Raw genomic sequence first — 72089 nt, 5'->3', positions numbered from 1 at the left:
GGCCTGTAATCGATAGCGCCCTCTGTCGACCGCGGCGCCCTTTGGAGAGAACCACGGGGTGCCGAGTTGCATTCCGAGGGGTATTAGAGCTGCGGAACACGGCGCCGGCAGCCACGCAAGTATACAGCGTGGCTCATCTTTCACGTGTACCTGGGAGAGCGCTTCCTACTACTCTGATGCGTAGTTAAGCACATGTAAAAAAGTACGGGGCCACGCTTCAAAGCTCGCGTCGCTCTGGTAGTTTGCTAAGCCGGTTGGCTAACGTCGACGTGGTTGTTCGAGCCGGTATAATGGAGAAAAAGAAAACGTGCGATACGCGAACATCGCTTAGCGATAAACATCTCCGGATGCGTTCCTTTTCGTTTTCGCAGATTCTTTTTTATTCCTTCCAGAACGTAGGTTTGCCTTGAAACTATACTTGTCGAAACATTAATCTCTCCGTTCTGCGTTCCTCGCCGCGTGCCGATTTATCTCTGAACCATTCGTCTATACAACGGGTCATTGGAATGCTTTTTGTCGTCCTAAAGGCTGAAATGAACAGCCTTTTCCGGGAATACGTTTTCCGCGGAGACCGGATCTGACGATGCGAGCGCTCCGACGTGACCGAAATGTTAGTTTCGACGTCGGAGCGGCTCTATGGGCAAAATAACCACTGTGTGGTGATAGCACACATCATGCCCGCCCAACACATGCAACATCGTACCTATTACGTGTAGCTTTTGCAGCCTGGCAAAAAATATTGACGAAGCCTGGAAAAAATGACAAAGGCCGGACCCCGGCCGAAACGTAAGAAATAAAGTATCATTTTCTTCATACGTGCGTCCTCAACCTACAAGTTCCTGTTCAACTACCGGATCCCGGCAAAACCTCACTTCGCATATATATATATATATATATATATATATATATATATATATATATATATATATATATATATATATATGCCTCAAGTTGTCGAGTAATTGGAGAGAAGAAGAATGAAAGAATGAATGAAAGAAGCTGTCGAGTAGAATGGATTTCACTCCATCGTATAAATAAATAAACAAACGTTGACCTTTCTTTAAAGCGCAGACTTGCGCCCTACATGAAACCGATTATTCCGGCGTGAAATATTTTATCCCAAAATCGTAGCGCGGTGTTGGGTTTGCTTGCTTTAGGTTGCTCCTTTTTAATTTGTTTCGTCACTCTATCACGGCCCATAAAGAGCACTTTTGCAAACATAGACGCATTTTGGTAAGAAATTTGCATGTCATGAAAGTCCTCACTTCGATTCGGCAATTGCTCTCCTTGAGTCTTTTCTTCAATGCGAAAAAACGTTATGCGCCATAAAAGTTCCAAAAACTGCATTTCGTTACTCGTATTATGACAAAGCACTCACACCCTCATGTTTCTTCCGGGGCTTTCAACAACTCTATGGTTGATGCGTACTTGGTGACCCCGTATTTTCTATGCAAGTTTCCGTGCTTCCGCTTCCCGAGACAATGACATTAACGACATTGTGGCTGCACAAATAGGGCGAAAGAACAGGACTCGGGATCGGGGGAAGAGAACGGCGCTGACAAACAATCAATTGTTTATCCTTTCAAGCAGCGTATATATAGCGAATCACTTTGCAAGAAAAACAGAAAGAACGGCAAGCGAGGATGCGTAGGAATAATTACGGAACGAAATCACTCCGATAGGAATGTCACTATATATGGCCTGAATTTCGTGACGTGTACACGTCGGGCCATCTTCCGGCGGTGGCCGCGCACCCTGCTGTATTGAATGGGGAACAGACAAAAAAAAATCAATATCTCACGAACAAAATTAGTTATCGAAAATGACTCGCGACTAAATATACCAGAAACCGACTGCGACATTCTGGTGAAGTTCCAGTAGCGTGCCACAAAGCACATAGAAAGAATTTGAATATTTGACAACAGAAATAAGCTTAAAAACGTGAACCTAAGTTAGTTACTTCTAGAAACTTAAGGAGAGTGCGATGAGCCTGATCGCGTCGCGACGCACAACCACTGGGTTACAAACATTCGTCGAGTCTCGTACACCGCAGGCCAAGGAGATGATAGTCCCTCACCAGCGACGTGCGCTGCTCAATGAAAGGGGATACTCCATTATCAGGAGCAGAAGTGGCTCTCTGCAACTGCAAGACGTACACGACGGACTGGCCATACGTCATCGTCGGTGTGAACTCTCGCAGAAGTTCCCGCAGCCAACCCTCAGCTGGAGCAGTTGTGCTCTAGTGCAACGAGGCAAGCCTCGACCACGAACAGTACACGTCATTAAATTTGCAGGGAAGCATGCGGATACGCGGCCAGTTGTTACCTTTCCTCCAAAACAAAACTCGCCCAAAGACATGAACACTGAGATTATGTCCAAGGTCGGTCTGCCATATATGAGCGGTTTCCAGTAAATTGTAATATACGCGGGGCATAGTCAGCTGTTTTGAGCCACGACTAAATTGTCGTGCTCGGCGTTAAGTGTAGTACGTGTCCGCTTACGCCTAGATTCACCCGTAGTATTTAGTTTGGCGCTGCAACATACGTTTGTTTCGCCAGTTACGGATAAATATTTCATTCAGTGTGCATTGACACTGACAGCGCAGATAGAAGTACGAGCGGCAAAATCGCACTAGCCATACTTCGCTAAAGAAGTACTGTACCCTGATCGTTTACTTGTCGAGATGTACTCACTACTGTGCAGTACGTACGTTCAAATGTCAAACTTAGCATGCTAATGCGGAGGTTTATTGTGATGACTCAAATCAAAACACTCCGTCACCTCACTATTTTAACGGTTTCAATGTCATAGCGAGAAATTTCCCTATATAGATTCGGACAAAATCCCCCTTTTCCTTGAAGTTGTTTAATATCCTTAGATCTATGGATTTTTCCCATAGACTTGGCAGCATTGGTTGGTGGCCATGAGTCCTGCTAAGTGGTACTACGTGAGTTATACGTAAGTACGTGAGTCAGCGCCGCTGAGTGTGAGTATACATGAGCATGATTGTGACTGAGTATTTATATACCCCCCAAAAAATATTGTTGAGTGAGAATGAGTGAGCATCCGCTTATTCTGCCGACCTATGGTTAAATCCCGCCTATTTATCAAACACCGTAATAAGATCTTTAACATTCCGTTAACATTCTTAATTTGAACGTCGAGGCGCGCCCCACGTTTGGACGAATGTCGCTTCGATTGGCGTGTCCTTCAACAATCTCGGTATAAGCAACAAACGAGCGCGTATATGGATCGTTAGTGCAGTTGCTGTTTCCTGCATCTGCATACGCCCTGTACGGGCAGCCCACTTTATTCATTCCACAGAGTTCCATTCTTATAGCGGCACGGCCTCGATTAACAGTCTCGCCAGCTGCTGGAGTCATGGCTTAATAATCAGTGATCAGATCAGCACTCGTCGTTGTAAACAAACACATTCATCAACAAGAGTCTGCAATCTAGAAAAAAAGAAAGGAAAAGATAAAAGGATCGAGAGAAAGGGCCACCCAAAAACTCCACAAGGAGACACCTAGAACGCGCACAAACACACACACTGCGTTAAGGGATCCATGCTACACTCAATGATTCACTTCTCCTCAATCCCGTGCTGTTCGTTGGCGTTTCTTCCCCCCTATTTTTCAATGCCGGTGGAAGGTGCACTCTAGGATGTGAAGGAGTATACTTCCAGCGTCTTCGGGCATGGCGGTGGCCAAAGCCGCCATCGAGAGGCCCCCAGCTGTCTGATTAATGCTCAGCAGGCGTCGTCGGAGACAACATTTTTGCGAGTCGAGTCGTCGCTCTGCCGCTCTTTGCCGACTTCGGCAACTAAGTCACGTAGACGCGTCCGCATTAAGGCTCGGCGACGGTGAGTCACGTATATATATATATATATATATATATATATATATATATATATATATAAGGCAACGTGCATCATCGGGTCGCCGCCATTGACTGCCAACAGCTGGAAAAATAGCGGGCGCGCCGGCCTTTTTTTGTCCAATTCAATCGAAAAGTTTTCGAAATTGATTTGAGGAAAAGGGTCTATATGCTGCTGAATTCAGAGTTATTGCAAACCAATACTCTCTGAGGCTACTGAACAAGCATTAAGAAAAGAAAACGAAGAAATGCGGGGAAAACGGTACAAAGTTTTCAAAATAGAGATAAGAACTGCACGTATAGCGAAGTTGGTATAGCTTCTCAGTATCTATACGCATCGCACAACTTGACAACTGGCTCCCTCATAAAGATGATCGTATAAACGGAGCTCATTACTTAAATATTGAGGTTTGATTTTCATTACGTCCGGTGGCTGGAACTTGTTCTCGCATCCGTTCTCTCTGCATGCTGTCTGGAAGGTTATTAGCGCTCGAACCATCGTGTTAGAGATTCGGACTCAGTAATGTCACGAACTTTTGCTTTGAGTTCTGAACCATACACGTTGCGGAGGATACATGAAGATGTAACAAAACGAGCGGGCTCGGGGAATATGAGCGAAGGTAAATACTCAGCAAATAGTCCACTCCTTATAAAGTCAACTTGCCTGTACACATGCAGCCAACACGCGGTGTAAGAAGAATACTACGTTTTCTCTCTAACGATCGGTGACAGCACGGGTAAATTAGTGATTTATCAATTATGTTTTTACTACGTGCTTATTAACTTTTACATAATGTCCTTCAGTCGAGCTAGGCATATCAGAACCCCTCATTCGTACCATTGCGCGTTCACCACATGAGGACAAACTATGAATTATTTTCATTTTTCTTACGTTGCAGAGAAAGTTTGCCGACACTTTATCGCACTCATCACATCATCCCGCAACATTTTATTTGTATAAGAAACTTGTTCACTTTCACCCTATTTAACTTCTATATTGCACTACTTTAACAAACATCTATTTGACATGAACTATTTTAACAAAAGTACCTCCTACGTTACAGAAGAAAAAAAGAACATTTTGTACGTGTTGGTTACAAACCAAAATTTATTGTAATAGCTCAATTTATTTTATTTGTCTTGCAGTTCATTGATAGTCCCATATGTTAACGAATAACAAACGAACCCCTACAACCACCCTTCAAAGGGGTTCTGGGATCCTGCCTGCATAGAAATAAGATGCTATATATATATATATATATATATATATATATATATATATATATGCAGAATGGAACTCTAAATATCTAACTAAAATTTTTCACTCCTCTGTTGATAGTGGTTGCTTCCTGGTAGCATGGAAACGCGCAAAAATCATACCTATGCACAATAGTGGCACCACTGCAGACGTGGCAAATTATAGCTAGGGCTCCGTGTTTTCGGAGTGTATTTTTCTTGAAATTCGGAGGGTGTTTCTCGGAGTTTATTTTCTGGCGGAAATTCGGAGTTTATCGGAGTTTATTTCTCGTAAATCCCCAATTCTCCCAAATTCGGAGGTAAACTTTGCATGCTTCTCAATACTCCAAAATCTTAGATGAAATGATATCTGAACACCAAAACTATCAGAACACACGAAGCGTATTTTTATTGTCTGGAAGGTTTGAACGCACAAACAAATATACACACAAGCACAAATACTTGGATACAAAACACCTACATTTGTGCGTATTACGACCTCAAAGCTTGTTGTAATAGACGCAATCATACTTTACGAGGTTGCTGCCACTGATGGAAGCACGCTCGTTTTGATTGATGATTCTCAGTTTTGAAAATGCCCTTTCAACGTTTGCGTTAGAAGACTCAGCGCGCAGCGAGAAAGCACTGGCCACTGGACAGTGCTGGAAAGTGACAAGGGTTCAACAACGTTATTGATTAATTAGCTCTGATAGTTTGCAAAATCACTCATGAGTTGGCTCATGTCGTCAGTTTCAAGAAACAATAACTTAAAAATCGGCGCATAGGTTTCGAACGCGCACGGTAACTCATGCTTCACATTTAGATTCACAACTGAACACTATACCAAAACGATTCACTGGTGTACTGGAGTGCATCGAAGAAGTTCTTCTCAAGTGTCTGTTTCCACTTTTCAGCGACAGCAGCGTAGTATCCATGAAGGTCTGCGACAGTCGTTGAGCGGTCATACGTCTCTCGCTCTGTGCGCGACAAGCCCTTTGTTAAATGTACGTGCGATAGGTGTGGTCTACGAGATACTGTTGACGAGAGGTAAAGTTCATATCGGCCAAACAGGTCGATGTATCAATGACTGCGTAGAACATGCCCTTTCGATATAGAAAGGAACAGGGTCATATTGGCCGTTAGAATCGGAGTTTATCGGATAAATCCGAATTATCAAAAATTTTACCGCCGAGTGTTTATCGGATTTTTTCGATTTATCCGAAAACATGAAAACACGAAACATATTTAACAAGTATCGCTACTGCCAATCCCCCACTGTACTTTGTAAGCTTGCCGACTTACCTCCGCTAGATTTGCGTACCAGGTATGAGCGAGTGAAACATATTTACCTTATCATTATTGGTCACTTGCTTGCCGACAAACATAAGTACTTCGAAATCTCGACCAATGAAATATCCAGACATCGACATAGCCAGTACGTCACACCCCCTCAGGTCAGAGATGACTGTTTTAAGTGCAGCTTTATCGCTGTATAACAGAATGGAATGCGCTCACCGACTAAGTCATGTCAGCCTCATGCGTTGAAGAATTTGTACAATGTGAACACGTTATTCTTTTTGCCGTTAACTAATGTGTGCATCATAACTTTGCCAAAGATGGATCTGTTAATTTTTTGTTTCTTATTTTTTGGGGGAATTTATACAGTGCATAGAATACAAACTGATTCGCATCCCTGCTGAGACTTCTGTAGTTGTTCATTTAGTTGCTCTTTGTTGTCATACTGTATTATTGTATGTGTTCGTATCTTCCACTCCTGTATTGGCCCTTCATGAGCTGACAGTACAGTATTATTAAATATACAGGGTGTCCCACCTATCACGCAGCACGATTTAAAAAAGAGGAACGGCATTACGCGAAGCAAACCTAGTGCGCGTTGTTTCCAGTGAAGTGGAGTAGCCGCCAGTAATTTTTTCTTTACTGGGATCATCATCATCATCAGCCTATATTTATGTCCACTGCAGGACGAAGGCCTCTCCCTGCGATCTCCAATTACCCCTGTCTTGCGCTAGCGTATTCCAACTTGCGCCTGCGAATTTTCTAACCTCATCATCCCACCTGACTTTCTGCCGTCCTCGACTGCGCTTCCCTTCTCTTGGCATCCATTCTGTAACCCTAATGGTCCACCGGTTATCCATCCTACGCATTACATGGCCTGCCCAGCTCCATTTCTTCCGCTTAATGTCAACTAGAATATCGTCTACCCCCGTTTGTTCTCTGATCCACACCGCTCTCTTCCTGTCTCTTAACGTTACTCCTAAGATTTTTCGTTCCATTGCTCTTTGTGCGGTCCTTAACTTGTTCTCGAGCTTCTTTGTTAACCTCCAAGTTTCTGCCCCGTATGTTAGCACCGGTAGAATGCAGTGATTGTACACTTTTCTTTTCAACGACAGTGGTAAGCTCCCAGTCAGGATTTGACAATGCCTACCGTATGCACTCCAACCTAATTTTATTCTTCTGTAAATTTCTTTCTCATGATCAGGGTCCCCTGTGAGTAATTGACCTAGATAAACATATTCATTTACAGATTCTAGAGGCTGACTGGCGATCCTGAATTCTTGTTCCCTTGCCAGGCTATTGAACATTATCTTTGTCTTCTGCATATTCATCTTCAACCCAATTCTTGAACTTTCTCGATGAAGGTCCTCAATCATTTGTTGTAATTCCTCTCCATTGTTGCTCAATAGGACAATGTCATCTGCAAACCGAAGGTTGCTGAGATATTCGCCATCGATCCTCACTCCTAATCCTTCCCAGTCCAAGAGCTTGAATACTTCTTCTAAGCATGCAGTGAATAGCATTGGAGAGATTGTGTCTCCTTGCCTGACCCCTTTCTTTATAGGTATCTTTCTACTTTTCTTGTGGAGAACCAAGGTAGCTGTGGAATCCTTGTAGATATTTGCCAAGATATTCACGTATGCCTCCTCCACTCCTTGATTACGCAATGCCTCTATGACTGCTGATATCTCTACTGAATCGAATGCCTTTTCATAATCTATGAAAGCCATATAGAGAGGTTGATTGTACTCCGCAGATTTCTCGATTACCTGATTGATGGCTGGATATGGTCCATCGTAGAATATCCCTTCCTGAAGCCAGCCTGCTCTCTTGGTTGACTGAAGTCAAGTGTTGTCCTGATTCTATTGGAAATTATCTTGGTGAATATTTTATACAATACTGAAAGCAAGCTAATGGGTCTGTAATTCTTCAATTCTTTAACGTCTCCCTTCTTATGGATCAGTATAATGTTGGCGTTCTTCCAGCTCTCTGGTACACTTGAAGTTGTGAGGCATTGCGTATAAAGGGCCGCAGGCTTTTCAAGCATGATATCTCCTCCATCTTTGATCAAATCTACTGTTATTCCATCTTCTCCAGGCGCTTTTCCCCTGCTCATGTCTTTCAAGGCCCTTCTAACTTCATCGCTAGTTATAGAAGGAGCTTCTGTATCCGGTTCATCACTATTTCGAATGGAAGAAGTTTGGCTGTTTTGGCTACTGTACAGGTCAGTATAGAATTCTTCTGCTGCTTTTACTATGTCATCGAAATTGCTGATGATATTACCATGCTTATCTTTCAGTGCATACATCTTGCCTTGTCCTATGCCTAGTTTTCTTCTTACTGATTTCATGCTGCGTCCACTGGGATATAATAAGCTAATTGTAATTATTATCTAACTCGAGAAGTACTGTCCTAATTATTAAAGTGTCATTGAGGAAATTGTAGAGCAACATGAAAAACTCCCGATACAGCTTTCTGTTGCTCCTCAATACCTGCTACATAAAAGTGCTTTTCCGAGCGTGAAAGAAGACAGCGAATACACGCAAAGTGCCATATATATATATATATATATATATATATATATATATACATATATATATATATATATGCAAATTTTAGGTTGCTTAGTTTAGAAGTATTTGTTCTTTGTTTACATGTAGCCAACATTCTCACAAGTAGACTTATCCCAGAAGGGCTTACTTAGACTGCCCACACAAGAGGACTTGTTTCATTCGGTATTTCTCTGATGAAGAAAAGTTCCAATGTAGAAAAAATTGGCTTCAAGCTCAGTTAACGATCTTTGAGGATTTTTTCTTGTTTCTCAGAACGCCATATTTCGCCTCATGTAGAAGACGAAGGCTTATACGCCACTGAGAGCTCTCTTGGAAACTGCCACAGGAATATTTGCTCAGCCATAGAGGAATTTATAGTTGCTTCAAAGATAGTTTCTTAAATTCTTCAAATTTTATTTTTGTTCATTTCCTCCCGACTTTCCCAATTTTAGTATTAATCAAAGGTTTTCTAATACCATCCAAATCTAAGCCGATTCCCCGCAGTGGGTGTGCGCCATTAAAAAGGCATAGCTACCATACCATACCATACCATACCATACAACACACGATTAATGAGCACGAAACACATTTTCTAGGGACGAATGTTGGGAATTTTGTTGGTGGGCTTATTTTTACGAAAGAGCGAAGGTGCTTGCTTGTTTTACGGCACGGAAAACGTAGACAGGCCTCTCATGATGAAACCAAATGCAAAAGACAGTGCTACCTGATTCTTGGCCTATCCCGCACAGTGGGTCTGCACTATTTTTGAATTAATTAGGCAAATGTGCAAAGCAGCGAACTATGGTGTACTGGAATAGGGCAGTGTACGTGTCGTCCGGGGGCGAAAACGTGCCTCTTTTTGCGATGACTGCCTGGGGTGTTGGAGCACCCCGGTCTACTGCAGCGTCATCTGTCGCTGCAGCCTGAAGTCATTGCTGGCAAGCGGAGCCATTATGGTACAGCACAGGGCCTCTGGAATCAGTTGTTATGGTTGTCGCGGAGGTCATGAATGTCCGTTGAAGCTCACCAATGGCTTGCTGCGGGTTTACCTGACGCGTTCACACATTGTCCAGCGTAAGCTGTTATGGGCTCATTCCAACAGCCGTTTCGGGTCGCGATGATGCCGCCGCCGGCGGCCGCGTAACCGCTATCGCCGGAAACGCGAAAAAAGTACCCGATTCTCGCCGGTATCGAACCCTCGCTCGCTGCGTGGGAGCCGGATACTCTACCATTGAGCCACGCAAGCGCTTGCTATCGGGCCGCGGAAAATACCCTAAGGCGAACGCAGGATGAGACGACTCGAGCCTCCGCCAGTATGGTGGCGCCATCTAGGTAAGATGCCTGCAAACGTAGCGTCCGCAGGCGCAGACGACGATATGCGATTCAGACGAGGTGCGCAAATCAACGCGCTCCGAGCTGCCGAGCCTCCGCTAGTATGGTGGCGCCATCTAGTTAAGGTCCCTGCAAGCGCGGCGCGCCCGACATGTAAGTTGTAGTTGTAAGGCTTAATCGGGCTCAACAGACTGCTGTGCAGAGAGCATTACAAGCCGCAGCTCGCCGACGAGGCCGGGCGGACAGTTCAGATAGATCTCGTCAAAACGAGGCGAACAGACTACCGCGAAGACCCTGTTGTGCGTGGTGCCCAAATTGGAGCTACTCTTGAGCGTGCCGCGCAGGCCTGTGACTTTTTTTCATGCGCACGGCAAGCGCTAGGTTTGTAAGACTTTTAAATGCGAAGCATTTCTTGGCGAACATTTGCTACTTTGACACTATCTATCTATCTATCTATCTATGTATCTATCAATCTAGCCGCCTATGTCTTCGAGCTCTCATGGTCGTTTCATTAAGTTGGTATGTACCAAAATTGGCGTACTGTGACAAGAGTATATGACGAACATAAATGATGTCATGACATGAATCTCATGCGTGTCATGTATGTCATGAAACAGCCACCTACGTCTTGGTGCTCTCATGGTCGTTTCGTTAACGTGGTAGGTACCAAAATCGGTATAGTATGACAGGAGGGTATGACTAACATAAGTGACAGGGCATGACATAAATGTCATAACATGCGTGTCATGTAGGTCATAACATGCGTGTCATAACACGCATGTTATTTCAATGTCAATGAGTCAGCGAAAAAAAGATTAACACACAAAAACCACTGGAATGGGTTCGGACGTGGGCGCTACGTGAAGGAAATATTAAAGGATTGTTGTAGAACTCATAGTCATGACCATGACTCAGCAAAATTGAGAATGCCTCAGCGAAAAAAGATTAACACTCAAAAACCAATGGAATGGGTTCGAATATGTGGGCACTAAGTGAAGGAAACACTAAACAATAATGGTAGAAGTCATAATTATCAGCATGACTTAGCAAAAATGACAATGAGTCCGCGGAAAAAGAATAATAATCAAAACCGCTGAGATGGTTCGTACGTGGGCACTAAGCGAAGGAAACAATAAATAATTGTGATATATATCATAGTAATGACCATGACTCATCAAAAATTATAACGACTAAGCGAAAAAGGTTAACACTCCAAAACCAATTGAATGAGTTCGGATGTGATACTAAGTGACGGAAAACGCTAAAGGTTGATCGTCGAAGTCATAGTCATGAGCATGACTGAGGCTTTCGCCTTAAGGTCTCTTAGGTGTAGCTAAAGGGTCTCCTGAGGATTCATGACATGAATGTCATGACATGCGTGTCATGTAGGTCATGAAAGAGCCGCCTACGCTTTGGTGCTCTCATGGTCGTTTCGTCAACTTGGTAGGCTCCCCGCACACTGCTTCGCATAACATCGATTCCCACAGGCCATGGGATCTGCCGTTTTTTTTTTCTTTTGTTCTGTACAGTGAGGCTCCTGCACAACGATTAAAACAACTACGGGCTTCTTCAGATCGGGCACATTGGGAACACTTGCTGTATTCTTGCCCTTCGGCGCTCTTTTTCGGAGCGAAATGTACAAACGACATGTCGGCTGCCTTCATCACAGAGCATTATTATTATTATTATTATTATTATTATTATTATTATTATTATTATTATTATTATTATTATTATTATTATTATTATTATTATTATTATTATTTTCTTCAGTGAAACCTGGCGACCGCTTTTATGGTTGATGCAACATGAAAAGAATCCCGTGCAACCCACCAGGCACAGTGCAGATGCTCCTTCCGGGCTTCTCATTCTCGTGTGTTTCGAAATACTTTAGTAACAAAAACATATGCGTGCTTACCGGATGCAATGAGCAGACGAGTGTTTGTCTTCTGCAACCGAAACACTGAGCAGATTGGGAACGCGCAAGCTAGGACGGCGTTATTGATGTATCCTACCAGTTAGTATTATTTTTTTGCAAATTATAATAATTTCAATTGTGTTTTGAAAGCGTTTTAGTTCATAAATGTAGAATTTTTGCTCAACATATTTAAATTTCGCGCGCCAGGCACATGATGATGATGATGATGATTTATTGGCATCCCCTTTGAAACGGGGTGGCGACAAATAGTCACCTAGCCTGCTTGATTTAATCAGGTATACTACACATGTTCTTTATCTCGCATTTTTGTATACCTTTTTCAAAAATTTAGCTTGTACCGCTGCCTATGATTTTAAGAGATCAGGTCGCATCCATCTTTTCCCTGCTTTTTTTCCACCAGTACTCAAATCGTCTCTTGCTGATCTCTACGGCTGATCTGTTTATGTTTCCTTCCACTTTAAACCCAAGCGCTTCTGGGAGTTGCACGTTACCTACGGTTCTCGCTGGGTGGATCCCGTCGCATTCCATTAGGATGTGCTGAGTGGTCTCTGGATCTTTACTGCAGCATACACATGTCTCATCTAGTTCCGAATATTTGTTCCGATATGTTTTCGTCCTTAGGCAACCGGCTCGAGCCTCAAATAGCAAGGCACTGCCCTTTGTGTTATCGTACAGATTTTCCCTTCTAATTTCTTTCTTCTCATTCTTGTAAATCTCCATTGTCCTTTTCGTTTCCATTCTTTGCATCCAATTCACGGTCTCTATTTCTCTCACTTTCTTTCTGATGACCCCTGGTTGTCTATTTACAGTTTCGATTATCCTGTACTTGGTTGCCAACTTCCTTGACCTCTTCCTCCATTCTGTGTCCACGCTTTTCATGTAGAGATACTTGTGCACTTTAGCCGCCCATTTATTTTCATCCATGTTCCTGAGCCTTTCTTCAAAACTAATTTTGCTTTGTGCTTCTCTGACTTCAAAAGAGGCCCAACCCATGTCTCCATGCACTGCCTCATTTGTCGTATTACCGTGTGCTCCCAAAGCCAACCGGCCTACTGATCTTTGGTTAACTTCTAAACCCGCCAATATATCCGATTTTAAGCATATAATGGCATTTGCGAATGTTAGCGCTGGCACCATTACTCCTTTCCAGATTCCACGCACCACCTCATACTTATTGTGGCCCCACAGTGCTCTGTGTTTCATTAATGCTGCATTCCGCTTCCCCTTTATTTTCAGATTATCTTGGTGGTTGCTTGAGTAATTCTTTCCTTCGTTTATGTGTACGCCGAGGTACTTATATTGCTTCACTATGGGTATTACTTGCTGTTGAATTGACACCACGAAGTTACTCGTGTGTTCATTAAAGATCATAATCCCTGATTTCTCTGTGCTAAACTTAAGGCCTAGATTTGTCGCTGCGTTCCCACAGATATTCGCAAGTATCTGTAAATCTTTTTTATTGTCCGCTAGTAGCACAATGTCGTCTGCGTACATCAATCCAGGGACCTTCTGTTGCACCATTTGTCCATTACGCATGTAGGATAAATCAAAACCTAATTCGCTGTTTTCCAGTCGTCTTTCTATGCCCTTGACGTAAAGCGTGAACAACAATGGTGACAGAGGGCATCCTTGCTTCAATCCTTGGTGAATTCCCACCATTTCATTTCCTTTTCGGCCTTCCCATGCCACTTGTACTTGGTTGTCTCGATATATCTCCCTCAGCAGCTCCACGAAATCGTCATCTATGCCTTCGTATTGAAGAATATCCCACAACAATTCCCTGTCTACGTTGTCATAAGCTCCTTTAATATCTAGAAATGCTACCCATAAAGGTCTTTTCTGAGCTACTGAAATCTATATGCACTGAGTTAGTACAAACATATTGTCTTCTAAGCGTCTGCCTGGCCTGAACCCATTCTGTAGTTCCGCCAATACACCGTTTTCCTCCACCCACTTCGACAGTTCTAATTTTATGGCTTGCATTGCCATTCTATATATCACCGATGTTACTGTAACTGGCCTGTACGAGCTCGTGTTATCCTTATCTCCTTTGCCTTTGTAGATGAGATTCATCTTGCTTTCACGCCATCCATCGGGAATATTCTTTGTTCTAATCACTTGCTCTATGGCATTAGTCAGCAGTGCCTTGCTTTTTGGACCGAGGTTTTTGATTAGCTGTATTGGGATTTCATCGGGTCCTGCTGCCGTGTTGTTAGGGACATTTTCTGCTGCCTTTTTCCAATAGAAGCTTTCTATGCTGAATTTTGATCTCTCAAGCCTCTCTGTTGTTGCTGGATCTGTTGTCTGAACTACACTTTTTCTCGTACCGAAGTTATGCCTGATAACGTCTGTGATGTACCGCAGCGCATCATCGCCTTCATAGATGTTACCGTCTTCATCCCTTATAGCCGTTTGCGAGTTTCTAGTTGGAGCTCCGAGTGCTTTTATATGGTTCCAGAATCTTTTTGGGGCGCCTTTGTCTCTTTTGTGAATGTTATGCACCGAACGTTCACTTGCGCATTTAATTTTCTCTTGCACGAGCTCACTCGCAACCCTTTTCTTTTCTCTGTATGTATTCCATCTAAGGAGCACCTCTTCTTCTTGTAATCCCAACTTTTTGGCTTCTCGATGAACCCTAGATGCCTCTTTACGCTCTTCTATAGCTTGTTTAATTTCCTTGTTCCACCACTTACGTGGTTTCCTCTTTCCAATCCAACAATTGTATTGCCGTGTCCGCCTTATTTCATGCTGCATAACCTCCACCAGTTCCTTATATTCCCAGACTGCTGTAGTAAAAGCCTCAATTTTCTTCTCTATGTTGTTTGCGATCTCTGTTATTTGCTCATCATTCATTTTTAAAAACTCTGAGGCTATTGGTTCATGTTCTGCGCTGGTATCTCTCCCAAACTTTAATGCTAAACGTCTATGATCGCTTCCCAGGCTATTTTTTCTATTTTCGTCTATTATCATTTGTTCCAGTTGTTCGTAGACCATTTCTGAGACTAAGGCGTAGTCGATACACGACTGCCTGTTTCCGCATTGCCACGTTACCTGTCCATGACACTTATTCTCCCTGTTAACTACTATAAGGTTCTGTTCATCACACAAATTCAGCACTAGAGAGCCGTTGTAATCAGTATATCCGTCTAAATCGTCCATGTGCGCGTTCATATCTCCCACTAATATCACCTGGCCCGAGTTACTGAACTCATTAATATCGCTTCTAATGCAATCGACCAATTCCTTATTTTTTTCCCTGCTATCACTACCTGTCCATAGGTAAGCTACTCCCAGCCACGTCTTTTTACCTTGCCATGTACCACTAATCCATAAATGCTCTTTACATGTCTCGTTTACCCTTCGCCACTTCAGACCTCGCCTAATTAGTACGCCTACGCCTCCGCGTTTCCTTGACCCGGTCATTCTGTTGCACCCTTCCCATACAAAGTTGTCAATAACAGGCGGCTGCTCCAAATCTCGTAGATGCGTTTCGGTCAAGGCGTACACGCTAATCGCTTCATCATTCAGTTGCGTTTGAATTTCCAGCCATTTTTCCTGCTTACGACCACCCTGCATGTTAATGTAGCAAATTTTACCTTCTCTATCCTTATCCTTTCTGCGTCTTTTCCTGACTCCTGGTCGCCTACTTCTGCCCTTTACTGGTGTTTCGCTATGTTCAATACTCAATCCTGCTTCCTGATTGCCTGGGGCCCGCCTAAAAAAGCTACAGCTCGTGCCGCGAATCGACTTCCGACCGGTGTTGCTACACTTTCACTAAAATGTATCCCGTCACGCACAAAAGCGCCTTCGCGGCCTGCTCGGTGCACTTCTCGGTTGATGTCAATGACCGTAAAATTAATTGCTTTAGCTAGAGTCCAAATTTCCCTGTTTACTGCAAGAACTGCCCTTTCAATTTTATAACCCTGCCTTTCAACCTCTGGCACCGTGCACACCGCGATTTGTACTTCTTTTGAAACATTCCGCAGGTCGGTGACCCCTTTGGCTATTTGCTTTGTGATTCCTGCTCCTCGTCCGTTCAGTACGTCAATCACTCCGCCCATTATCACCACTAGGTGTCTCTCCTCCATTGTGTCCCACATGCGTTCCTTGGCCTTCGCTATCACCTCTCTAATCGGCTTTCCGGGAAGCGCGCTAACCTGGACTCGACCTGAACCTGGACACCGGTCGATCGCAGCTGCCCTCTGGTGGCGTTATTCTAGAAGCGTCCCCGCTTCTCCTATTGGTTTTCGCTTCAGACGCCACACTGCCCCATTGCAATACACCATAAGCGAAGCGCACTTTATAATCAGGGAGAATGATTATTTACGCGCAATTATTTCCTGTTCCTTTTTTTTCTTCCTTTTTTTCGTTTTGTTATTGTTTGCACTATCCTTAAATGTGTTCCTTCCAACCGCCAAATTTTTGGTCCATCGTGATTACGAGCAACGCTTGATGTTCATCATCATCAGCAGCTCGCGGACCTCTTGCTCGCGCCTTCTTCGAACGCAGGAACCCTGGCCTGTGTTTTGAGGCAACAACAACAACAACCCTGGCCTGTCCCGCCTTTAGTATTTGGTAAAGTATTTTTCCGCTGTCTTAATTAATTTGCTCAGATATAATGGTTTTCCTTTCTTTCTTTCCGCGTTTTGTACTTTCATGTTTGTCTTTTTGAGCGATTCAGTGTCGCGTGATGTCCGTCTCTTCACCTGGCCTCGGGGTTGGCCCCTGGTCAGCATCGGTTCCACTTCAGGAACTGATGCTGTAGTTTTTTGTTCTGAATAGTGGCATGGTCATTTTTCCTGTGGCCTTGGTGCCCAACAACGCTGAGCCTATCTGTACGAAGAGGCCTGACACTAACGCAGCCAGACCTTGCCTCGTCTCGGGTTCCTAGCATCCACTTACGAGCTTGTTAACGACTTAGTTCGCGGTGTTAACTTTTGTATAAGTACCGAAGAGATTTCACGTGCGCGCTTTCGCAGACCGGTCTTGTGATAAAATGTATCAAATGTGATCTCGTGATCTTGTGCCTGTGTAGCCGTGTTACTGATAACAAGTCTCCAACAATGCTAACTTCCCAGCGCAGAAACCATACAAGGACAAGAAGATGAATGAAGACCTTGTCCGGGTGTGGTTTCCTTGCAGTGAAGTTAGCATCATGGATGGACAGCCAGCCCGGTTTGATGCCCTTCAAACATAGTCTGTAAATGCAACATTTGCTAGGGCAACTCGTCCAACAAGAAATAGGACACGGCCTCTTATACGTAAACTTTACACTTTGGCTAAAGTCATAGCATTTTCACGGTGGCATGTGACACACATCATCTTTGTCGACAATTGAAATTATACCATTATATCCTTGAAATGCGCTTGGCGAATTCCGCATGTCACGTAATACTAGCAACGTTTCCTTTCTAGCTTTCTTTCTGTTTGTGCATCTGTACAAATACACACACTACTTGTGCGATCAACAAAGCTTTCCTCATTCAATTCTGCTGAGTATTTGGGCATTATTTAATGCAGAAGACATCGTAGGCGCTGTCATTCATATAACACGTTGCAACTAAGGCAGCAGTTGTCGTTTCGAGGCCATGGTCATGGTCCCTGTGGTCACTAAATAAATAAAAACCACCGGATCATATATATTTCTCATTCTTTAATAGTTCGAATAACCAATTACACTATCACATCTTAATAGTCATAATTGGAAATACATAATTCCCACCATAGTACAGCTTCGCTGGTCATCCATCTCCACCCCAGTGGAAGGGCTGACAGTTTTTTGCTTTTCTTCCCCATCTGCCCTCTTGGTCTCTCGGGCAAGGCCGACTGCTATATACAGTCTTTTTATCCCCCTGTGAAGTGTATCTTCTGTATTTGCATTTGTATTTTCAATTCCAACTACGACCATATTCTTCGCCTGTCACACATACTGAGTTTATGACGTTTTCCGAGCACAATTGGATCACTTTCACAAGAGTTGGCCGCATCGCGCACGGCCCATCGACCATCACAAAGTAGGGCTTCTGGAAGGTGTACCACATCGCGCCGAAGACCAATGGCCTACTTAATGCGACACGAAACCTCGTCCGGCATGCGGAGCCAAGTCGTTCAACTCAATGTTCTCGAAATCCGGTGCCATAGCGACGAGGCCTCCTGCATCTGACAATAGAGCGTCTACTTTGATGACAGTACAGTATGTGCTCGCTCTTCAGAGACATATTCAGTGAAGTAGTAGGGATACAATACGACGCGAACTGGAATTTGCTTGCTTTTGTGACGTGTGACTGCTCATATAGATACAGAAATTTTCTCTTTTATTTTTTTATTTTTTTAATCGAGGTGACACAGGACAAGAACAGTGAGATGGCTGCTTCAACAGTATCATGCTCATGAGAACTAAATTCTTTATGCGACCGCACAGAGCCTCTGCCGTCGTTTAACCGCTCGCCTGTCGACTTCCAACTCTGTAAACCCCCCAAAAAATGTACCGACACCCAAATATTTAGCATCACGCCAGCGTCCACCGCACGGTGCGTCAGTGGTGTGATCGGCGACAGCATGCGTGGGCATGCAAGGCTATTTTCATTTCGAGTGCCATTTGCTGCCCTTTTCGATAGGAGTGCACATCGTCACTACAAGGCCAATGTAAGGCCGCTGACACGCCGTGTTGTTGACGCTCGGGTTTATATTAACTTTTTTTTTGAAGCTGTACAGATAACCTCGGTTGAAATTCAATTACCAACTCGCTCTTTTCCTTCATGAAATTCACTCGCACCTTGACACTAATATTACCATTGATGCTCTGTTTCTTGATTTCAAAGTCTTTAATCAAGTTTCTCAAAGTAAATTACTTATTATGCATTAACTTAGACTCGTCTGTGTTCAACTGGCTTAGTGAGTTCCTTACTGATCACCGGCAGTTTGCTGTTGGTAACTCTAGCAGGTCTCTCTTCTCTTGTGTACACTGTGGCGTTCCCCAAGGAACTGTACTAGGAGCCCTCATTTTTCAATATATATTAACGGCGTGCCACTCAAGACTGATTCTAAGACCAGACTTTTTGCTGAAGACTGTCGTACACCACCCCGTAGCTAACCCGTTTCAGTCTTGTAGCTGTTTTGAGGACTGATCTTATTAAAATACAAGACTGGTGTGGCAACTAGCTAATATCCATCAATATTAACAAGACCAATTTGTAATGTCTTTGAACACACATATATATAACATACCATCCATTTACACCCTATATAATTGTCATATAGCCGCTCAGTGACTAACATCATCAAGTACCTAGGTATTCAAATTTTCTGTGATCTGGCATAGTCACAGCATGTTATCAACATTACTAATTCTGCTAATCAAGTCCTGGGTTATTTTCGTTGCAACCTAGCCTTGGCACCTGCCACTACAAAACTAATAGCTTCTACAACACTTCTAAGACCTGAGGTCGAGTTGCTAATCTCATTGGTACCCTTATAAATATGCTTGAATTCATCCAGAACCAGGCTTAATGATTCATCATTTATAATTACACTAACAGCATCCGTATATATTCGGTAATATCTCAGCTTGAGCTTCCGCCTTTTGCCTCTCTTCGTAAAACTGCGCGTCTGTGCCTCTGTCATACACTTTTCTATTCCTTGCCAACAGGCAATACATTGACCAGGCCAGGCCATCGGACATCTCGTCATTGCCATCGGAAATCTGTATATATACCGAGAGTAATTTTGCAAAGGTCTTAGAGAAGTTCTCTTTTTTCCTAACATAAGGCACAAGACTGGAGCGACCTTCCCGCCCACATCTCCATGTTAAATGATTGGACCCAGTTTAATACAATCAAACAGAGTCATTACTTACCATATTACCTGAAAACCGTTGCCTGCATTGCCCCACTCCTCATGTAATGTCCCCTTTGCGATCTTTGAGGTATGAATAAGTAATGAAATAAATAAATAAATGATAGTCCCTTGTGGGATGAATTCTGGGACCAATTTATGTCTCCAGTTCACGGCTGGGATGGGCTGAATACAGCATGCAGACTTGACTTGTTCTTTGACACTTATCGGTGGAATATTTGCGTCGACAACTTCTCGGCTTCAGTAGTGCTAAACCGGCATGATAGACCTACTGCAGAATAGATGTGACGCCGAGCCGCTGATTATGTAAGACCATCTCTAGAGCCTGCTTGTTCTCTTGGTTGTGCCGTCTTTATGCAATGCCAAACGGCTCAGACACGTGTGTGCTCAAATCAGTTAGACGTAAATGATCTTGCGTGATCTATAAGAATAATGCCTGTTATCTACATACACTTTTACGCCGCGCTATCGTGATTTGTATATATTCAACAGCAGGTATCAGATGGTGGAACGCCCTCTTACGTTTTCCTTGCATTGACATTCCCTAAAGTTAAACTGAAATTATTCTAGTGGCGTGGATCCTAGTGCCTTGTATAAAGAGCTTGCACTTAGTGTACATAAGGGCCCGCGTTCTGATTATAAAGCTGCTCACCGTACGAGTCCTCCCTTTGATGACCGCGAGTACACAAATAGAGCACATGACCGCGCACATATGTCTCATATTGCAACTTGGCCCGACACTATGCATTGTGACATGACGCTAACGTATCCCGCTTCGCTACGTCGTCGCAGGGCGTGGTCACCGAAGGGCTTCCAGGCACATCGGTCACGCGCACTTCAACGCCATGACGATCGCGCCGTTGCTGCGCATGTTGCGGCGGCAGTGCCGACTGGTACCGGTCCTCAGCGCAGTTATTCTGATCAGCGCAGGCCTGTGGACTTTCCTGTCATCGTCAGCAGGTTCGCGTTGCTCTGGCGACCGATGGGAGCGGCCTGTTCCGATAGGCCACCGCATTCGAACGGCGGGATGCACGTTGCCCCTGTACGATCCTTTCGACCCGACCGTGAAGCCATTCATCCGGCTCCGCTTCGAGCGCGCCAAGTGCCCCGGAAAGCCCAACTTCCTCACCATCAGGTGAAGCATGTCACACATATCGAAATATTCGGCGAAATTTCACTATTCAGAGAAATCATACTAATGCGAGAGCATTCTTTGCCAGGTATGGTCTGGTACGATGACCGTACCTTGGCCTGCGGTGAGTATCTGTCTGGCCTCGGTGTATACAATTACCAACGGTAAAAGGACGTTAAGGAAATTTATTCCCCTTCGAGGAATCAGTCCCAGGCCTGCTGCCTGATTAGCGAGCAACCATATCATCCGGAAAACACTAGCAGTTTTTGTGTGAAAAAACAATTATGGGGTTTTACGTGCCAAAACCAGTTCTGATTATGAGGCAAGCCGTAGTGGGGAACTCCGGAAATTTGGACCACCTGGGGTTCTTTAACGTGCACCTAAATGTAAGTACACGGGTGTTTTCGTATTTCGCCCCCATCGAAATGCGGCCGCCGTGGCCGGGATTCGATCCCGCGACCTCGTGCTCAGCAGCCCAACACCATAGCCACTGAGCAACCACGGCGGGTAGTTTTTGTGTGAGTGAGTGTGCGTGCGTGCGCGTATGTTTTTATGTTTGTGCGGACGCGTGCCTGTGCGCGCGTGTGGGTGAGTGTGCATGTGTGTGTGTGCGTGTGTGCGAGCATGTGTGAGAGAGAGAGGGAGAGAGAGAAAGGGCTACACATGGCGTGGGAGCTATGTAGCTGTGGCATTCTGCTGCTGAAATAATTGGAAGTTGAGCAGGTTCATAGGAATTCATGTTACTGAAAGGCTGGCGTACAAAAGCTTGCGGTCAGAATATCAGCGCCTGATCCTCCCGAGACCCGAATTCAGCTGTGGGACATAATCGCTATTCAAGGTGGTTTTTATTGTCTACTGTTATGCCATGAACGTGAAAACAGTTTAGAATTTTCAATACCATGGTTAGTTGCCACAATCTGGGTCTCGATGTACGTGAAAAAGAAGACAGACTGTCTCCATCATCTCTTCATGTTTACTATGGTAAAAACTGCATTTGATTGACTAAACGCAGAGATGAAGATGGAACTATACGTGTACACATTGTCTCCATCATCTCTTCATGTTTACTATACTAAAAACTACATTTGATTGACTAAACTCGGAGATGAAGATGGAACTATACGTGTATACATTGTCTCCATCATCTCTTCATGTTTAGTATGGTAAAAACTGCATTTGATTGACTAAACTCAGAGATGAAGATGGAACTATACGTGTATACATTGTCTCCATCATGTCTTCATGTTTAGTATGGTAAAAACTGCATTTGATTGACTAAACTCAGAGATGAAGATGGAACTATACGTGTATACATTGTCTCCATCATCTCTTCATGTTTAGTATTGTAAAAACTGCATTTGATTGACTAAAATCAGAGATGAAGATGGAACTATACGTGTATACATTGTCTCCATCATGTCTTCATGTTTAGTATGGTAAAAACTGCATTTGATTGACTAAACTCAGAGATGAAGATGGAACTATACGTGTATACATTGTCTCCATCATCTCTTCATGTTAGTATGGTAAAAACTGCATGTGATTGACTAAACTCAGAAATGAAGATGGAACTATACGTGTATACATTGTCTCCATCTTCTCTTCATGTTTAGTATGGTAAAAACTGCATTTGATTGACTAAACTCAGAGATGAAGATGGAACTATAAGTGTATACATTGTCTCCATCATCTCTTCATGTTTAGTATGGTAAAAACTGCATTTGATTGACTAAACTCAGAGATGAAGATGGAACTATACGTGTATACATTGTCTCCATCATGTCTTCATGTTTAGTATGGTAAAAACTGCATTTGATTGACTAAACTCAGAGATGAAGATGGAACTATACGTGTATACATTGTCTCCATCATGCTCTTCATGTTTAGTATGGTAAAAACTGCATTTGATTGACTAAACTCAGAGATGAAGATGGAACTATACGTGTATACATTGTCTCCATCATCTCTTCATGTTTAGTATGGTAAAAACTGCATTTGATTGACTAAACTCAGAGATGAAGATGGAACTATACGTGTATACATTGTCTCCATCATGCTCTTCATGTTTAGTATGGTAAAAACTGCATTTGATTGACTAAACTCAGAGATGAAGATGGAACTATACGTGTATACATTGTCTCCATCATCTCTTCATGTTTAGTATGGTAAAAACTGCATTTGATTGACTAAACTCAGAGATGAAGATGGAACTATACGTGTATACATTGTCTCCATCATCTCTTCATGTTTAGTATGGTAAAAACTGCATTTGATTGACTAAACTCAGAGATGAAGATGGAACTATACGTGTATACATTGTCTCCATCATCTCTTCATGTTTAGTATGGTAAAAACTGCATTTGATTGACTAAACTCAGAGATGAAGATGGAACTATACGTGTATACATTGTCTCCATCATGTCTTCATGTTTAGTATGGTAAAAACTGCATTTGATTGACTAAACTCAGAGATGAAGATGGAACTATACGTGTATACATTGTCTCCATCATCTCTTCATGTTTAGTATTGTAAAAACTGCATTTGATTGACTAAACTCAGAGATGAAGATGGAACTATACGTGTATACATTGTCTCCATCATGTCTTCATGTTTAGTATGGTAAAAACTGCATTTGATTGACTAAACTCAGAGATGAAGATGGAACTATACGTGTATACATTGTCTCCATCATCTCTTCATGTTTAGTATGGTAAAAACTGCATTTGATTGACTAAACTCAGAGATGAAGATGGAACTATACGTGTATACATTGTCTCCATCTTCTCTTCATGTTTAGTATGGTAAAAACTGCATTTGATTGACTAAACTCAGAGATGAAGATGGAACTATACGTGTATACATTGTCTCCATCATCTCTTCATGTTTAGTATGGTAAAAACTGCATTTGATTGACTAAACTCAGAGATGAAGATGGAACTATACGTGTATACATTGTCTCCATCATGTCTTCATGTTTAGTATGGTAAAAACTGCATTTGATTGACTAAACTCAGAGATGAAGATGGAACTATACGTGTATACATTGTCTCCATCATCTCTTCATGTTTAGTATTGTAAAAACTGCATTTGATTGACTAAAATCAGAGATGAAGATGGAACTATACGTGTATACATTGTCTCCATCATGTCTTCATGTTTAGTATGGTAAAAACTGCATTTGATTGACTAAACTCAGAGATGAAGATGGAACTATACGTGTATACATTGTCTCCATCATCTCTTCATGTTTAGTATGGTAAAAACTGCATGTGATTGACTAAACTCAGAGATGAAGATGGAACTATACGTGTATACATTGTCTCCATCTTCTCTTCATGTTTAGTATGGTAAAAACTGCATTTGATTGACTAAACTCAGAGATGAAGATGGAACTATACGTGTATACATTGTCTCCATCATGTCTTCATGTTTAGTATGGTAAAAACTGCATTTGATTGACTAAACTCAGAGATGAAGATGGAACTATACGTGTATACATTGTCTCCATCATCTCTTCATGTTTAGTATTGTAAAAACTGCATTTGATTGACTAAAATCAGAGATGAAGATGGAACTATACGTGTATACATTGTCTCCATCATGTCTTCATGTTTAGTATGGTAAAAACTGCATTTGATTGACTAAACTCAGAGATGAAGATGGAACTATACGTGTATACATTGTCTCCATCATCTCTTCATGTTTAGTATGGTAAAAACTGCATTTGATTGACTAAACTCAGAGATGAAGATGTAACTATACGTGTATACATTGTCTCCATCATCTCTTCATGTTTAGTATGGTAAAAACTGCATTTGATTGACTAAACTCAGAGATGAAGATGGAACTATACGTGTATACATTGTCTCCATCATGTCTTCATGTTTAGTATGGTAAAAACTGCATTTGATTGACTAAACTCAGTGATGAAGATGGAACTATACGTGTATACATTGTCTCCATCATCTCTTCATGTTTAGTATGGTAAAAACTGCATGTGATTGACTAAACTCAGAGATGAAGATGGAACTATACGTGTATACATTGTCTCCATCTTCTCTTCATGTTTAGTATGGTAAAAACTGCATTTGATTGACTAAACTCAGAGATGAAGATGGAACTATACGTGTATACATTGTCTCCATCATCTCTTCATGTTTAGTATTGTAAAAACTGCATTTGATTAACTAAACTCAGAGATGAAGATGTAACTATACGTGTATACATTGTCTCCATCATCTCTTCATGTTTAGTATGGTAAAAACTGCATTTGATTGACTAAAATCAGAGATGAAGATGGAACTATACGTGTATACATTGTCTCCATCATGTCTTCATGTTTAGTGAGGTAAAAACTGCATTTGATTGACTAAACTCAGAGATGAAGATGGAACTATAAGTGTATACATTGTCTCCATCATCTCTTCATGTTTAGTATGGTAAAAACTGCATTTGATTGACTAAACTCAGAGATGAAGATGGAACTATACGTGTATACATTGTCTCCATCATGTCTTCATGTTTAGTATGGTAAAAACTGCATTTGATTGACTAAAGTCAGAGATGAAGATGGAACTATACGTGTATACATTGTCTCCATCATCTCTTCATGTTTAGTATTGTAAAAACTGCATTTGATTGACTAAACTCAGAGATGAAGATGTAACTATACGTGTATACATTGTCTCCATCATCTCTTCATGTTTAGTATGGTAAAAACTGCATTTGATTGACTAAACTCAGAGATGAAGATGGAACTATAAGTGTATACATTGTCTCCATCATCTCTTCATGTTTAGTATGGTAAAAACTGCATTTGATTGACTAAACTCAGAGATGAAGATGGAACTATACGTGTATACATTGTCTCCATCATGTCTTCATGTTTAGTATGGTAAAAACTGCATTTGATTGACTAAAGTCAGAGATGAAGATGGAACTATACGTGTATACATTGTCTCCATCATCTCTTCATGTTTAGTATGGTAAAAACTGCATTTGATTGACTGAACTCAGAGATGAAGATGGAACTATACGTGTAGTACATTGGCATGCTGCTGCGGCGTCCAGTATGGTAAAAACTGCATTTGATTGACTAAACTCAGAGATGAAGATGGAACTATACGTGTATACATTGTCTCCATCATCTCTTCATGTTTAGTATTGTAAAAACTGCATTTGATTGACTAAACTCAGAGATGAAGATGTAACTATACGTGTATACATTGTCTCCATCATCTCTTCATGTTTAGTATGGTAAAAACTGCATTTGATTGACTAAACTGAGAGATGAAGATGGAACTATAAGTGTATACATTGTCTCCATCATCTCTTCATGTTTAGTATGGTAAAAACTGCATTTGATTGACTAAACTCAGAGATGAAGATGGAACTATACGTGTATACATTGTCTCCATCATGTCTTCATGTTTAGTATGGTAAAAACTGCATTTGATTGACTAAAGTCAGAGATGAAGATGGAACTATACGTGTATACATTGTCTCCATCATCTCTTCATGTTTAGTATGGTAAAAACTGCATTTTGATTGACTGAACTCAGAGATGAAGATGGAACTATACGTGTAGTACATTGGCATGCTGCTGTGGCGTCCAGTATGGTAAAAACTGCATTTGATTGACTAAACTCAGAGATGAAGATGGAACTATACGTGTATACATTGTCTCCATCATCTCTTCATGTTTAGTATGGTAAAAACTGCATTTGATTGACTAAACTCAGAGATGAAGATGGAACTATACGTGTATACATTGTCTCCATCATCTCTTCATGTTTAGTATGGTAAAAACTGCATTTGATTGACTACACTCAGAGATGAAGATGGAACTATACGTGTAGTACATTGGCATGCTGCTGCGGCGTCCGGTATTTTCGCGCTATCTCAAGGATTTCTAAACACACCTCAAGGTTCCTTTCTGTCGGGGACGACACCGAGGTCTACGTAGATTAAGTTTGCATCAAAATTTTCGAAAGCGGTTGGAAAAAATATCAGTAAACCACTTCCTTACAGTTACTCATGCCCCGTAGTTCATACCCAGAATGAATATTTTGCGTAATGACTTCCCTGTGGATTTCGAAAAAAAAATATAGCTGAAGGCAATGTGCAATGTATTGTACAAGGGTCTTAGGAGGTTATGCGCGCATTTCATGTCCAGCGAGACGGTATGTAGAATAGCGGACCTTCAGACTCGTTGGGCATTCCGTCTTGGTTGTGCATTCCGTCTTCTACATTACGGGATACTTTAGGGACATTCCGTCTCCTTTCAGGGGCTATTTTACGCCTTCACTATATATGTCGTTCGGCTGTGGGGTGCGGTTCTCGTGGCGCTCCTGAAACTCCAAAAGTATGAACTTACTAATCGAGAGTTATTTCCATTTTCAGGGAGTTCGAACTTACGGCACACCACAGAAACTCTTTTTTTAATGGCCTGTAGTTAGCCTTGCCCTTACGGGCAACTAAGCCTGTGCAGTTTTGCCAAAAAGCGTACGCACTACGCTAGTTGGTTGGCGTTTAGCGTCGGGTAACTTTAGCTGCTTCTGACAGAAGCAGCACGATGAGGTTGGGTCTACGACTTCTAATTACGCGCCGCAAACGCATTTGACCTCGCGTTTCATCGCGGCGCACACAGCATGCCACAAAAGCATGTTACGTGCGAAATTATCCGATATTATCACATTAAGGCAAGATAACTGAAAGTATTACTGCGTATTCATGTATTTACATTATAAGCAACAAAGCTGATATACCAGCTAAAATTATTAAATGCAACAAGAATGACTACGTTAACCAACTTTAACAGCACCGTCTATATAGGCAGCGCAATGAATCTATTTATATGACATGGACATAAAAAATCACCGCCAATCCACTCCTGTGAAGGTGGTTGGTCAGCGAAGCCGTAGGTATGTTGCGCCTAATGTAGGGCAACTTGAAAACACCGATCCCATGATGCGCGCCCATGACTCCCATTGCTCTTCAAGGTGATATGACGCAAACACACGGTTCGATGCAGTTTACAAAAACCTTTATTTTATTTATTACCTCGAAATGACTGCTATAACTCATTTGTGGTCAATATGATGCACACTGATATTTCCCTTTCATACGTGAGAAATGTTTTTGGACAAAGTCAAATCGGTGCATGACCCGTGTGCGGTATAGTTGGTTGACTCGGATCATTGAAGTAACCGAGGCCGAACTATTCCACGAAGTGGGAGAACCACCGCTTTGTTTCCGGTTTTGATATGTCTGCGTTAAGCTCTCCGACAAGGACCACCGGCGAGAGATTGGCGGCAACGTGCGTTGGTCCACGCGGAAGTGCGCGTGCTTCGTCATCACTCATGTGGTTTGACGGTTTTTTTTTATGTGTGTTTCGGATTGAAAGGAAAACTGTGCTGTATGTTCGCTTCACCCCTCTTCCTTACGGGGGTATGAGCCATTGCTCCTGGCCCTGCACTGCCACCCGGATCGGCCCACCTGGGTTATCTGTCGACAGGACGGACGCGAAAGAAATCCCGGGATACTAGCCATAGACAGCTTCGCTGTAAAGTAATCTTGTATTTCCGACGAAATGGAATTGATTCTGCAGTCTAGCAATCTGAGAAAAGTAAAGAGAGGTTTTAATGGGAAAGCATTATATGCCTCATTACGCGAAAATCCCGCGTCGTCGTCTTCGCCACCGAGCGATGGTATCAAAAATGGCCGACAGCGCAAAGGGTCAAAACATGCCAAGAATACTCGGATTGACGTGAACTTCATTACAAAGGTTCCTGTAAACAAAGTAAATCAATGGCTTTGAAAAGAAAGTTTAGTATTTTTCGGTCTGGGTGGGAATCGATCCCGGGCCTTCGGGGGGCGAGACGAGCACACTTCCCCTACGCCACGGCGGCTGAATTTAAGCACTGGAGGACTTCGCAAATAGGTCTGTAGGAGTTCATTCACACCAGGAAGGCTTCGTGCACTGCAGTAGCATCGAGGCAAAGCTGTGCGAGTAAATGGCTTTGGAGAAGTTAGCCCGGAGATCGAGTCCATCGAGCATGACGCGGTAAAACCAATTCTCCCGATTAATCCATGCGACTAAGGCATGTGTTTCAGAACACGTGTAGGGAACAAGGACTCATGGCAGTGAGTAATTGCGAAGACTCTCAGAACGTACCTGGGCCAGATACCGCGGCGCACCCTTGTATAAGTCATTGTGAACATACTAAATGGAATACAGCGCAGCTCGGACAGGCTCAGATGAAATTTTGTAGAAGCGTACCGCATACTCTAAAAAAACAAAAAAAACACAAAAAAACTCAGTGCTATTCCACTCTGTGAGGCTGGATGACCAGCGGAGTATACATATGATGATGAAGTATATTGATTTGAATAAAGACAGATACCACATGAATTGTCATTTTCTGGCGTCTTTATTATTTTGTCACTTGGGTGACTATAGCTTAGTGGTCGCTAGGGTAGACGGTAATGGGACCTGTAACGATGTTTGAGCGGGAATGGACGCGCAGGCAGCGCGAGGCGTTTGCAGCCTCCCGCCGCCTTCGCGCTCTTTACCGCTTCTGCTCGCGCTATCGTTTTTTTGTAGACATGCTGTTCTTCCTCGGGCCGCAGAATAAGTGGCCTACCCACTACACGGCCGGAACGTAATGGAAATAACGTGCCTATGCAGTGCGGGACGTCAACAGCCAAAGAGACACAGCCATTGGCTATGAAACGCAGCTGGGGCACACTGACGACACGCTTTTGCTTTGTATCGAGGCTACGGCGTTTTTGGCCTACGCGCTCGGTCTACGCACGCAGCGATCCGCTGGAAACTAGCGTTTAACAGTTACACTGTAAAAAAACAAAAAACAACAAAAAAGAACACGGTTTATGCGTAAGCTCACTGCCGATTGCGCTCACCGACAGGCAATTGTCTTTTCCGGGCGGCTAGCGAAAATCGGATTATACGCACGGAGAGCGTAGTCGGTTGCAATAAGTATAGCCCAGGCGAGGTGATAATTGATAAAGTCGCATGTGCCAAGCATCACGCTCTCATGTCAGTCATACTTTTGTCTAGGAGTTACTTTTTTTATTTTGATTTGCCCATATTTCACGTACTGCTCGTAGTTCTTTGCGCATGGGATGTCTGTTGACGATTTGGTTCCACCTGCTCTCGTTGCTAAGATCAGTTGACAGAAGCGTGTCATCGTCTGTGCTCGCGTTCATGTTGTGTGTTTGTCTTAACTCTGCAGCGCTGTTTTCTAATTATACTATTCCAACTAGACCCAATGCACGCCTTACTTTGAATGTCCTGTTGAAGTACTAAGAACCCCGTGCCCTGTGTGCCGTTGTTTGGTGTTCAGCACGGATATGTATCAAACAATGACGTTCCACTTGTTTTATAAAGTTAAGTGATGCTTCCTGTCTAAGAGCCCATTGACGTTTAAGGGGTCATTCAGATTAAGAGTTTGTTTGTGTAAAACTGGATTCTCTAAGTTTCTAAAAACATTGCGCTTATGGAGATGTCTGCGCTTGTGTTAGAAATTCAAAGCTGTTTTTACGAGTATATAGTGAATGCAAATGAATTGCAACCGCATAGTATCAGTCTTATGCGACGTGTCCAGCAACAGCTGACGGATATTCTCGTGTGTCTTCGACACCAAAATCTACCAAAACCACAAGGAAGATTTTTTTTTATTCATGTACCCTAAAGCCCAGAGGGCATTACATAGGGGGAATTACAATTAACGGGGCACAAAATACATAACTAAACAGAGAAAATGTGAATTAGAAAACAATTTGCTCATTTAGCTGTTACCACGCGCGCACAAAGGGCTTCAATTGCAAAAGAACTCCTTCTTGGGCAAGTTGGTGCTGAGAATTCCTAGGTATACTTGCTGTGGCGCGAAGTACATTTCGTGAAAAGGGTGCAGAAGAGAGGAGACACTTCACCGCCGCCGCTTCACTGTCTCCTCTCTTCTGTCCCCTTTTCACGAAATGTATTTCGCGCCACATTCAAGTTTACCTAGGGCTTCAATTGACCTCTTAGCAACATGAGGATATTGTGCTATGACACCTTCGCCTAAATATGTTTACTTCTCCGACCCACATCCATTAGATGTACAACAGATTAGGAGATGAATGTCTTCCGCCCAATTATTTCGTGCTGTCAATACTAGTAAAGCAAATTGTCACAGTGGGATACATGTTTCAGACACCAAAGAAGCCATATTCTCGTGAAGTCGATGCAAGCCAGGTAGGTTTTTTGGTCTGGCGTTGGCTGACGGTTCCATCCCACCGCAGTCAACTATACCAGTTGTTTCGACTCGTGTGTGAGGTGATGTTCCATGGTGCCGGGTGATCGAGAGGTCCGGGGTGACGTCCGAGAGGAGCAAAAAAGGCTTTATTTACAGCATTTACATTTTGAGAGTTTTTCAATGTACGAGCACGAACTAGCACACTCAGAGCACTGAAGGTCCGCGTTTTAAGCCCTTCCTCTTCCCCCTTTCTCTCGTAGGGGAATTCACTGTTATTGTTCTCGTCCAATCACAATCGCCGAAACGTTCTCAAAATCCCGCCCCTGACGCTGCACCGTTCCGCCGGATTACGCCTCCAAGGTTGCGCAACCGCCCCCACATACGGGCAACCACTTGGCGACCTGGGAAGCTCAACTTTGATCCGTTGCCACGTAACGTCTTGCCGTTGGCCCTTTGCAAGAATAATGGGGCTTTTCATGAAGATCAGCTTGACATAGAGATGAGCCTTCACGATAAATAGCGTCGTCTCAAGTGAGCTCTTTCGTTGACTATCACAGTCCATACCGTGACGGAAAAGAGCGACGATGTCGTTTAACGATGCACGAGACCGATGACTCAGAATTTGTCTCGCCCATCAGCTCTGAGCTGTCGGACAGCCGAAGATGCGAAACATAATGGCTTGTCCATTAGTCTCAGGTGACGCTGGTCTAGTCGCCAGCTCCTTGGCCTGGCAAGGCACCGAAAAGCACGAATGACATTTCATTGCTGCAGGTCTGTCGGTGGAGCATTCTTTGTCGAAAACAGCCGCCGGGTACAACTGTGCTAAATGTCAGTCGTAACAAGGTGAATGTTCGCGACAACCAAAAAGTGATTTCCCGTTGCAAGTCATCATGCCTACTGCCGAAACACGCCTTAAAGCATTCAATGCATAATGCAAGTGGTTAAAATGAAAATACCGTCTCGGCGGATCGTTTTGCAGCACACGCGCATAACTTGTCGATGAAACATATATTTAAAAAACTATCAGCCCTTCCACTGGGGTGGAGATGGATGACCAGCGAAGCTGTAGTATGGTGGGAGTTATGTATTTCCAATTAGGACTATTAAGATGTGATGGTGTAATTGTTATTCGAACTATTAACGAATGAGAAATATATATGTTCAGGCGGTTTTCATTTATTTAGTGACCACAGGGACCATGGCCTTAGGGTCTCTACGGTACACTGCCATAGGATGTACGGCAAAGGTTGGCACGTTCAGCATAAACACATCCCCAATGCCGCGCGCGTTCGGTGCGAACGCGGAAAAAACGCCGCCGCCGTCGACAACAGTTGTGCGCGTTGTTTGTGTGACCGCACACAACCGCTGTCAAAACGCTGTCGTGAGCAAGCGCCCCAGCAGCAGCGGGCGAAGGTTCATGCGGTCTATCGCTTCAATTGAAACTTAGCAGCGAAAGCACAGTGCATACAGAGGTAGGGGCTGTGTTGCACATCGCTTTCAAGATACGGTGCGCGCGAACGCCCGGCGCCGCACAAAGTACAAGTTGCTCGCAGAGCAGAAGCCGCAACCCCTCCCTCCCGTGCTGCCTTCCCGCTGTCCTCCTTTCGCGCGGGAGATTAAGTCACCAGTTCCCCGTCACTCGTTGCGTTTGTTCTTCCGAACGAACGGCACGCGGCCGGGCCATGGCGAGTCGCATGGCAACTGATAAGAGCGCTAGCGCGATGTCTACGTGACGGAACGGCTAAAAGCCGTTGTCGACACTGTTAGGGCAGAGGCGGGCGAGAGCCCAAAGAGAGTCGGCGGCACAGGCGGCAGTGGCTGGCAGGGCTGCGCGCGTGTGCCGCAGTGAAGGAGCGAGCACGCATACGCACAGTCTAGGGTGTCTCGATGCCCTCCTCAACCACCGCTCCCCTTCCATTGGGAAGTCGCGTTTCCTCTCCACCGTGCGTTCGCTCCCCATGAAAGCGCGTGTCCCTCGCCCTCACGCGCTTTCACTCGCACATACAGCATACGGCCAATGAGAGTTTTTTCTACATCCAGACGCGACCATCGAAGAGTGAGCCCTTAACAACTTCTCTGTAAAAAGTGAAGAGAACCAGAAACTTTGCTTGGCGGTCTTCATTTTCGAAGCCTTCTGCTTAGCACTTCAGAGGCACTCAGCATCAACCAAAGTTTTCTTTCATGAAACACAAACGATTTTTTTTTTTTTGCAGGTCTGGTTTCCCAGCTATTCTTTCGCAGAAACTGGAGGAACACGGAGTCCTTCCCGAAGAACTCACGTGTTTCTACAGGGAAATCTACCGAAATGATTCTCTGAATGTTCCAGACAAAGTGTATCTGTTCGGGCCCAGAACAACACTGTCCTTCGACAAGGCACTGAAAGAGGAGTTTGTATTTGTGGAATGTGTCACGAAAAAGTCCCCGGAGAGGCCTTTTCACAAACAGTTACTTCTGAATGCGCTCCTCAAAAAGAACGTCGAGAAGCGCTGCCGACGGGTGCGTAAAGGGACGCCCCACAACCTCAGTGTCCTAATACTTGGTCTCGACGCGGTGTCGCACTTGAACTTTGACAGGCACCTTCCGGAGACCGCGAAATTTGTGCGGGAGAAACTCGGCGCTTTTGAACTTCATGGATATAACAAAGTGGGGGAGAAGAGCTACCCGAACCATATGGGCTTCCTTACAGGTCTCAAAAACTTTGAAGCAGACAAAGCTGCTCAGGCCGGATTCTATGACAACCTCAGTCCCTCGTTAATCTGGCGGAAATATGCGGCACGGGGATACAGGACCATGTTTCTCGAGGAGTGGCCGCAGTATTCTCTCTTCAGCAGCATCCCCTTTAAGGGTTTTCGGCGCGCCCCGGTTGACTATTACCTACGACACGTCATCATGCTAATGGATGACTTAACCAAGAACACTGAAGAAGAACTGCGGGTAAGCTGCTTGGGACCCACAATGCCATCTGAAGTGCTGCTGGACTACCTTGCCAACTTCTTGAACGTAATGTCGGAGCGACCTTTCTTCGCCTATGCCTGGTTCAGCGAATTAACGCACGAATGGCTCAACAACGCAGCGTATGTGGACGAACCTGTGCGGCGACTGCTTGAAGATGTGCACGCTTCCGGCGTGCTCAACCACACGGTTCTCGTGTTCTGCAGCGACCACGGATTGCGATTCGGCAAAGTGCGTACGACGTACATCGGTAGGCTCGAAGACATCCAGCCGTTCGGATTCCTCGTCTTTCCACAGTGGTTCCTTGACAAGAATCCTGAGGCAGCTCGGAGTCTTCATGTCAACCAGCGCCGCCTGACGACGCCCTTTGACCTGCACGCGACGCTCGCCGAGCTTCTCGACTATCCCGTCCTCAAGCGACCGCGTACATCGTACGGACTCAGCTTGTTTCACGAGATACCGGGCGAGAGGACGTGCAGCGACGCGTCCATCCAGCCTCAGTGGTGCGCGTGCAGTGTGCGGGACGCTGGTGCTGTATCCGGTGCGCTGGCCAGGGCACTGGCTGATCGGCTTGTTGCGCATGTAAACGGAGCGTTAGCGCGGGCATCGCGTAACTGCGCCGTGTACCGACTCCTCCGAGTGATGGACGTGACGTCGCTGCAGGCGACACCGGCTGAGCTTGAAAAGAACACGAGTGATTACTTTATCGTCGTCAAGCTGTCGCCGGGAAACGTTGTCTTTGAAGGCCTCGTGCGGGTTAACGGTGACTACAGCATTGAGCTGAAGCATATCAGCCGTTGTGACAAGTACAAGGTACATTCCTACTGCACACACACGCCCTGGCTTCGGAAATTTTGCCACTGCCGCCGCACTCTCGAAGTGCAGGTTTGACTTTTGCCTTGCGTAGCGCGTTAGCTATATGTGGAGGTGACAGAAAGCGGAAGCGATCGAAAACGTAACTATAAATATAATAATTGGTATAAATAAATTCTGCAATAACAGTGTGAAGCGACGAATGGCTGGAAGAAGTGTTTCTTCTAAGCACTCCGCTCTCACGTGAGCGTCATTACCTATATGATGGTGGCTTAGTCAGCTAAGGCGTCGTGCTGCTGAGCACGAGATCGCGGGATCGAATCCCGGCCGGGGCAGCCGGATTTCGATGGAGGAGAAATGCAAAAAGGCCCGTGTGCTTGTGTTGTAGTGCACGTTGAATAACCCCAGGTGGTCAAAATTAATCCGGAGCCCTCCACTACGGCGTGCCTCAATCAGAACTGGTTTTGGCACGTGAAACCCCAGAAATGAGACGAACCGATATTATGGTGCGTTGGCATTAGGCAACCTGTCATCTGCGCAGAAAAAAAAAAAAAAAACATTAGACGGTTCGCTTCAGTGATGCCGCCACCAGAAAGGCACCTCGAGCAACCAGTGTTCTTCGCGCGATAAATCTTACATTTGCAGTGCGAAACGTTGCGAATTTATAAACTAACACGTGCTTAATACATCATTGAATATTATCCACACACACACCCACACACACAAAAGAAAAACCTTAAGTTGGTGGTTCTTGAAATGGCAATACCCACTCAAGCTATTTCAGGTAATTGGCCATGAATCATGCGGTAGTCGCACAAATTAAAGAAAGCATTGCATTATTCAAGAAAATACATTAGAGGAATATTTAGAGCAGTTTATAAGCATAACGAAAAAAGCTTGAGGCTCCGAACTATCTACCAGTGTTATTTATATTGTGACCTGGTAAATGCTTTTGGCGCGTCAAGCATGTTTTGCGTGTTCGCAAGCTCGTTCGGTTTGTACTTGGCGCGACTGCTGCTATGGTTTGCTGTTGGTTTCATCCGCATTTCGGTGGCAATAATAATGCGAAACTTTCTATGCCTACCATTCTGTGGTTTTGCCTGGATTGGTCGGTCGTTCGGTCGCTGTAGGGGACCCGCCGAGTAGATTTACACTCCCAAAAAGAAAGAAAAAAAACATAAAGAAAGAAAAAAACAAAGATAAGCTCCTGGTAGCGGGATTCGAACTTCGGCTCCGCAGCGCAATCCTCTAACCGTTAGACCACAATCGCACGTATACTTCTCTCATGCGACCACTTATTAGCTTCTTCAGATGAGCGCGACGTTATTGATCATGATGACTATTTTCGTGCTATGGCCCATACTCGCAACCGGGGATCGGCTAGGAAGCAGCCGGTACATTTAAAGAAGCTCGTCCCTCGCCGACAACATACGCCGACTTCGTCGTCGTGACATCGCTGGGTTAAACGTCTTCTACTGTGCATGTGCCTGATTTGGTGTTTGCATTTCGGTCTAGCTTGTAAGCGGTGTAGTGCATAAGTATGAAAATTAAGGGAGCTTAAACTTGCGGTCATTGCAGATGCAATATGCAAATCCGCACATTACACCGACACAATTGCCGTATATGATCCAACAGCCAGGACGTGCTCCGAAATCTCGCGTAATATTCTGTTCAGGGGCACCTTCGTGCTCATTTAAACACCCACATGTCACCTCATACAAACCTCCGGGTCCTCTTGGAATGGATTTCAGGCTGTCACGACATAGCTCGCGTCCACATAATTTACATCCAACTCGGATGGACAGAAATCTATCCCATAAAGGTTGTCGAGCTTAGCACTGCAAGCAACGCCGCGCTCGACTCAACTGAGGCGCGCGAATCCCGCATGCTACTACGGACTCCCTCATATCTCTTTTCAGGAGCAAAAGAACCTCTCATCCGGCAATCACAAACTCCCTAATGATGCAATCATTCATCGCATTCAGCGTAGTCCAGGCGACCCCACCTGTCAGGGCAGCGTCCTAGTATGGTACACGCGTACTGGGAATGTCCACGCGCCCTCTCCTCACCCCACATCATCACACGCGCCAACAACCCCTCGTCCATGCTTTACCCCTGGACGAGCTTGGCCGCACCACTGGAACACTTGTGACAGACTCTGTGGCTCCTCCTTGTGCGCCACATTCGCCACATTCAGGGGCCAATTACACCCGTCGCCAATCCTCCACCGTTGAGCGCCATCTCCACACGAGGGGAAGACTCGCGCTAGATTCGTCATGCAATAAAGTGTCCTTCCTTTTTTTATTATTGCGATAGCAATTGTATGGACGCTCTAGGCGAATTTATGCCGTCGTCGTCGCCGTCGTCATGAGGTTCCGTATAAAGTCCACGCGCGGGGGACGTCAGCAAACGACGAAGGTTCGTGAACGCCTCGTCGCACTCTCGTGACCAAGAGCCCGTTGCTCCCTACTAGCTTCGTCAGGGGCGACCGGATGGCGGCGAACTTCCTCATGAAGCGTCTGAAGTAGGAGCACAGACCAATGTAACTGAGCAATTCTTCGATGGACGTTGGCTTGGGGAATTCGGCAACGGCGCGAAGTTTGTCGGGGTCGGGGAGAATTCCATCCTTGGATACGACATAGCCAAGTATCGTTAGGTGCCGTCTAGCAAATGGGCACTTTTCTAAATTGAATTGTAGGCCGGCGTTTGATAAACACGTCAAAACAAGCCAGAGGCGTTCGAGGTGCGTGGTGAAGTCCGGAGCGATAACTACAACGTCGTCAAAATAGCACAAACATGTGTTCCACTTTAAGCCTTGCAGAACTGTGTCCATCGTGCGCTCAAATGTCGCTGGCACATTAGAAAGTCCGAAACAAGTGACGTTAGACTCGTACAAGCCGTCGGGCGTGATGAAGGCTGTTTTCCGCTGATCGACTTCTTCCATGGGCACTTGCCAATACCCTGAGCGCAAATCGAGAGATGAAAAGAATTCGGCTCGTTGTAGGCAGTCAATTGTGTCGTCTATGCGTGGCAGGGGATACACATCCTTGCTAATATTCTTGTTGATCCGGTGATGATCAACGCAAAACCTTACGGAGCCGTCCTTCTTTGTAACAAGGACGACAGGAGAAGCCCACGAACTTTTCGAAGGTCAAATTACTTCGCGCCGAAGCACGTCGTCAACTTGTTTGCTAATCACACGTTCATTGGGACAAACGTGATACGGGCGTTAATGGTGGGCGTTAAAACGTTTTCGCCGCTTGCCGCTAGGGTACAGCGCATGCGCACTCGGGACAGAAAAAGGCGGATTGGAGAGAGAAAGAGAGAGAGAAATCACTTTATTCTGCGATTAAAAAAATGCATCGACGCCCTCAGTCCAGGGCGTCGCTTGCGGCGTGCTTCAGCGCTAGGCCGATGAAGTCCGCAAGGTTTAATCGTTGGTCGTGAAGGGTAGTTGCGGCGGTCAGCCGCTCGGAGGAAGGGGTAGATGGGAGGGATGAAGGTTGGGGTGTCGCAGGGAGAGGCCTTCATCCTGCAGTGGAAATAAATATCGGCTGATGATGATGATATTGCAGGATGTACATGAAGGATAGGGGTAGAAAAACCTAGAATAAAGCTGCTTGACCAGCTTGACCATATCCCAACACCTATATACAATGGCAGAAAAGCAGTGGCATTGATTACAGTAACAGAACATGGACACACCAACGGATACTATAACAAAACAGCCTCGCTACTAGTCGTAAACACATTTGCAAGGGACGAATGTTGGGCCTTTTGTTGGTGGGACTATTTTTATTAGCTGAAAGCGAAAATGCTTGCTTGTTTTACGGCACAGTAAACGTGGGCATGCCTCTCATGATGAAACGAAGTGCAAGAGACAGTGTCACCTGACTTATTACGCACAGTGGGTCTATGCAATTTTCGAAATAATTAGGCAAATGTGCAAAGCAGCGAAGCGCACTTTATAATCAGGGCGAATGATTATTACGCGCTAATATTTCCTGTTCTTTTCTCCCTTTTTTTGCGTTTTCTTATTGTTAGCACTATCCTTGATTGCACTTCTTCCTACCGCCAAATTTTCGCACCATAGTGGTTACGAGCCACGCTTGAGGTTCATCATCATCAGCAGCTCGCAGACCTCTTGCTCGTGCCTTCTTCGAACGCTGGAACCCTGGCCTGTCCTCCCTTTAGTATTTGGTAAATTATCCTTCCGCTGTTTTAAATAATTTGCTCAGATATAATTGTTTTCCTTTCTTTCTTCTCGCGTTTTGTACTTTCATGTGTGTCTTTTTGAGCGATTCAGTGTTGCGTGATGTCCGCTTCTTCGCCTGGCCTCGGGGTTTGCCCCTGGTCAGCATCGGTTAGTATTCAAGAACTGATGCAGTAGTTTTTTTCTTCTCAATAGTGGCATCGTAATTATACCTGTTGCCTTGGTGTCGATCAGCGCTGGTCTTGTCTGTACGAAGAGGCCAGACACGAACGCAGGCAGACCTTACCTCGTCTCGGGTTCCTAACATCTACTTGCAAGGTTGCTAATGGCTTATTTCGGCCTGTTATCTATATAAAGTTTTACGCCGCGCTATCGTGATTTGTATATATTTGACAGCAGGTATCAGATGGTGCAACGTCCTCTTACGTTTTTCTTGCATTGACATTCCCTAAAGTTAAACTTAAATTATTCTAGTGACGTGCACCCTAGTGCCTCGTAAAATGCTTGCACTTAGTGCACATAAGGCTTGTATTTTTATTCTAAAGCTGCTCACCGTACGAGCCCTCCCTATGATGACCGCGAGTACACTAATGGAGCACATGACCGTGAATATATGTCTCATATTGCAACTTGGCCCATCAGTATGCATTGTGACATGACGCTCATGTATCCCGCTTCGCTATGTCGTCGCAGGGCGAGCTCACCGAAGGGCTTCCTGGTACATCGGTCACGCGCACTTCAACGCCATGACGATCGCGCCGTTGCTGCGCATGTTGCGGCGGCATTACCGGCTGGTACGGGCCCTCAGCGCATTCCTTCTGCGCAGCGCTGGTCACTGCCTGTGGACTTCCCTGTCATCGTCAGTAGGTTCGCGTTCATCTGGCGACCGATGGGAGCGGCCTGTTCCGATAGGCCACCGCATTCAAACGGTGGGATGCACGTTGCCCCGGTTTGACCCATTCGACCCGACCGTGAAGCATCCGGCGCCACTTCGAGCGCGCCAAGTGCCCCGGAAAGCCCAACTTCCTCACCATCAGGTGAAGCATGCCACACATTTGAAAATATTCGTAGAAATTTTACTATTCACACAAATTGTACTAATGTGAGAGCATCCTTTGCCAGGCATGGTCTGGCACGATGACCTTACCTTGGCCCGCGAATACACGCAGAATTGCCGCGCAACTGGCCGCTCGAGGCACTTTGCGTGCATTTGCGGGCTTCTTTCATGCTCGGAAAAAACACTTTTATGTAGCAAGTATTGAGCAACAGAAAGCTGTATCGGTAGTTTTTATTGCGATAGCAATTATATGGACACTCCAAAGCAGATTTCTGCCGTCGGCGTCGCCGTCGCCGTCGCCGTGAGGTTCCGTATGACGTCAATGGGGATGAAATCGTCGCCGCGTGCCGCCGAACGCTGTATGTGCGAGTGAAAGGGAGCGAGGGACGCGCGCTTTCACGGGGAGTGAACCCACGGCGGAGAACAAACGCGCGTTCTTCGCCGTGCTCCCTTAAGGGCTGCAGAAGTAGGCGTCTCTTTCCTCCTTTACAGTCACCATATATGTAGAGCAAACGCGCCTTCTTCCGACGCGCGACAGGCCGTGGGGGGGGGGGGGGGGGGTAGGCGACGTTTAGCTGCGGCACCACGTGCCTATTAGGCATATAATGCCTAATAGGCACGTGGCATATTAGGGGCGAAGCTCCTTATAGCGGCACCCGTTCCGTCCCCGTCATAGTAGTAGTAGTAGTGTGTAACCAGTCTGAGAAAAATGAGAAAACAATTCCGAAGTTGTGTCCGTAGCGCGGAATCGAACCAGGGACCCCCCGCTTCCGAGCGCGCGGCGTTAGCCCACTACGCCACGAAGCGGACATGGACAAACGCACCACGATGGCTATAAATACCCAACATTAACGAAAGGCCGCGTTTCTAGCGCGTTTCTAACGAGTTTGTGCTAGCGCGTTACGGCCCGTGTAAGAAGCTGGTGTAAGACGCTGTGGCCTCTCCACCTTACCTTCAACGCGTTTCGAACGCACTGCCCAAAGCGGTGGCAAGTCAAGTTCAAGTCGAGGAGCGTTTATGAATACGGGGGGTATACTCTCTCAGCAGTCATGTGATAGCGTCGGCAAACGCGGTGCACGTTCCGGCATGTGTAAATGGCTGCGTAAGACGCTGTGGCCGCTCCCCCTTACTAGAGAGTACTGCACGTTTCTAACGCGTTTGTGCTAGCGTCCCCTTAAGCGGGAGATCCGATGATTCCCTCCGGAGCTTCGCCCACTCATCATCATTCACCTCGTGGATCTGCTGTCATTTTTTTTTTATATCAGAGGCTCCGGCAACAGTCACCGACGCCGCACGCATTTTGTGTGAACGCGGGCAAAACGCCGACGGCGTCGACAACAGTTCTGCGTGTTGCCGGTGCTGCTGCATGTCCAAGTTTATACAGCTGATAAAGCTGCTATCATTATTACTCCGTATAGCTCTCTACAAATTTGCTATCGCAATTGATGCTTCGCCTTTCAGGTGAAACTGCGACAACTTTTTTATGTTGCTCTACAACTTTCTCATTGACACTTTGATAATTATGACACTACTTCTCGAGCTAGATAATTAATTACAATTACCTAAATAAATCTCAGTAACGAAAAAACTATTGGCGGCAACTCCACTGTATACTGGAAACAATACACACTATGTTTGCTTCGCGTAACGCCGTTCCTCTTTTTTTAAATCGTGCTGCGTGATAGCTGGGACATACTGTATATGTCGTTCAGCTGTGGTGCGGTTCTCGTAGCGCTCCTAATCTCCAAACTTATAAATTTTTAATCGAGATTTATTTCCATCCCCACGGCGTTGGAACTTAAACTTCTTGAAATGATCTGTAGTTAGCCTTAGCCCTCACGGGAAACTTAGCACGCGCACTTCTGACAAAAAAAAAAGTTGTCGCAGTTTCACCCGAAAGGCGAAGTATCAATTGCGATAGCAAATTTGTAGAGAGCTATACGGAGTAATGATAATAGCTTTATCGGCTGTATAAAGTTGGACATGCAGCAGCACCGGCAACACGCAGAAATGTTGTCGACGCCGTCGGCGTTTTGCCCGCGTTCGCACGAAACACGTGCGGCGTTGGTGACTGTTGCCGGAGCCTGTGGGGGCGGCTCGGAGGTTTTCGACATCAGAACGGGACACTCGTCGAGCAGCGTCGGAAGTCTTTACCACCTTCTCGCCTCAGAACGTTTTAGGAGCGAAGCTCCTTATAGCGGCACCCGTTCCGTCCCCGTCGTCGTAGTAGTAGTGTGTAACCAGTCTGAGAAAAATGAGAATTCCGAAGTTGTGTCCGTAGCGCGGAATCGAACCAGGGACCCCTCGCTTCCGAGCGCGCGGCGTTAGCCCATTACGCCATGAAGCGCACATAGACACACGCACCACGATGGCAATAAATACCCAACATTAACGAAAGGCCGCGTTTCTAGCGCGTTTATAACGCGTTTGTGCTAGCGCGTTAGGGCCCGTGTAAGAAGCTGGTGTAAGACGCTGTGGCTTCTCCGCCTTACCTTCAACGCGTTTCGAACGCACTGCCCAAGGCGGTGGCAAGTCAAGTTCAAGTCGAGGAGCGTTTATGAATACGGGGGGTATACTCTCTCAGCAGTCATGTGATGGCGTCGGCAAACGCGGTGCACGTTCCGGCATGTGTAAATGGCTGCGTAAGACGCTGTGGCCGCTCCCCCTTACTAGAGAGTACTGCACGTTTCTAACGCGTTTGTGCTAGCGTCCGCTTAAGCGGGAGATCCGATGATTCCCTCCGGAGCTTCGCCCACTCATCATCATTTACCCCGTGGATAAGCTGTGATTTTTTATATAAATATGCACTTAGTGCCGGAGCTAAACGTCGCCTCCCTTCTCTCCCCCTCCGCCCCCCCCCCCCCCCCACGGTCTTTCGCGCGCCGGAAGAAGGCGCGTTTGCTCTACCTATATGGTGATTGTAAAGGAGGAAAGAGACGCCTACTTCTGCAGCCCTTAAGGGAGCACGGCGCAGAACGCGCGTTTGTTCTCCGCCGTGAGTTCACTCCCTGTGAACGCGCGCGTCCATCGCGCCCTTTCACTCGCTCATACAGCGTTCGGCGCGCGGCGACGATTTCATCTCCATTGACGTCATACGGAACCTCACGGCGTCGGCGACGACGACGGCGACGCCGATGGCAGAAGCCTGCTTTGGAGCGTCCATATAATTGTTATCGCAATAAAAGTCACAGGCCTGCGCAGCACACGCAGCACAGTCACAGCGTAAGCTGGTGGAGTGGCTCAAGATCGAGTAGCTCCAATTTCGGCACCACGCACAACAGGGTCTGCACGGTAGTCTCGTGGCCTCGTTTTGACGAGAACCATCTGAACTGTCAGCCCGGTGTCGACGGCGAGTTGCGGCTTGCAATGCTCTCTCCACCATAGGTGCCGACTACGAAGTGGCTTCGGGGCTCAAGCTCTCGCCGGAGTTTCCCGAAGGGGGGGGGGGGGGTAGATCCCCCCCCCCCCCGGCGATCTGTAGCCTACCCCCCCCCCCCCCCGCCCGCCCCTACAGTGTCATTACCGGAGTTCTAGATCTGTTGCCCACATAGTTGGAGGATTCTTTTGCGTTGCCTCTACCTTTTCACTTTTGTTGTGGGTAAAAGCGTACGGCTTCATTGTTGGCGCGGACGTGCATGGTTTTTACTCTATATTTTCGCTTTCTTTCGGCAAATCCTGACAATAGGAGGACGAGCGCATTAGAAGCACCAGCGGCGGCTAGCTCATCCATGTTTCCTCACTTCAACATTTTTTTTAAGTTTCCGCTGAGAACACCATGCACAGACACAATATATTTCAATATATACGCAGGACAAAGTTTATTATATTTTTTAAAGAGAACGAGCTAGCCAACTAAATAGGCCTATGCCTAGAAAATGAATATGTTTATGTATGTTCACCTCCCTTCAAATTACTTTGCGTGCTTTTGTGATCCTGAGAAAAACCTGCAGACTTTTTGAGACCCCTTCGGCAGAGTCTTCAATCAATGGCGTGTGAAAAGCACGTGAGTGGTATGTGTCTCAATATTGATTCTCTTTCCAGTACGGAATGCTAACGACTGGCGACAAAAAAAAGAAAGAAAAGCTTGTCTAATTATTTATATTTACGCATTAGGGATGAAAACATCGTCTCTTGCATGCAGAGGAAATAAATGCGGAGTGTTTCAGCAAACACTTTCAAAAAATTTTTGAAGGTTGCGTGTGGCAGATAGCGCAATTCTAGTTCATGAGCTGGTCTACTAGAAGAGGCGGACAATACTTTGACAAAAAATTGAAATTCATATTAGACTAATCAACAAAAATTCACCAGTTAGGTTTTTAACATATTAACTTATGACCCATGTTGCAATTTACAAATTTTAGTCGTGGAGTTCGCAAGGCGGATGCACTGGGAATAATTCTAGGATGGCACCAGTTTCGAGATATTAATTCCCGAACATTGCGGAGAAATGCATTGGCGTTCAAGTTACTTTTGTGCTTACCCGCCATGGTTGCTTAGTGGCTATGGTGTTGGACGGCTAAGCATGAGGTCGCGGAATCAAATCATGGTCACGGCAGCTGTATTTCGATGAGGGCGAAATGCTAGAACACCGGTATACTTGCATTTAAGCGCACGTCAAATAACCCCAAGTGGTCTAAATTATTCCAGAGCCCTCCACTATGGCGTGTCTAATACTCAGATATTTATACTCAGAATTTATATATCTATTCATACTTTTGTGCTTCGATGCATAAAACGACGTTTTGTTAGAAAGTGACTGGCTCGCCAATGCATTTCTCCAAAAAGTCAAAGAATTAATATCTCGACACTGGTGCCAGCTTGAGAATTAGTTCCAAGTGGATCCGAATTCCACGGCTAGAATTTGTAAATTGCAACATGGGGCATAAGATAATTAGCTAAAAACTTAATTGATTAATTTTGGTAATTAATCGAATATGCATTTCAATTTTTTGTGCAAGTAATGTCCGACTCTTCGAGTAGACGATAATTGGCTCGCTCTTCTGCCACAGGCAACCTTTAAAAATTTTTGAAAGTGCTCGCTGAAACACTTTGTATATAGAATTGACTCAGTAACCGAAATGATGCCAAGTCGGATTCACTCGAAATCAGAATAAATAAAAGTTTAAAAGTCATGCGCAGCGGCGCTTATAATGGCACTCACAGTACTAAAAAAAAAAAAAGAGAAGAGTGCAGTTTGGCCGGGAAGGCGAAGCAGTATTAGTGATAGCGAAGTAGAAGACAATTAATTACACGAAGGAAGATTCTTACCGTGTAAATCCGTGCAAGGATCACACCCGTGTAAGGACCGCACCCCCAACTTTACAGCCAATATTAAAAAAAGACATCCAACCGAGAAGCAATCGCCTTCCGTTCGCTGATTCTGATCGGGCTCAACAGTGAATTGTCGCGCGCAGCGTACTTTCGCGCGTCGCTACTGGATTTCAAGAGGAGGCGATCGCGGAGGTTTACGGCGGATTTCATGCTCGTTGTTGGAAAAATGAGGTCTAATCAAACAAAAACAAAACAAAAAAAAATCACGGTTTATGCGCAAGCTCACTGCCGATTGCGCTCACCGACAGGCAATTGGTTTTTCCGGGCGGCTAGCAAAAATCGGGAACGTACGCAAGGGGAGCGTAGTCGGTTCCAATAAGTAGAGCCTAAGCAAGGTGATAATTGATAATGCCTCATGTGTCAAGCATCACGTACGCATGTCAGTGATAGTTTTGTCTAGGAGCTTTATTTTTTTTTTCATTTTGATTTGCCCATATTTCACGTACTGCTCGTAGTTCTTTGCGCACGGGACATTTCTGTTCACGATTTGATTCCACCTGCTCTCGTTGCTAATAAATCAGCTGACAGAAGCGCTGTCATCATCTGTGCTCGCGTTCATGTCGTGTGTTTGTCTTAACTTAGCAGCAGCTGTATTATAATTATACTATCCCAACTAGACCCAATGCACGCCTTACTTTGAATGTCCTGTTGAATTACGAAGAACCCCGTGCCCTGTACGTGTGTCTCATTGTTTCGTGTTCATCACAGATATACAATAAAAAATCACGTTCCACCTCTTTTATAAAATTAAGTTTTGCTTCCTGTCTAAGAGCCCATTGACGTTTAAGGGATCATTAAGATTAAGAGTTTGTGTAAAACTGGATTCTCGAAGTTTCTAAAGACATTCCGCTTATGGAGATGTCTACTTATGCTAGAAATTCAGAGCTGTTTTTACCGGTATATAGTGAACGCAATTGAATAGAAACAGCATAGTATCAGTCTTTTGCGACTTGTGTCCAGCAACAGTGGACACAAGTCTAAGTTTTGGTACAAGTAACAAATCCAAGTTTTGGTAGATTGTGGTGTCTTCTACACCACAATCTACCAAAACCACAAGCAATTTGCTCATTTAGGCGTTACTGCTCGCGCACAAAGGGCTTCAATTGACCTCTAAGGAACCTGAGGACATTGTGCGGCGACACCTTCACGTAAATATATACACGAAACATTAGGAGATGTACGCCTTCCACCCTATTTTTGGTGGTGTCAATACTAGTAAAGCAAATCATCGCACTGGGATACATGTCTCAGACACCAAAGACGCAATATTCTCGTAATTTCGATGCAAGCCAGCTAGGTCAATGTACGCGACAACCAAAAAGTGATTTCCCGTTGCAAGTCATCATACCTACTGCCGAAACGCGTCTTAAAACATTTAATGCAGAACGCAAGAGGTCAACACGAAAATACCGTGTCGGCGGATCGTTTTGCAGCACGCGCGCATACCTTGTCGATGAAAAATATATTTAAAAAAGTGAAGAGAACCAGAAACTTTGCTTGGCTGTCTTCATTTTCGAAGCCTTCTACTTCGCAATTCAGATGCATTCAGCATCAACAAAATTTTTCTTTCATGAAACACAAAGGATTTTTTTTTATTTTGCAGGTCTGGTTTCCCAGCTATTCTTTCGCAGAAACTGGAGGAACACGGAGTCCTTCCCGAAGAACTCACGTGCTTCTACAGGGAAATCTACCGAAATGATTCTCTGAATGTTCCAGACAGAGTGTATCTGTTCGGGCCCAGAACAACACTGTCCTTCGACAAGGCACTGAAAGAGGAGTTTGTATTCGTAGAATGGTGTCACGAAGAAGTCCCCGGGGAGGCCTTTTCACAAACAGTTTCTTCTGAACCCGCTTATCAAGAAGAACGTCGAGAAGCGCTGCGGACGGGCACGAAGAGCTACGCCCCATAATCTCAGCGTTCTAATGCTTGGTTTAGGCTCGGTGTCGCACCTGAACTTTGACAGGCACCTTCCGGAGACCGCAAAATTTGTGCGGGAGAAACTCGGCGCTTTTGAACTTCATGGATATAACAAAGTGGGGGAGAACAGCTACCCGAACCATATGGGCTTCCTTACAGGTCTCAAAGACTTTGAAGCAGACAAAGCTGCTCAGGCCGGATTCTACGACAACCTCAGTCCCTCGTTAATCTGGCGGAAATATGCGGCACGGGTATACAGGACCATGTTTCTCGAGGAGTGGGCGCAGTATTCTCTCTTCAGCAGCATCCCCTGTAAAGGTTTTCGGCGCGCCCCGGTTGACTATTACCTACGACACGTCATCATGCTAATGGAGGACTTAACCGAGAACACTGACGAAGAACTGCGGGTAAGCTGCTTGGGACCCACAATGCCATCCGAAGTGCTGCTGGACTACCTTGCAAACTTCGTGAACGTAATGGCTGAGCGACCTTTCTTCGCCTATGCCTGGTTCATCGAAATGACGCACGAATGGCTCAACAACGCGGCGTATGCGGGATGAACCTGTGCGGCGACTGCTTGATGATGTGCACGCTTCCGGCGTGCTCAACCACACGGTTCTCGTGTTCCTCAGCGACCACGGATTGCGGTCCGGCGGCGTGCGTACGACGTACATCGGAAGGCTCGAAGACATCCAGCCGTTCGCATTCCTCGTCTTTCCGCCGTGGTTCCTTGACAAGAATCCCGAGGCAGCTCGGAGTCTTCATGTCAACCAGCGCCGCCTGACGACGCCCTTTGACCTGCACGCGACGCTCGCCGAGCTTCTCGACTATCCCGTCCTCAAGCGACCGCGTACTGCGTACGGACTCAGCTTGTTTCACGAGATACCGGGCGAGAGGACGTGCAGCGACGCGTCCATCCAGCCTCAGTGGTGCGCGTGCAGTGTGCGGGACGCTGGTGCTGTATCCGGTGCGCTGGCCAGGGCATTGGCTGATCGGCTTGTTGCGCATGTAAACGGAGTGTTAGCGCGCGCATCGCGTAACTGCGCCGTGTACCGACTCCTCCGAGTCATGGACGTGACTTCGCTGCAGGCGACACCGGCTCAGCTTGAAAAGAACACGAGTGATTACTTGGTCGCCGTCAAGCTGTCGCCGGGCAACGTTGTCTTTGAAGGCCTCGTGGGGGTTAACGGTGACTACCGCATTGAGCTGAAGGATGTCAACCGTTGTGACAAGTACAAGGTACATTCCTACTGCGTGCACGCGCCCTGGCTTCGGAAATATTGTAACTGCCGCCGCACTCTCGAATGGCAGGTTTGATTTTGGCCTTGCGGAGCGTGTTAGCTATATTTGAAGGTGACAGAATGTCAACATGATGGAGAACTTGACTATAAATATAATACTTGGCAGAAATCAACTTTGCAATTATAGTGTGAAACTACGAAGTGCAGGAGGAAGTGTTTCTTCTAAAGACTGCGCTCACAGGTGAACGTCATTACCGATAATGTGGTGCGTTGGCATTAGGCAACCTGTCCTCACAGCAAAAAGATGGCAGAACAGTGTTCGCTACTGCGATGAAGCAACTAGTAGGGAACTTCGATTATCCAGCCTTCTTTAGCGCGCAATATTTAAAATTTGTAGTGCGGAACGTTATGCATTTATAGCCTGACACGTCCTTGATGCTCAATTCAATATTATAAACACACACAGAAACACACACACACACAAAAAACATTAGCTAAGTTGGTTGTTTTTTTTTAGTATTTTTATCGGTTGTATAAACTTGTCAACATAGCCATACTGTCACACACCCCGTGAAGGAGCCGCCAACGCCGGGCCAAATTCTAAAGCCGACTTATCGGCTTCCGAAAATAACTCCACAAAAGCAAGGACAATTAATAAGGGGCCTTCTGGGCCGGTATTTTGTAGCGATGCCTTGTGCCTTATTCTATACTAGTCTTATCCGCCGCTCACGGCCGGCTGATCCCGTTGATAACGTGAGCGGATCGTCGCTCTGACCACTAAACAAGCGCATAAAGTGCGAAAAGGCATTAGCATAGGAAAGACATCGCTACAATATAGCGGCCGTGGTGCGCCTGCGAACGCTGGTTGTGGTCCAAAGACCGAGTCAGAGTTGTCAAAACACAGCAAAATATATTGTCACGAGTGGCGATCCTGTGGTCGGTGCTTGGACGATGACGACGACGACGACGGCGTGGCTTTCTGGTGTGCACGCGCTCTCCTGAACGATTGCTGTAGCGTTGTGCGCCTTACCTTGTAAATATATCCATTGTATATATATTCTCCCCGTAACAATATTGTTCAAACAAGGCAGTTACATACACATATACACACTTCGGCTAGGCACATCACAATGCAATTCAGATGGGCGTTAACAAAACTTGGGAAAATAATTAACGACAAGCACTAAGAGTCCAAGTACAGAATGAATAGTAACACGAAGTATCCACTCGTATTCACCCGTGCTCGTCTTGAGCCGGACGACCTCGGCGTAGCTCGAGGCAAATCTCGAGGAACAACTTCTTCCGGAAATGCAGACGCTCGAGCAACTCGTCCGTTAGCTTGCCGGGCAATCCCTTTTTCAGCAGACGGTCAGCCTTCACGTCACATCTCTCCACCGGCGCGGTCTGATCCCCCTATTGATTACCGCACGGTGATTTTATCGCCTTCGCTGACGTTTCTCGAACCTTCTGACGGAGTCGTGCTCCCATGGCATGAACAAAGCCTGGGAATCTTCTAGACATTTCTCGCGTTTTCGACCGCGGCCGCCTAAGGGTGTTCTAGGAGGGTGGTGCACTCATCCGTTGGCGCACGCTCGGGCTGCCGCCCTCCTCCTCTCTCTCTCGGCTCGCCGTGTGTAGGGACCTGAGAGGGTGTTTCGGCCAGCGCCCTCTCTCCTCTCTCTCGACACCACAACTTTCGCGTATCTTCTCCAAGCTTCTATACAACTTTCTGTGGCAATGACGGGAAAGCTACGGATGCAAAGCGCGCACAAGTGAGGGCACTCTTGAAAAGAGTCCCGCGTTTAAATGCACGTTTAGTACTGGGGAAGAGAAAACATAAGCACCTTATTAGCAACAGTTTAATAAGACAGAACACACCACTGAGTGTAAAAGTGTGCTTATTTTGCGGTTTTTCCCTTGTCTCAGCAAATGCGAAACCGTCGCACGCGGAAGCTGCGTCGATTCAGCGCCTGTTCCGAGCAATGAAAAGCAGTGTTAAACGCTGCCGGACTACTTGGCGCGGTTACATATGCGCAGCAGCCACGCGCCCATGGCTTTCCCTTCATTGCCACAGAAAGTTGTCCGCGAGTATAGTCTCTGTTGATCACGTCGGCTGTCTGCGGCGCATGCGCTCTCTCCCTCTGTCGAAGCTGCCGCGAGGCCGACTTGTTTCCTTGCTGGCTTCAGTGATGCGCGGCGCGTGCTTTGATTATGCCCTCTCTTGGGACACATACTAACTAAATGAACAAGCATGGTGTCACGCGCGCACAAGCAAACATGAACACATCTCACTCGTTGACCGCGGAAACTCGCTGTCAAAACGCTGGAGTGAGCAAGCGCGACGGCAGCAGCGCGCGAATTGACCTTCGTGGTGCGTCTCGCATCAACGCAAACTGAGTCGCGAAAACACAGCGCCTGGCGGACTGTGACGTGGCCGACGCAGCTGGCTTTCGAGATACAGCGGCCTGGGCGAGCGCGCGCGACCGCCGGAGCCGCTCATGACATCGTCATGACATTGACACAATTGCTATACCATCCAACAGCCAAGACGCGCTCCGAAATGTCGCGCTAAATTTTCTTCCATGGCACCTTCGGGCTCACTTAAACACCCGCATGTCATCTAAACGAAACCCACAGGTCATCTGTGAATGAATTTCTACCCACCAAGAGATATCAGGTAATGAGCTGGCCATCAAGAGACAACAGTTAATGAGCAAGCTCATTCGCTAGCCCGCGTCGACGTACTTTACATCCATGTCCGATGGGCAGAAGTCTATCGTATAAAGGTTGTCTAGGTGAGCGCCGTAAGCAACGCCGCGCTCGACTCAAAAGAGGCCCGCGAATCACGCATGATCCTACGGACTCCCTCATACCTGTTTTTTTTTAACGCGAGAGCGTTAAGGGCCCCGTGTCTCACAGAAAATCCGGCGTTAGCGTGGGCATGGATCCCGGCGTCCGTGACGGATGAAAATCATCCCCAACTATCCCGACCGCGCAGGCCCTCCGCGTGGCGCAAGTTGTTAACGAAGGAGAAAATCATCCTGAACTACCACGACCACGCAGGCCCTCCAAGTGGTTCAAGGTTTTGGTGAACAAAAATTGCATTTCTCACACAGAAATTCGCCAGAAAAACGGTAAAGTACGACTTACCCACAACCTACAGACATCGTGGCAGTCGGATTGTAATTTGAATGTACGAGAAAACATGATTCTGTTACGAGGAAACTCAAACACAAAACCCCTTTTACAGCATTTCTACTACAACATCGGTGTGCTCAGGTAGGGTATTTTCGAAAATCATATCCAGATGGCACAGGTTGAATTGCGACTTGGCTTGCCTAATGCGTTTTGGACACGCGCGCGCGTCGGGGCAATAGCAAATAATTAATAAAATAATAAAAAAGGTTCTAGGACCTTCACATTTTATTATAAGACGACTTATATTGCCCCTGGAAGAACAGTCTTCCAAGCAATCCATTTCTGTTTAAAAGTGAAGCCGTCTTTAAGGGGATCTGTGTAAGCTTGGTCTTAGTAAGCTGGCTTTTCCATGCTCTGTGTTGCAGGGAAGCCCACTGAAAGAAAAATGCGATGCGAAAGGGACCCGATAACGCTATCGCGTTCCACTCTTAAAGGCGAAGCTTAAGCGTCCTTCAATTTTTTACCGTGCAGAGGCCTCCCTCATCCGACAATCACAGACCCTCCCTCTCCCCAATGATGCAATCGTTCATCGCGTTGAGCGTAGACCAGGCGACCCCATCTGTCAGGTTATGTGGGCAGCATCCTAATGCGGTGCACACGTACTGGTAGTATCCCCGCACCCTCTCCTCACCTCACATCATCACACGCGCCTCGTTGCGCCATACTCTGTGGTTCCTCCTGGTGCGTCACGTCCGCCACATCCAGGGGGGGGGGGGGGGGGGGCGATTGCACCCGTCGCCGATCCGCCACCGTCGAGCGCCATCTCCACAAGCGAGGACGACCCGGACTAGAGTCGTCATACAATAGAGTGATCTTCCTTTTTTAATGGTGTATTGTTTTGCCTGGCGGTTCCTCGGGACAAAGAATGCTTCACCGGCATACGTGCAGCTGTGAAGTGCTGTTCACGCTTCGTCGTTTTCTCGAGGCCAAGGAGCTGGTGACTAATTCGGCGTCACCTTGGGCGAATGAGCGAGCAATTATGTCTCGTATCTTCAGCCGTTCGACTGCCGAGAGCTGATGGGCGAGACAAGTTCTGGGATACCAGGCTGCAATAGGTCATCGGCCTAGTGCGGCGCTAAGACGACAACATCGCTTTTGGGGTGATTCTGGGAAGCACCAGCGCTCGCCCGGACTAACTACGACGAGGCGCTGCGCCGACTGTGACGCGCAAGCCAGGAGCCCCCTTCCGAGACGACAGCAGCTGCCGCCTTCCCTGGAAATGGTGGTTTCCGCGAAGGCCAGTCTCCGGAGCCTGGAGCCTGTCAAACTGACCGTCCCGTCGAGCTTTTCCGTGGGAACCACGTCGAAGTTTGTTTACCAAGTTGCCACCCGTTGCCTGTTGTGCGGGGGCTATCAAGCAACATTGGAGGCGGAGCCCGGAGGAACGGTGCCACATCATGGGCGAGATATTGCAAACTGGTCGAAGTTTGTGATTGCCCAAGAAGAACCGCAGTGAATTCCCTCATCGAGTGAAAGAGGGAAATTAACTGCACAAAAAGTAGACCTTGAGTGTTGTGAGGGACGCTCGACCATGTAGACGCTAGACATGTAAACGCTCGGACATGCGAACATGTTAGCATGTACTAAGCTCCGATAATCATGGAGCCCTTCAGTGTAAAATAACATGTAAATATGCATATAAAACGCTTTTCTCAACTCTCTGGATATCTCCTTCTCCCGCCACTTGGCACGGCACCACCCATGGAACCTTCGTGGAACCACTCGGACCCTCGGACTTAACAACAGTATAAACAAATATACCATGAGATTGCGTATGCTATAGAATGAGCGTAAACACAATTATACGCATGACCGTTAGTTGTATAGACCTATTATTTTAATTTATTTAATTGTGGGGTTTTACGTGCCAAAACCACCATTTGATTATGAGGCACGCCGTAGTGGGGGATTCTGTATTATTCTGGACCATGCACCTGGCGTTCCTTAACGTGCACCTAAATCTAAGTACGCGGGTGTTTTCTGTATTTCGCCTCCGTCGAAATGCGGCCGCCATGGCCGGGATTTAATCCCGCGACCTCGTGCTTAGCAGGTTAAGGATTTAGTTAACGCCGCTTGACAAAAGCTTCACTTCAGATGGTTCAAAAAGGCGCATGGGATCAGCATAATTTTCATCGGGATTAGCATTCTTAGGATACTTCCCGCATTTACCGGTGTCTATCTGCCGGTCTGCCCGTCTAGGTCTCTAACGATTTTCCCGCCAACTAGGATCACCGTGTAGTCCATGGCCTGATGGGATCGAGCATTAAACCGATGTGCTGTCAGAAACGGGTTCGAAACTAACCGCCGGACCACCTTAGGTAACTCAGTATGTGACATTCAATGAACCTCTTTTTAACGCCTACTTGAGTCACTGAACACCGTGCCGCTCATCAGCGTGCTAATGGGTGTGCGCCTCAGTTCAATACCCCTGTTGAATGTTATTTCGTGTACATCGGGCTTCAACATCCGCGACGTCCCGCACTTCCAGCGGGTAGACCAACCCGTTTGCAACGTCGCAGAAGCTACGCTCGGAACACGGATCCTCACATACGCGATCTCATATGGGCTCTCCAGCCCAATGCTGGCACAGCTGTTTGGGCGGAAACATTGGAGCGGGGGAGGGGAGGGGTCAGTATGTGACTATCCATCAGCACTACAGCGGCAGACGAAATGGCCATATCCACTAGGTGGACGCTTACAGAACCGCCCCCCCCCCCCCTCCTCCCCTCCTGGAGACAAATTTGTTTCTTCACGCACCACATCGCCGCCGTGTGCGAGGCAACGCTGGAACGCCGGCACGTAAGATCAACGACCAGGTACTTATACGACTTGGTTAAAGCTAACGCAGAAGCACGGTTGAAATCCCGTTTTAACGCCTTCACTTGGAAAGAAAAACCTAGCACTGCCGCAGAAAACATGGTGATCAACCTTACACAGAGAGTTTTCGCTAATCAAGTCCTGCAGTCGTTACAGAAGGGACCGAGATATACTGTAGAACCGATAGTGAGACCAGTACAGTACATAGCAGTTGCGCGAATCATTGCCGACAGGATTCTTGAGCAAGCAGGGCTTGCGTGCGTTTAGGAAGAGCTGAAAACAAATGTAAAGAAGGACTTAATCTCCAAAGAATAAATGGCACAAGGAAGGTCGTCACGGTCTCCTGAGAAACAAAAATGTGAAGCTTCTACTATCATACGAGACAGCCATACACGCTTCATATATGACGTGTCTCAGCGGTGACAATACGGCGTGTGGTCACATTGCTTCAATGCTAATCGCATTAACGTGGACATTCGTCGTGAGATCGATTCTGTCGGAATTTTCCTGGCGAAACGTTTTTAGAATTATAAGCAAAATATACGAGAGAAGAGAACCAGGACGGAGAACCCATATGGTGTCAGATGAGGTGCACGAGCAGATTTGCATTGTTCCGCCTGCATCAGCCATAGAAGTGGTCGACTATACTCAAGCTGTTCCATTTGTTAGTTCCTGCTTATTTGTATGTGCTAAATTAATTAGGGTGACAAGTGTCACAAAGGTGTGGTTTTTAACAATATTGCCAATTCAACGGCGAAGGCTTCCCTATGCAATCAGGTCCCGGAAGCGTAGCCACGTGGAGGTGGTGGAGGGCAAATGAGCACGTTGCTCCGTCAAGTAAAGGATCTCTTTACTCGGCAAGTTTTCGTTTATTCGTCAAAAATATTATCATTATTCATTAAAATGTCACGTAACTTTTTCAACTATACGGACGATCGAGGTGCACTCCCGTGGGTGCCGCCGCACTGCTGTCCCGATATCGGTGGTGCATACGCGGCTCACGTGCAGAAGTTAAGGTCTCCAGAGACGCGGAATGCATTTGGATGCAAAAACGGCCAGGCGACGAGGCCCCTTTGTCAACGCTACGATAAATCGCATCGGTTGCGGAGCCAGGCCAACGTTATGACTTTTGCTGTTGGGATGAACGTTGTGGAAACGCACATCTGATTATGAGGCACGCCGTAGGGGTGCACTTCGGATTAATTTTGATCCCCTGGGGTTCTTTAACGTGCAGCCAACACGGCGATTTTTACCTTTCGCCCCCATCGAAACACGGCCGGGATTTGATCCCGCGACCTTGTGCTTAGGAGCGCGACGACAAAGCCACCATAAGAAAGCACGCTGGATACTAGCGTTCCTGCTAAGCTGCTTCGTGTAATCGCTGGTCTCAGCGAAACAACAATAAACGCCAAGCTGACATTAATATTTCACTGGCGCTGGCCAACGCCGACGGCTTCCCGTCGGTCGCATCTGGTCCGCCATCAAATTGCAACACACCTGCAACGTCACTGGCGACGCTGCATATCCCGCAAAAGTTGTGAGTCGTCTGGTAGCTGCCAGAGCACGGTTCCTTCTGCCCATCCGAAGTTGCCTTGCGCGCTGCTTCGAGAGTTCAAGCACCACGGCTGCACTTTGCTATCGCTGTCGATGTCAAGCTCTTCATGCGAAATTGTCGCATTTCTTACGAAAGCAACTCGACTCTTAATCCCTGGAAGAGGGTATAGGCGAGTTTCTTCGTTCCCATATATTTTTAAGCATAATAGCACCCGGTTCGTGGATTCGTGCTATTGCTAAAGGAATCACCATCATCATTAACAGCGGCAGCTCGTGCCTCTTGCTGGTGGCTTCTTCGAACGGCGGATCCCCGGTTTCTCGAAACTGTAAGGTTTTTGTCGAGTATCGAGAGCATTGCTTGTGATTATTCGCTTCGTTGGCAATCTTTTCCCTCTTTTTCCCGGTTAGGTTGTCATTTTAACCTTTTTTTTAATTAGTCAGCCATGCTTGATTACTGTCTGTTCCTCAGGCTTCGCCTGACGCCTACGCAAAGACCGGCGTGAGAGTGCCGGTGGTGCTCGTGACGTATAGTACTTGTCACGTCATTGCATGTGCACTGTGCTTTATTTGTGTTACCGTGTAATAATAGAAAAGCTATTCAAGTCGCTTGATCACCGCGTTCCTGCCAAGTACTTGTGTTCAGTACTTTTAAACTAAAACTTCATAATGTAACACCAGTAATTCAAAGCTTCATAATATGACATCAGATAATCCCGACTTTTCTTTTTTTTTCGCCCTTTCTCTTTTCTTCCCCCTTAAACTAACGGAGACCTGATAAATCAGCACGAAAGACATGAAAGAAAAGCAAACATGAGACTCACACAGACGTTGGCATTGTTTTCAATGTCGAGCCAACTATAGCCCGAACTTAAATACTTTTTTTTTTTTTTGGGGGGGGGGGGGGGGTGGGTCAAGTTGGTTGGTGCGTGGTGACGCCATTTTAGCGCAAATAAGACAAACACAAACAACAGAAGCCCAAAGATCAGACATCACGGGCGCATCATGCAGCGCCCGTAATGTCTGGTGTTCTGTTGTTTGTGTTTGTTTTATTTGAGCTACAATGGCTTCAACTAACGCCAGCTTCTATCCTGGTGAACGCAGGAGTAGGCCGCGACCTCAAAGTGTCACTTAAGTATACGTGGCGACACGAAACTCATTTCTCCTTATTCTCTACGCCACTGCAGGCCGATGTCACGTGTGCGATTTCTGGCTCAACGTTAGAAGATGAGCTCCATGGCGATCGCGCCCATGCGGCGCATGTTCCGGCGCCACTGCTTGCTGGTACCGGCGCTCCGCGCATTCTTTCTGTGCAGCACTGGCTACTGCCTGTGGACTTTCCTGCTATCGTCAGCCGGTTCCCGTTCATCTGGTGACCGATGGGAGCGGCCTGTTCCGATAGGCCACCGCATTCGAACGGCGGGATGCACGCTACCCCGGTTCGACCCGTTCGACCCAACGGTCAAGCCTTTCATCCGGCGCCGCTTCGAGCGCATCAAGTGCCCCGGAAAGCCCAACTTCCTCACCATCAGGTGCAGCAGTCACATATGTCCTTATATTCGGTGAAATTTTAGTCATGCGCGAGTATTCTTACCACTATAGTGCTCGCGTTCCAGCGAAACCGTGGTCATGACCCCACCGTGGTCTGAGCGGATCACACGGATACGCGGATCCGCTCATACAGCGGTCTCGCGGATCGCGCGGATACAGCGACCTGAGCGGATCGCGCAATGATATTCAAGCTATACGAACACCGAATGTTTTTAATCGATCTTACCTCCTGCCCCGTCGGGGCTGCCATGGCGCTGTCTCTATTGTGAACAGCAGTTGCCTCGCTTTTCCGTCGGGCCGAAATGTCGCTCCTGCCTCGCACCGTCCGAGGAGCTCTGGAGCAACGGCAAACTTTGCGTACAAAACACTTCCGCGCTCTTGGTGTCGTCTCAGGCCTAACTGCGTCAAAACAACTGATCTCAATCACAAAAGCAACGCCGATACTTTGTCCTCAGCTTGAGGTGCGACAAAGCGATGGCTGATTTAACTATTTAATTTTTGCTGTCACGGCCGCAAGCAAGTTGCAAGACCGAATTTAGCTCGAAGCGGGTAGACTGGTTGCTGCGATGTTGTTGCGCAATCACGCTGCCGCCGCGCGGTCCTCGGGGCGACAAGCAAAATTTTCTGGCTGGCCATAAACCGGCGATGCGACAGGCGACTGCGACGGATCGCCCTCCACGACGGCACAAGCAGTCGCTCGTCGCCATCGCTCGAAAATGGCGTGCATGTGGTTGGGCCTTCACTCTCGATCCGTCTTTCCACAAGTGGCGCGCATGTGGAATATATGCAGCTCATAAATCAGAAACAAGGACGGATTGTCGCGGTGACACTGTGAACTGCGCTTAGAGTCCCTCAAGTATCCGAAAAAATAAACACAAGACAAGCTATCTTGTTCTATCAATTTTGTGGAATACACTTAAAGGCACATTTGAACACGCAAATACTACGCTGCTCCTCTTATGGTTGGTGCTCAAAGAAAGCGCTGTAGAAAAACCTTAGCAGAAAATGGACTTGTAGCTTGAGCTAGAAATGTGGTTGTGAAGCATGCTCTCCAAGCAAAGTGCCGTACTGTGTGGCTCCTAAAGCGTCTAGTGATTGTACGGCGGTTAGAGATAATAATGCGATAAAAAAAAAGTGGCAGTTGCTCTATGCTCCTCGGACGGCGCTATACCTATGAATTCAATCTCAGCAGTTCCGTGCAGCACTATGGAAGCTGCCGGATTCCTTAGCCAATAGGAAGGCCGAATACCCCTCAAGATGTGTTCATCCGCGTCGCATGGTCTACTCAGCGTCTGCCTTGACATCCTGTCGACACATGCTCGACGGTTCGCGAATTGACACTACAAATGCTTTGACGTTGTAAACATAAGCTCCGTTTATACATGAATGCGGCAGCGGGTTTTCGTTTCGTCTGTACGCTTTCGCGGCTGTTCCTTGTCACCTTCTTAGCTAGTGGTACGGGGCAACGCCCTTACAAATTAAATGTTCACCCGTGATGCATCGTCTGCTCATGGATATATTTGGGTGTTTGCTCGCCACCGTCATCAAGTACAATACTCTTAGAGCGGAGTAGTAAATTAGTGATGCAGTGAACAATTAGACCTTTATAGCGTTCCGCATCGTCAACGCATCACCGGTGCTAATGATGTGGCCCCATCTGCTAGCTGCAAATTAAGTCCTTTTTTTTTTTTGTCGCGGAGCTAAAGTACTAGCAGCGTCAAAACTAACAGCTGTTGCTTTGCCCTCAGCTTGAGAGATGAGACTAAGCGATGGCGGATTTACCATTTATTTCTTGCTGCCAAGGCCAGTAACAAATGCGGAGGGCGTTGCTATGCTGCTACGTAATCACGGTTAGAATGGCTATTACGGCTACTGGCGGTAACCGCCACAGTAATTCGTGGTATACGATATGCAAGCCACGTATAGCTGTAACCTATTATATAGAAACCAAAAATGAAACTCAATAATCCTTCCAGTAATCGGGCAGTTACGCCCGGAACTATTCCGCTGCGCAAGGATATTGCCTATGTGCACCACGTACCTTCGGCAGTGCTGCAAGCTACTTGTGAGATAGAATATAACAGAATAGAATAGACCAGAATAGAACATAGACAGACGGGCGGCGTTGTAACATACGAACACATTGGGCACACGATTGTGTTTACTCAATGCCGCGATGGTCGTTTCTTGGCCCTCTGTGAAGCGCAGCGCTTGTTGCTCGGGATGAGAGAAGGCGTTCCCATTACGGCTAATGTTAAGGTGGACAAATCGTCCATAAGTAATTTTCTCACATAAGCGCCCGAAGTGGTCATTGATATCGAACGATAGCGCAGTGCGGATTCAAAGTGATCGTTGGCCATTATCTGGTAGCGTGTTAAGTAGAGGAAACAAATGCCGAGCGGCTGGATGCCTGTCTGTCTAAATATGCAAATTCGCGAGGCTGCTGCGCGGTGAGCCCGCGGACGTTCTACTGTGTCGCCTGTTCTACTTGCAATTTTCTACTCACAAGAGTGATTGAATTCCACTAAGCGTTACTGAGCTAAAGAAGTAATCGCTTTATTACAACATTACAAATAATGCTATTGGTTACAGATAATTTACGACATGTTATACGGGTGCCACACGGCGCACTTTTGATCGCGATCAAGTCCAATCCGGATCAAATTTCTCGGTCGTATGTCACAGCTGTCAGCAATTCGTCGCAGGCGCGAAGTCAATCGACGGGGTAGACAAGCCGGTTGGTCGTTCCGTACTCGAGCGAACACAGTGAAAAGAGTCAGAGTCGGGAGTAAAAAAAAAAACAAGATATTTATCGGCTGATAAATATACACAAATAAAAAAATAAAATAATAAAAAAGATACAAGACAGAATAACACACCTGAACTTAGTGTAACACAATGATGAAGAGAAATAAATACGAGCAATTAACAGTAGATATAAAAATGAAACAGTGCGAGGATCAAATACACAAGAATACACTTAACATTATTTCACTAAAACAAAGTTCGAAAGAAATCAAAGTTCAAAAGAATACAATTGGTGTCATACGCATGGCCGGGCAGCAGCAGCAAATCCATAAACCGTGAAGTCGGTGCACAGAGCTTTCCCGAAGAATGCTGGCGGTCCGATCTTGTCGAGGTGGATGCGATTGCTGGGCTCGGTTTCCCGGGAGCCAAGATCTGACGACTTCTCTCAAGCAGGTTGAGCTAATTTGAGGCGAACTACCGTGAGCTTCGTTGCAGACGTTGGTTTGTCGTCTCGTACGTCAACTAGCTCCTCGGAGTTCCGACGTGGCCAGGCGGCCCAGGCGATACTGGACGGCAGGCACTAGCCCCCCGACGGCTTCTCAACAGCGCATAGGTTCAGCTTCTAGACTAATCAGCAGGGCCCAAAACCTGCGCTTAAATAGCCTCTCCTTTCCCTAGTTCCCTATGTAGGGGAACTGCCGGTATGCAGAGTTCACCTAATTAATTCACGGCTCCTCCCAAAAGTCTTGGCCGCGCCCGTTTCACCATGGACGAAGTGTGGTAGATTCCCCTCTCTCCAAGGTCAAGGGCCAAGGTCGAGCCCTGTCACTGTGGCACACCGTCGCAAACGCAGACCTCGGGGTTCGTTAAACGGCATGTCGCGTCTCGAATCGATATGCCACCCCGAGAGGCCACGACGTTTTTGACGCCCGTAATTCGGCGTGTCGTTAATCGAAATTATACGCCGCATAGTGAGGTTACCGCGTTTTTGACGCCCGTAATTCGGCGTGTTGCTAATCAGCGTCAGAACCACTCGAAAACTCTCGAAAATATGCCGCTCCGTGACATCGTGACTGGCTCCTTTGCGCAAGCTGCGCGAGGGAGCCAATCGAAAGTTGAGAATTTCCATCCGGATCGGGCTTGATCTCGATCAAATGTGGTCATGTGACACCGGTATTAGTCGTTATTCACAAGTCTGATCTAAACCTTCAGACGCACGAACGCTTCTGCGCGAAAGCACACGCGTCTCGAAAGAGCTTGAATAGTTGACGTTCGGCGATGAATACGTGAGCAATCGGTTGTGCAACAATACGCGCCCTTTGCATCGCATTCATATCGGTGGCGAAAGTCCGACCACCGACCACAACCACCCACCACCACAAAGATGGATGAATGAGCCAAAGAAAGTTATTAATCGCTTTAGAAAAATCGGCGCATCCACGCATATAGTGCGAATCGGTGTCAAGCGAAGCTTTCTTTTATTGCGATAGCAATTATATAGACACTCCAAGCGCATTTCTGCCGTCGCCGTCACTGTGAGGTTCCGTATAAAGTCCAACGGCGATAAACTCGCCGCCGCGCGCCGTACGCTGTGTGAGAGTGAAAGCGTACGAGGGTGAGCCGGCAATCGAGGCTCAATGTAGCGCACGCGACGGAGGAAGGCAGGCCGGAAGCGCGCGTTCTTTCGCGCTTGAGGCACGGGGGCGAGGCGACGGAAAGAGAGAGGGAGGGGGGGGGGTGCATTCCGCTCCATCGGCAGCTGCTCACAACACGGCAGCGCGGGCGCCGTATCTTAAAAAGCGTTCTGCGATGTGGGCGAAGTGCACGCCCGCGCGGGCCTCATCTTCAAAGCGATCTGCGATGGGGATAAATTGCATGTGACGGGTGCCGGTAGGCACCGTATGCGCTGTGCTTTCGACGTTTAGTTCGTGTCGAAGCGAGACGAGAGACAGCGGGGAGGTCAATTTGCCCGCTGCTGCTGGCGCGCTTTCTCACTAAGCGCTTGCACAGCGAGTTCCCGCGGTCATCGAGCGAGATGTGTTCATGTTTACCTGTGCGCGCGTGACACCGTGTTTGTCTATTTAGTTCGTAAGCGAATGTTTACAACTTTATGCGGCCCATCAAACTACTCTTTTTGCTTCGTATAGCTCTCTACTAATTTGCTATTGCAATCGATGCTTCGCCTTTCGGGCGAAATTGTGACTTTTTTGTTTACGCAAATGTTACGCGAATGTATACGATTATGGTGCTAACGGGGCAAATGCAATGTTTATGTAAACGTTACGCGATGACGCAAATCTAAAACCACCATGCAAATGCTTTGATGTAGATCCACCGTCCGTTCCAACGTAAGAGATATTCATTGAAGGCAACGCACATGTATGTTGATACCTTCCGTTGGCACATCACTATGCCATCCTTTACGAGATTGTTCCCGGTTACGCATGGTCAGTAATAGCAGTGATTATGATCACTGAAGTGAGTTGGACTGCAGCACCATGTCATATGCTAACACGGCCGTCGTGTCACGAATCGAGGCGATGGACAGAGCTAACTCGTGCCTCACACCTTCCCGAGCATTTTTGTATTGTATTGGTGGTGTGAGAAGCGGTGCTTGCGTCAAAAAAATGTCTGACATAACAAGAAGCGTTCAAAGTATTGAACCCTCTGCTAAAAACGTAGTCAGTCGCTCCTCCTGTTCTCAATGTGGGCAGTGATTATTGGCTAGAACGACAGGTGACGGGACGTATAGGTAACCACCGGTTTACCGGCTTTCGTAGGTCGACGTTAAGGACTCCGGTGCACAAAAAAGGTGTATAGTTGTCGTGGCTGTCATCGATCACTGCCACGTTAAATGCACTGAATGATGCGCAGAGTAGGAAACGATTTATAACTTGTGGGACAAAACATACAGGTAAACGGCACATTTATTGTAAGTCGACAAGCACAGCAAGTGTAAAGAAAAGGCGCATTGCTTATTTACCGTCATTGTCGAAGCCTCCTCCTTACATGTTCAAAGGCACTAAGTATCATAAATACTTGTTCTTATCACGAAACACAGACAAACCTGATCAACCGTGGTTGAACAAGGACTGTCGCTGTCGGGACAGAAACATTCGCTGTTCAACCATGGATCACTTCGAGCCTTGATGTTTCTGGGAATTTCTGTCTTGTCTGGATGCCCAAATCTTGTATATTCCAGGAATGGTGTCGCAGCGATACTTCCGCGGAACTTGGAGGAGCATGGTGTACATCCTGATGACCTCGACTGCTTCTACAAGGAAATTTATCGAAACGAATCTTTAACCGTTCCAGACAGACATTATGTGTACGGGCGCAGAAGGAGATTGTTGTTCGACAGGGCGCTGAAAGAAGAGTTTGTCTTCGTAGAATGTGTCACAAAGAAGTCCCCGGAGAGGCCTTTTCACAACCAGTTTCTTCTGAACCCGCTCATCAAGAAGAACGTCGAGAAGCGCTGCGGACGGGCACGAAGGGGTACTCCCCACAATCTCAGCGTTCTAATGCTTGGTTTAGACTCGGTGTCGCACCTGAACTTTGACAGGCACCTTCCGGAGACTGCGAAGCTTGTGCGGGAAAAACTCGGTGCTTTAGAACTTCATGGATATATCAAAGTGGGGGAGAACAGCTATCCGAACCTAATGGCCCACCTCACAGGTCTTAAAGACTTCGAAGTGGATGAGACAGTGTCAGCCGGATTCTACGACAACCTCAGCCCCCGTTTCATCTGGCGGCGATATTCATCTCGCGGATATCGGACTCTGATGCTCGAGGAGTGGGCGCTACCGGGTCTCTTTAGTACCTTCCACCGTAAAGGCTTCCGGCGCGCGCCGACTGACTATTACCCGCGGCACGTCGTCATGCTCATGGAAGACCTGACCAGGAGCGTGGCAGAGGATCCACCCGTAAGCTGCTTGGGACCCACATTGCCTTCCGAAGAGCTGCTCAGCTACCTAGCCAACTTCGTGAACGTAATGTCGGAGCGGCCTTTCTTCGCCTATACCTGGTTCGTCGAATTAACGCACGAATGGCTGAACAGTGCAGCATACGCTGACGAACCAGTCCGGCGACTACTTAAGGCTCTGCACGCTTCCGGCGTGCTCAACCACACGGTTCTCATCTTCCACAGTGACCACGGATTGCGGTCCGGCGACGTGCGTACGACGTACATTGGAAGGCTCGAAGACATCCAGCCGTTCGCCTTCCTCATCTTTCCCCCGTGGTTCCTCGAGAAGAATCCCGAGGCGGCTCGGAATCTTCGTATCAACCAGCGCCGCCTGACGACGCCCTTTGACCTGCACGCGACGCTCGTCGAGCTGCTCGACTATCCCGTCCGCAAGCGACCGCGTACTGCGTATGGACTGAGCTTGTTTCACCAGATACCGGGCGAGAGGACGTGCAGCGATGCGTCCATTAAGCACAAGTGGTGCGCGTGCAGAGTGCGGAGTGATGCTGCCGTATCTGGAGCGCTGGCCAGGGCATTGGCCAATCGGATTGTTTCTGACGTCAACAAGATGTTAGCGCGGTCGACGCGAAAGTGTGCCGAGTACCAACTGCTCCGAGTGATTGACGTCACGTTGCTGCAGGCGACGCCGGCTGAGCTCGCATTGAACACGAGTCATTACTTGATCGACGTCAAGCTGTCGCCCGGCAATGTCGTTTTAGAAGGCACCGTACGTGTTAGCGCAGGCCACGTGATTGAGGTGAACGATATTAGTCGCTGCGACAAGTACAAGGCACAGACCTACTGCATGTATGGATGGCCGCTTGAGAAATACTGCTACTGCCGCCGTACTTTCGGTGGACAAGCTTTATTTCGATCATGATTACTTAATTATTAAACAAATACGCCTTGCAGAGCAAACGTAGAAGCGTTTTCCTTCATTTACCGCAATGACTTTGTATGAGTATTTTTCTTAAAGATGCTTATTTTTGTTAAAGGCACTAATTAAGGAAGCTCTCTTATGTACGCGTATAAGGTAACATGCGTCTTATGAGTTATGAGTCGTTCCGGAAAAAAACTGTTAAATTGCTTAATTAGAGCGATGAAATTGTGTCAAGCTTTTTGGAGTAATAACAATTTCGGCTTTTACGCACTGTTGAATATCATGCGTTGGTTCCTATTTAATATGTTGATGGTAGGACTTGTATATGATGCAAATATATATGCGGCAATAGAATTCTTTTTTCTACTTCCTACAAAAGTTGCTATTGTTTTGTTTGCAGCCTCCAGAAGGCAGCGTTCTCGATTTTGTTGCTCTTGCGGTGATGTCAGCCACATTGGCAGTTCATCCGGATCATCTCCTTGAGTGATCCGCGAAGCTATCAGCGATGCCATTGTGGCTATACGGCAATCTTCACCGCCAGGCATTTTTCGATTTTTGCAGCTTTCCTGCTAACCTCGGTGTGTTCTCATGTGTCTCCTGCGTTTCAGCAATTTTAGGTACGAAGCACCTTATGCGCCCGGGCTGTCGGCGTCTCCTGCCGTAGTCACGGTTAGCAAGCGGCTCGTGCTCGCGCTCGACACGTGCTCGAGTCACTGCTCCCGCGTTCGTCGTCGTCTTCCACAGCTGGCTGTGTTGCCGCTCATTAGCGGTGCATCACTGCATGCTTTGCACCTGCCCAGGTTTCACGTTAGTGGAGCTGCATTTCGCTCAATGGGTCATTTGACACTTGCGCATAAAATTTATTTCACCGCTCAAACCGAGCCTACGACTTAACTCGTGCTAACTGTAATAACTAATAGAAACTAAAACAGTAAGAAAGACGTCCATAATGGTCAAATTGCTGAGGGAGTTAAAGGGGCCCCGAACCAACCCTCGGGCACGGTGAAATAACATAGTCCGCGGGTAGCATACGCTGCTGTGAACATCTCAGCCAAGTTTTTTAGGGCCGAAGCACCTAAGGGCCGAGCCTTGTCCTTCCCTCGTCGCCCGTCGTCCGTAGCTCTGGTTTGCAGGAGTTCGCTAGGGGCGCTGCGGTGCACAAGGGCGTTCGTTCCCGACGCGCGCTCTCTTTCTCTTTCGTCCGTAGCTCTGGTTTGCATGTAGTCCGCTAGGGGCGCTGCGGTGCACAAGGGCGTTCGTTCCCGACGCGCGCTCTCTTTCTCTCTCGTCCGTAGATCTGGTTTGTATGGAGTCCGCTAGGGGCGCTGCGGTGCACAAGGGCGTTAGGGTGCCTCGATGTCCAGCGCCGCCGTCCAGGGTGGAGACAACCCCGCTGGCGCCGCCATATTGTGTCACACGAGCTGAGACTCAGCTACGCTTGCGTTCATAAAGTGTTACTCGCGGCACGCTTCCAAGTGCTTTGCTTTGATGAGGATTTTATTATATGGACACTCAAAAGCAGATTTCTGCCGTCGGCGTCGCCGTCGCCGTGAGGTTCCGTATGACGTCATTTGGAGAAGAAATCGTCGCCGCGCGCCGAACGCTGTATGTGCGAGTGAAACGGCGCGAGGGGCGCGTCTTTCACGGGGAGTGAACGCACGGCGGAGAACAAACGCGCGTTCTGCGCCGTGCTCGCTTAAGGGCTGCAGAAGTAGGCGTCTCTGTTCTCCTTCACAATCACCATGTATGTAGAGCAAACGCGCCTTCTTCCGACGAGCGAGAGGCCGTGGGGGAGGGAAGGGAGGCGACGTTTAGCTGCGGCACGCTGTGCCTATTTATATCAGAGGCTCCGGCAACAGTCACCAACGCCGCACGCATTTTGAGCGAACGCGGGCAAAACGCCGATGGCGTCGACAACAGTTCTGCGTGTTGCCGATGCTGCTGCATGTCCAAGTTTACACAGCTGATAAAGCTAATATCATTACTCCGTATAGCTCTCTACAAGTTTGCTATCGCAATTGATGCTTCGCCTTTCAGGTGAAACTGCGACAACTTTTTCTATCGGTGTCCCAACTGCATATCTTTATAACCAATAGCCGTTAACTCGTCGAAGGTCAAAGACCTAAATGTATGGCGCCGGGAACATGCCCCAAGTTGCCTAATTCAATCACATTTAATATGCCGTGTGTATGTTTAACATACGCACTATTTTTTTTTTTTGCGCTTCGATGCTTGGTATATAAGGTTTGCGACCCCCTGTGTGTGGAAGTGTTTTCTTTTTCGCTGTTGTATTTTGGTTTACACGTCACGCCTCCTTTACCGTAGCCAGCCACTCGCGCACGGCGGTTAGTTTCCCTTGCGTTGCGCGTGCTCTTCGCGTTCGTTGCAATTATTTGACGATATCTACGCGCAATTTTTGCTTTTTTGCCCACAAAACTGTGTGCTGACAGGATTAAGCTGGTGTAAAAATAACTGCGATGTGAAAATAAGGTTTAGTTAGTGCTGTAGAGAAAAATGTAACGTAACTTGTCTGTGTCAATCTTGCGTAGTACACACAAGAAATCAAACGATGCACAAAATACATTTACTTATAATGTCTAGTACAATCAATCATGAAAGAGATATGTACATGAAAAATTATATGTACTGTGTGGCGCCTGAAGGTTATGTTGAAAGACGAGATAAAAAAATTAATTCGCAAGGTAGGCTCGACACACAATTCGGGATAGAGAGAGATTTTTTTTATTTATTCATTACATGGGGGAGGGGGGGGGGTTCAAGTGAGTACATCAACCTTATTACAAACAATATAAATCGAAAACAAGAATGCAAACAAGAAAACGCAACCGCGGGTAATATTAATCAAGATATCCAGCCAGATATCCAGCCAGAATACATACATCAGCTACCATCGAATACGTCGCATCAGCCAAACACATCGATGGCGAGTACAGAACATTTCATAAATAACCATTAGAACACTGATAACTACATTGAAAAAATAGACAACACTGCATACATATCACGTACAAAAACCGTAAATGAAACTAAGACAGTCAAATACAGATTAGCAATGTTTTTCACTTCGAAAATATAGTCCATGATGATGTAGGGCTGTTGACTTTAACAGACGGCGCCCATCCTGTCGATTTCCCTCGTACTGGTCCTCTTCAAAGTGTTTCTAAGCACAGGTAAAACAACAAAAGTGATTATTGATATGAAAAGTTGCCTTGTAAATACAGAGAACCCATTACAGTGCTTAAAAATAAATTTTAGCAGAAGCAATGCTGTATTACCTCGCTTCACACGTTTCGAAGAAATGCACAGGCTACAACAGACACCATGCCAGAAAGCGCCGAAACATTTTGGTCCCATGATGCCCCTTAACTCTACTACACCTGATCATACCGTGCACAGGCATTTAAAGACCGTCACAGTACCCACTACGATCGGGAATGAGCACGAATGACCGTCGGCTTACGATCACCACGCTACAAATATGTACAAGTCTAAAAAATCAGCTATGTAACGTAACACCCTGAGGTCCGCAAGATATCTCCTGAGAAATCAGAGAAAATCACAATGTTTCGCTTACCACGTACAAAACAGATGCTCTCCCCAGACGAAGCACTGCGTTCTTTAGTCCCAAATAACCAGTACCGAAAAAAAAAAGAAACAAGAGACACACACGATGTGTGCTTCCCGTGAAAAAGGAAAATAGGTGGCTTACGTGACGATTCGTAGCTAATGTAAGACTATTTCGCGGCTAAGCATCTTCGTCAGTCCTTAAAATAAGGGTACAGACTGCGCCCATCAAAACGAAAAAAGCCTATGCGACGCGCGCTCGCAAACCATACGCTACTCAGACAGCATCGGTGCAGTGCTTACTTAGTTCGTGAGCGAACGTAGGTACGTGAGCGAGGATCAGAGAATACTTTCTTATTTAAATGAAAAACACGGTGCGGTAGTCTAAACATTCTTGACACTTACCTCGCAAATGCAGGAGTTGTCCGTTGCCTTCCAGTGATCGCGCTTTACTTGGGCTTCCCATCTCTTCCGTCGCTCTGGGCCCGGGAGAAGCGAAAACAACGCAGTCCTTTACGCGTCGATCCGGCGCACTTGGGAACACAACAGCCCGTCATGTCGACACGATGCACTTGATAGCTTGTCAGTCATGCGGCTGAACACTGTCTAGCAAGTAGAAGCGTCCGCTAAGCATCCGCGCGCACTGTGCCTCGAACTCAGCACCGGCACCAAGCAATCGCAACGGCTCGCTGTGACACAATATGGCGTCGCAGCGAGAAAGCGGCGGCGCGGGGGCGGTCAAAGGTTGGCACCACCCTGAACGGCGGCGCTGGCATCGAGGCACCCTACAAGGGCGTTCGTTCCCGACACGCGCTCTCTTTCTCTCTCGTCCGTAGATCTGGTTTGCATGTAGTCCGCTAGGGGCGCTGCGGTGCACAAGGGCGTTCGTTCCCGACACGCGCTCTCTTTCTCTCTCGTCCGTAGATCTGGTTTGCATGTAGTCCGCTAGGGGCGCTGCGGTGCACAAGGGCGTTCGTTCCCGACGCGCGCTCTCTTTCTCTCTCGTCCGTAGATCTGGTTTGCATGTAGTCCGCTAGGGGCGCTGCGGTGCAGAAGGGCGTTCGTTCCCGACGCGCGCTCTCTTTATCTCTCGTTCCCGACGCGCGCTCTTTTTCTCTTTCATCCGTAGCTCTGGTTTGCATGTAGTCCGCTAGGGGCGCTGCGGTGCACGAGGGCGTTCGTTCCCGACACGCGCTCTCTTTCTCTCTCGTCCGTAGATCTGGTTTGTATGGAGTCCGCTAGGGGCGCTGCGGTGCACAAGGGCATTCGTTCCCGACGCGCGCTCTCTTTCTCTCTTCAGCCATGGATGATAACGGTCGCTTCTAATTAGAGCGTACTAGACAATTGTCGAGTGGGCCGAACGGCGCTCTTCCGCTGAGGCGCCACGTGTGGGAAAATTGTGCGAGGGCGCTGCGAGCGAACTGGATTGGGGCGGAGACGCGCTTCGCGGCATATTCAACGTACTTTCGCTGTGGGCGCCGAGGCCGATTGCGCATAGTACGCTCTTAAAGTAGTTTTTTATTTCAACTGCAAAATTATGTTTACACCATTTTGCCAAACATATATTTGAGGCATGGATTATACAACGCGACGTCTTCAATTTTGCTGTCGTTGTCAAGCGCGTCGTCTGCTAGCGAGCGCGCGTTCGTTACGCAGACGCAGGCGGTGCCCAGTTTTTCTCGCAGAACGTCTGTGCAGTACATTTTTTAAATATTTTAGTTGCTTTGGTGCGCCCATGACTCTTGACGGCGGGTACCAAAGGTAGCTTTAGCCAAGTGTACCGCTGTTTTTAACACTGTCTTCTAAAAGCAACTGGTACCTCTGCAACATGAAGCTACGTACGAAAATTTTATTATTGATAGCGTGGCATTTTACGCGCGCTTCTTGTCGGTGGATATTGATCAGGGACAATTATCGAAGAAAACACTATTAGAGTGAAAAAAACCAGGTTTATTAACTGCGTGGCGCGAAGAATGACAAATGTATTTCTAGCTAATTAAATCGAAAGGTACGTAGACATATGTTCACGATATACATGTAAGGGAAAAATATCAAATATTCTCAATGCACTAACTGAAAAAGTGAGAACTCCCGACCGTGCACGTGTTTGCATAAGATACACACGTATTAGTGAATACTGCACATAAGACTCTCAGTCGCAGAATAATATTCATAGCAGGCCAAACCATTATATATATATATATATATATATATATATATATAATATATATATATATGTAAGTGTTATTGATATACTGGACGACGCCGAATAGTCGTTTCCGTTCGCATGTAACGCATAACAGCATTACTGCATATTGCAGTCTCAAAGGTGAGTGACCGATGCAAGAGGACGGTTAATCCGAATGATTGTGCTGCCGGAGAGTTGTGGCTGTTGCGCCGAGGCGCAGTGCCTGAGAGAATCAACGCAGGGGTGTTAATAAGTCCTGCTAATAAGTGTAATAAGCTGCCTCACCATGATGGCAACCCATTAAAACTGGTTGCCCCATGTGGTACCACACTTATCTTCTTGAACGAACGCAGCAGATCTACACATATCTCTAAGTGTATGTGAGGTACGCCGTTTCTTTAATTGCTTCATTATTGTCGTTATGATAGTGCACCGAATAACTGAAAGTAGCCGTTTATAATATACAAGCTGCTCAGTTGAGCAGTTGAGCTGCTCAGACATTTGGGAACGGCAGTACACTTACGTATGAAATATAGGATAAGCGTAACATGTTTTTCTCGGAAATCAGACTCGAGAATAATTTATTTTGTTTGCACTCCTAGAAA

The 72089-nt window shown here is 46.5% G+C and overlaps 3 protein-coding genes across 3 annotated transcripts; all 3 read left to right on the top strand.

The window, feature by feature from the left end:
- Nucleotides 1-20930: 20930 nt before the first annotated feature.
- LOC125945003 (uncharacterized) lies at nt 20931-47753 on the top strand. Its single transcript, XM_049666521.1, has 3 exons — nt 20931-21220; nt 33691-35242; nt 47475-47753. The coding sequence occupies exons 1-3, from the start codon at nt 20931-20933 to the stop codon at nt 47751-47753; spliced, it is 2121 nt and encodes a 706-aa protein (XP_049522478.1).
- Nucleotides 47454-49078, top strand: LOC125945001 (uncharacterized). The gene is given in 2 exon segments (XM_049666520.1): nt 47454-48315; nt 48317-49078. Coding segments are annotated over 2 exon segments (1311 nt in total). The 5' UTR covers nt 47454-47766.
- Nucleotides 49079-56705: 7627 nt separating this feature from the next.
- LOC119448842 (uncharacterized) lies at nt 56706-65740 on the top strand. The gene is made up of 3 exons (XM_037712054.2): nt 56706-56897; nt 57756-58100; nt 64070-65740. Exons 2-3 carry the CDS (start codon nt 57796-57798, stop codon nt 65709-65711), a joined length of 1947 nt encoding a protein of 648 aa, XP_037567982.2. The 5' UTR covers nt 56706-56897; nt 57756-57795; the 3' UTR covers nt 65712-65740.
- Nucleotides 65741-72089: the final 6349 nt, after the last annotated feature.

This window comes from Dermacentor silvarum, chromosome 4 (assembly GCF_013339745.2).
Source record: "Dermacentor silvarum isolate Dsil-2018 chromosome 4, BIME_Dsil_1.4, whole genome shotgun sequence".
Classification (NCBI taxonomy): domain Eukaryota; kingdom Metazoa; phylum Arthropoda; class Arachnida; order Ixodida; family Ixodidae; genus Dermacentor; species Dermacentor silvarum.
Note: the sequence above shows the minus strand (reverse complement) of the source record. Positions and strands in the feature narration are given on the sequence as shown.

Bases quoted from the DNA above. Each gene is read 5' to 3' on its own strand.
- LOC125945003 (XM_049666521.1), top strand. From the start codon at position 20,931: ATGACGATCGCGCCGTTGCTGCGCATGTTGCGGCGGCAGTGCCGACTG. The intron at 21,221-33,690 runs GTGAAGCATGTC...TTTTTTTTGCAG, and splicing joins CCCAACTTCCTCACCATCAG to GTCTGGTTTCCCAGCTATTC. The intron at 35,243-47,474 runs GTACATTCCTAC...ATTCTTTCGCAG, and splicing joins GCCGTTGTGACAAGTACAAG to AAACTGGAGGAACACGGAGT.
- LOC119448842 (XM_037712054.2), top strand. From the start codon at position 57,796: ATGAGCTCCATGGCGATCGCGCCCATGCGGCGCATGTTCCGGCGCCAC. The intron at 58,101-64,069 runs GTGCAGCAGTCA...TGTATATTCCAG, and splicing joins CCCAACTTCCTCACCATCAG to GAATGGTGTCGCAGCGATAC.